This window comes from Urtica dioica, chromosome 2 (assembly GCF_054948205.1).
Source record: "Urtica dioica subsp. dioica isolate 48M chromosome 2, U.dioica_male_clone48M_v1_H2, whole genome shotgun sequence".
NCBI lineage: Eukaryota > Viridiplantae > Streptophyta > Magnoliopsida > Rosales > Urticaceae > Urtica > Urtica dioica.
In genome coordinates this window covers 25,179,335-25,250,816 of record NC_142757.1, presented here as the reverse complement: position 1 = coordinate 25,250,816, position 71,482 = coordinate 25,179,335, and the positions used below count along the sequence as shown (strand labels likewise).

Sequence of the window (71,482 nt, the reverse complement as noted above, 5' to 3'; positions counted from 1 at the left end):
TCTAAATATTCATGAGAGAGAATACAGGAAAAATTCGATGAAAAGACGAAAAATTATTTTCTCTTTTCCACATCGATTTGTCTAATCTTGGTCAGACTCCACCTTGCAAGCCAAGAATGAATCCTCCTTGGTACTAGAATTCCATTTACTCATCGTGACGAGTGTCCACTGATATAGTCAGTTCGTGATCATGATCCTCCAGGTTCATCCCGTGTCGAGAAAGTCAATTATTCAATTATACTTTTCTTGACACCTATAAGCCCTAAGCATTGTTGCTTCCCCAGCGAAACATTCTTCCGAACTTACAAACTTTGGAAGTGCGAGCAATCTATCGGTTCTAGAATCAACCCTTAGATGAGAGAACATTTACATTCTTTCAGGAAGGTTGGATTCCATATCTGTAAATCACTTCCCACTCGAACTATGTTTAGAAACTCCCAAGACATAAGTTAAGATTAGCATGATAGTGGCCTTTTAGCGAATGAGTCAAAAAGTACGGTAACATGATCCAGTGTCCATGATCACTTCAGGATTTAGATCAAGTCTCACTGTGACCATCATTGCCACATCGGTTAGTGTGTCGTAATGGTCCTTAAACGACACATCTACAACCAAGACCTGTCCAGATCGCACATTTACCACAAGCGTAGAATGCTCCCACTAAGTGATCAACCTTCACTTGTGTTCCACATATATGATTTCATATTCAACTACCCAGGCTTTGTTGTCAATGGTGCCCACAAGAATAGTTGTAGTCTTTACTTTTGTACATTTGATGTAATAAAGTCTCATGAAGACTCTTGCTTGTAATTGCTTATTTATTAATAAAAGTTGAAACGTTCATTCATCCTTCTTTGTCTGAAGCTTTATGATAAAACATTAGTCTTTAGTCCATAAACAGACCTAACAAATTATGAAGAGAAAAATGTAGATTTGCATGAACAAACTCTTCATGGTTTGCTTAAAACAATATATTCGCAATCTAAGGATCAAAGGACTATTGATCTCAGTACGATTGTTAGGAGAATCTATGATGTCTGGTTATGGGACATTGAGAGTTGGAGACTCTATAGTTCTTCTAGGTATCTTCCGAAGGTACTGAATTGACCAGTGCACTTCTAGAGACAAGATAAGAACAAACCATTTAACCTCTTATGTCTCGAGGTCACTACGTATGAATTGCATCATGCTTACCTCAATCCTGAAATGAGACATGCCATTTCATAGCTTACGTATTCTCATTTGAGAAAGTCAGAGTTCGGACTCACTATGTGATTCTGAACAGGACCTATTGGTGAAGTACTAAGTTATGAAGATGTCATGAGTGACTTTGTGAAGATCTCATAGATATGGAATTCATGTACAACATTGCTGAAATGCAATATATATCTCCTCATGCTTTGTTCCTTGGAATGTGAATAAATGAACTGGCTAGTGTCCAAATTGAGTCATGACTTTTAGGATGAATCAATGTGACTTGTTAGCTCCTCGTCAATACATTGTTTCTAACTTATTCACAAGCGACAAAGGAGTTGAGGAAATAACAGCTAGAGGGGTAAAATGGTAATTTTGTAAATCCCGACTAGCTGATGATATTCATGAAGGGTAAACATAGATAATATTCAGTAGATCCACTCATCACAATTTAGTTGAATTCTTGAGTAGAAAATAAATTCATTTGAACCGAGAGATTCTCAGTGTCAACTCTTTAGTGGAGTCAGTTGACATTAAGCTAAACTTGGAAAAGGTTTGTGAACTTTTGAGTCCATGTATTTTAGCTCAAGCTTTGTTCATTTGGATCCATGAGGTCACTGTCACAAATCATATCGAGTAGGAATAGTTAAACTAGAAGCTAAGTCAAAACAAGAACGAGACAAGTTTTACGAAAATTGTCTAAAGGGTATTTTTGTCTTTTTGGACATAGGAAGAAATGAACGTCAATAAATTTTTTTGACATTGTCATATGATGACAAATGAAACTTAAACCACTCGGCCATGAAGAGTTTATTGGAACTTGAGGATTAATTTAATATCATAGAATTTTACTTGAAAATTCTTAACGGGCTTTTCTTATGTTGTCATGAACATGTGAAGAAAAATCTAGAAGGCCCTTCTAGAAGGTCTTACACGCCCAAACCCAAGAGAAGAGAACCAATTTTCTACATTAATGTATAAAGATACTTGCCAAAAGAAAAAGAGGAAACAAATTTCCTCTAGAAGGAAAGAGAGGTGGGCGGCCAAATAGGTCAAGGGAGAAGCAAAATAAAAGAGGAAACAAATCCAAGGACTTGCTTGGCAAGTCTTGGCCGTGTGACTCTAAGGGAAGGAGAGCAATATTTGCTCATGAATATGTGATATTCTATAGAAGAGAAACCTACCTTATGGAAGGTAAACCCTCTGCTATAAATAGAGCCCTCATTCCCTTCATTTTATTCATTCCAAAGTTTTAGAGATTTAGAGCTTCTCTCTCTAGCTTGGCCGCCCACTCCTCTCTCTCTCTCTCTCTCTCTCTCTCTCTCTCTCTCTCTCTCTCTCTCTCTCTTTCTCTCTCTCTCTAAGTTCTTTTCATTTTTGTTTTGGCACCTAGGTCCACATTTGACCTAGTGTTTTAGCTCTTCGACTTTGAGACTTGTTCTCGAGTTGTCGTGTTTAAGAGTTCCCACACACTAATTCCTTTCTTTCTCGAGTAATCATTCTGATAGAAACTTTCGTGGTTGCTAGAGTTCCCAAGGAAAGAAGAGAGACATGCTGCGAGGGGAGACGAACGTTTCAACCATCCAAAAGCTTCTCAACGTTCAAGCTTCTCAAAGGTTAGTAAACATGTATTGCTCGTTTATAATTTTAATTTATATGTACTTGCTCTTTGTCTAGGTTAGTAAAATCGTTTTACTTGTTTTAAAGAAATTTTTTAAATTCCGCCGCTTGCTCGAAGCGTTAAACTTTTTCTTAACCCTAGATCAATTCCAACAGGCTTGAGTCAATCATTGACCTGTTTTAGTTCACCGCCCAAGCTCAGATGTCGTGCATGTGACTCAGTTCGATACGGAGACTAGGGGTTGATGAGTGTTTGATAAATCTTAATATATAAGAAATAACGCTTTCGATTCGAATAAATTATAAATTACAAAACTTTATTTTATTAAATGTTCAGTGAGAATTTACAAAAGCATCTTCTCATGGGCAAGAACTCCTAACATAACTTAGGTCGTTATGATGGTCATACTGAGACATGATCTAAATCCTGAAGTGGTCATGGACATCTAAATTGTATTACCGGGTTCTTTGACTCATTCGTTAATGGCTACTTGAAGATGCCTAAATGCTTATGTCTTGGAAATTCTAGATATGATCCAAACGGAAAGTGATTCACAGACACGGAATCCTGCCTTCCTGAAAGAAGGTCAATGTTCACTCACCTAAGGGTTAATTCCAAAACCGATTGATTGCGCGCACTTTCATAGTAAGTACATACGAAAGAATCTTTCGCTGGTAAGCAACGATGCTTAGGGCTCATATGTATCAAGAAAGATATAATAGAATAATTGACCTTTCTTGACGAGTTGAACCTGGAGGATTGAGCTCATGTATTGACTATATCATTAAAAGCTCATATACATCGAGTAAAATATAATTCTAGTAATAAGAAGAGTGCAGTCTCGGCTCGTCTTATGGAGTAATGCCAAGATTGACGAATCGAATGAACAAGAGAAAACATAGATTTCGTCTATTTTGTTCAGGTTCCATAGGAGCTTCATTTACTAGGTCCTTGTTCCCCACTGTCGCTCTGATAAGATAGATAGAGATACTCGTAATAATTAGATAATTGATTACACTCTCACTTTGCAACTTGGTTGCAATTTCTTTCGCATTCGTAATAAAGTATTTTATGAATAAGTTATTAATTATTTAAGTAACTTTGGCATATCACTTAGATTTAAATGAACTTATAAAAGAGCAATTTACATCAGCCCACAAGGTCCGATAGGGCTTGTGGTAGGCCTGTACATCATGGTACTTGGGCCTTAGATTTTTTTTTTTTTAACAAATGCCAATTCTATTGGGGCTTTTCTCAAATATAAAATAAATATTATATATTAAATATAATCTGATTTGGCGAGTATTTAATGTAGTAATTATCTATGAGAGAATCATGGAGATGTTCTCTATTTTTCCTTTTATGGAATAGTATATCCTATTATGAGAAACAAATAATATATTAATTAAGCTATTTATTGAGAGTATCATGAATATATTCTCTACTATTTTATTTATAGAATAGTATCTCTTATTATGATAAATAAATAATATATTAATGATGTTATTTATTTAGAATATCATGGAGATATTCCATATTAATCAGTTACCTGCTTAATATACTCTAAACTGAGAAGTAAATAAATATCAGTTATGAACTTAATATTTTATTTATTAAAGTATCTTGAAGATATTAGACTTGTTATATTCAAAGAATAAACATCTCACATTAATTAACGCAAAAAAATCGGCCAAACCATCACAATTCTACTCTTGGAATTCGTCCATCTCCCTCTGGTCTTGAACGTTTTTCCTCTCTCTTGGAGTTGGAAAATTCGTTCATACCATCTACCAAAAAAAGAAAGAATTATTTTAACACCTTGTTGGAGTAATTAGTGAGAAAAGAGTTGGCCCACACCCTGGTCTCTTTCTTTCTGAAGATTACATCTTGGAAGATTGTGGTATCGATCAACCAACGAGCAACCGAGGAGTTTGAAAGCTTGGAGATTCGAAGATCCAAAGAGCAAGGAATTGCCGAGAGTCCGAGAGCTTGGAGATCCGAATATCAAGAGAGCAACGAGTCGCCGAGGAGTCCGTGCACTTGGAGATCTGAAGATCCAAACAGCAAGGAATCACCAAGAAATCCGAGAAGCAAGGGGATCCAAAAGCTAGGAACGTGGAGGATCTGTAGCTGAGCCATAAAGCACGGGAAATATAAGCAATCGATATTTTTTCAGTACGCACATCAATTCATTTTTCAAACTGTGATACTTTTTCATGCCTATTGCTGATACTAAGTAGTAGCAAAAAATTTGTATCTGTTTTTCATGATATTATGCATGGATTAGATATATCATGGAAAATTCTTCATATAAAATTGGATCTTCCACAATGGAATCTGATAAGTGCCATTTCGAGTAAGTGTTTACATAATCTTCTTCTGTCTAAAGAAATATTTCATCGAAATAATTAGTCGCCATTGATATCGACACATCTGAGATCAACAAATATTCGGGAGTTCCTCTATTCAATCCTTTTCCTTTTTCTTGTTGCTTGATATCTCGTTCGTACACATCTTCTTTTTGTTTCTCCAGCCTATAGTGAGCTACATACAGAGTTCGCAAAGGTCAAATCTTTGATGATTCCATCGTAGATGATTGAGTTGCGAAAACTTCTAGATAGGTATGTATTACTAAATTCTCTTATGGTTTGTGTTTTTGTTCTTGTCTTAAATATTATATCTGTTGTTGTTGAATAATTTATAGTATCCTAATAATAATTGTTTATGTAAGAGATTAGCGATTGTTCGTGTTTTTTTTTTCTATTCAGCACTAATAAACATATTGTAAGGGTTAAGAGATTGGTTACCCAATAAGAAGTACTGAAACGATTGTTTGAGTACAATACATCGGACCGTAATTAACCATGGGAAAGTAATTTACCAATCAAATGGCAACAGAGTGATGGTTCATGTCCGATACTAACAATGTTTATTTTTCCAACAATTGGTATTAGAGCGATTGTTCGTGTCCGACACCAACTTTTGACTTTCCAACAATGGGTATTAGAGCGATTGTTCATGTCTAATACCAACATTATTTCCCATCAATTGGTATCAGAGTTATAATTCGTGTCTGATACCATATTATCTTTCCAACACCTTTAATAGTTATTATTGCGTTAACAATAATGGCTATGGAAGGTTGTTCTATTGTGTCCAACGGTATGATTCTTTTGAGGTAGGGATCCGACGTGGATGGATGCCAACTAATCTAGGTATTTTACCTCGCTTATGGAACCAGCGCCGAGAAGTCTTTCAACCTCGTCATTAATTACTTTGGCTCGCTCGGCACATAGCTTACTCCTTTTCTGATTTAAAGGTTTGAAACTCAGATCGACGTTGAGTTGGTGTGATGTAACGTCGATGCTAATTTCTTGCATGTCTTTTGTGGTCCAAGTGAAAGTGGATTTGTTCCTTTTCAGGAAGCATATCAACTCTTGTCAGAGGCTACCTTTTAGTTCAACACCGATCCCGACACACTTCTCGGGGTCAGTTCCATCGAGCTGAATTAGACTGTCATTTTGATCTCAGATGAGTCTTGTTCATCGAGGTATTCCACCTCGTCACTTCCTGAGTTCTCCGCAGGGCGCTGGTGGGCCTTGATTGAATTGATTCATTTGATTACCTGCAATACTTCGACCTTCCAATGGTGAAGTCGATTTTTTAGTTTCGCTTGGATTTGTGGAGTTGACGATTCTTCTTCGAGGAAGGATTACCTCAACTTTGGGAGTTGAAATTTTTCTTCTTGGGAAAAGGTCCCAAGTCGATATCTTTCAGCTCGCCCTTGGTGTATTTCTCGGGCAAGACTTTCCTTATGGTCTCACAATTAATAGTAGCGTGACCATTGCTTTTGTGGAAGTTGCAGAACGCGTTAGGATCTTGGATCCATTTCTTCCCCCTGAAACCTCTCTTCCTTGACCTCATCATTCACGTTGAAGGCAAATCCTAGAGGAGCATTCTGCGTTTTTTCCTGGGGGGTATTGTCTTGGGAGTTTCCCTTCTTGGGATATTTCCTTCGTATCTAGGTCGGGTCCATGTGCTCGCATGGCCAGCCTGGGATTTCTTGTTTGCGGTATGCTTCTTGGCTAGCAAGCTTATTTCTTCTTCAGCCTTAGCGAAGTTTGAAGCTTGGGGGAGTGCATCCTCAATGCTCTGTGGACGGCTCACAGCCATCACCAGACAAAATCTGGACTCGTGCCAAAAAAGAAGTTATGAACTGACAATTGGCAATAGTCTTTCTCAGCGAATAATTGGCAGTAGCCTGCCTCCCGTTTGTGTTCCCTTAATTGAGCTCGACCCATAGCGATCCTAAAGGATGTTATATAAGCTTTAGGGTTAGATGTGCCACCATATTGTGCGGGGCGAAATTTTTCGGCGTCCTCGATGAACACATAAGTTATTTTTTTAGTAAAAGGAGTTCGCCTCGTCTCAACTACAAATCGGTCGATCTTAGGCGCCGAACTTGTCGCACTATGTAACTTCGAATGGACTACTCTGAACTTAGCCGCCATTGACTCCTCGAATTTTTCAAACTCGTTCATGTTGGGATTCCCAGCTATGGGGTATTGGTATCTCGTGTCACCAAGGTTATGATTTTTTGCTCAACGGGCTTTGACACCATTGGAATCGATTCTTCCACCGTCTGAGGAGGGGGAGGGAAGGGTGGTCCATCGCGCCTGCCCAAAAGGAGGTCTGCCCGGAGAAGGCGAAGGGAGTCCTTCTGAGCCACTTTGAGTTGCCGAGGTAGATCCTCTGGCAGCCTAGGGGGTAGACCCGAGCTGGAAGATCGGGTAGGAATTGATCTCACCATCCAAAGTGGCCTAAATCTCGGTGAAGTCTATTGTCGCCTCTTTCCGGACAACGATTTAGAAGCCACATGCGGTTAGACCCAAGGCCAGACCAAGTGGCCTCGCCTGGGCTTGAGCGTGTCGGACTCGGTGTCCCGAGTCTTCCCTTGGCTGTTGGTGGTGTCTGAGCTCGCCGGGATACCTAGAAAGGATGAGAGAACCGTGAGCTAAAAAGGAGAAACAGAGGGGGTGCCTCTGTTTACCTCTCCGACGCTCATCATTAGTGGGATTGAGGTGGATAATAGAAGGTTTAAGTGTTTAGGGGCCGAGACTTGAGAGAAACGAGCGAGAGGCGAGTTCGGCAGTGTTTCAGTCCTCAAACTTGGATTACCTTTGGAAGAGGGAGGGCCTCTTGTATTTATATGCGACCAAAGGGGTCATTGGTGGGCCCTTTGGCCGAGAGAGGTAAATGGCCGAGGATAGCCCATGGCCGAGGATAGCCATGGCCGAGGATAGCATTTGGCCGAGGATAGCCATTGGCCGAAGATGGCCCAAGGCCGAGGATAGCATTTGGCCGAGGATAGTCATTGGCCGAGGATAGCATTTCGCCGAGGATAGCCATTGGCCGAGGATGGCCCATGGCCAAGGATAGCCCCTGGCCGAGGATAACATAGGGTGGCGTCACTGGTGGGCCCGTCAGTATGGGCTCGGCAGGGGATAATATAGACTGGCGCTATTGATGTGCCCCCTGGCCGAAGATAACATAGGCTGGCGTCACTGGCGTGTCCCTGGGCTGAGGACAACATGGTCTAGCGTCATTGGTGGGCCCCTTGGCCGAGGATAACATGAGCTCGGCCGAGGTCGAGCTCGTCAGGCCGAGGTCGAGCTCGCCAGGCCAAGGTCGAGCTGAGGCCGAGGTCGCCAGGCCGAGGTCGAGCTCGTCAGGCCGAGGGCGAGCTGAGGTCGAGGTCGAGCTCGTCAGGCCGAGGGCGAGCTGAGGCCGAGGTCGAGCTCGCCAGGCCGAGGTCGAGCTGAGGCCGAGGTCGAGCTCGTCAGACCGAGGTCGAGCTGAGGCCGAGGCCGAGCTCGCCAGGCCGAGCTGAGGCTGAGGTCGAGCTCGCCAGGCCGAGGTCGAGCTGAGGCCGAGGTCGAGCTCGCCAGGCCGAGGTCGAGCTGAGGCCGAGGTCGAGCTCGTCAGGCCGAGGGCGAGCTGAGGCCGAGGTCAAGCTCGCCAGGCCGAGGTCGAGCTCGTCAGGCCGAGGTCGAGCTGAGGCCGAGGCCGAGCTCGTCAGGCCGAGGTCGAGCTGAGGCCGAGGCCGAGCTCGCCATGCCGAGGTCGAGCTGAGGCCGAGGCCGAGCTCGCCAGGCCGAGGTCGAGCTAAGGCCGAGGTCGAGCTCGTCAAGCCGAGGTCGAGCTGGGGCCGTGGTCGAGCTCGGTCTTGGGCCGAGGCCATTGGGCCGGCTTTTGGCCTAATCGGCCCAAGGGCCGATTAATGGCTAGGGCAAGTCCGATTGCCTTTTATTTTTCCTTTTGAATAGCTTCGATCGGGACCGGGCCGATAACATTAGCCCCCCGAGTTTATCGTCGAGTGAAGCTTGTGCGATAAACTCAAGATTCCCGTCATCCCCAACCCACTGAAGCGACCCATCGCGAAAAAGGTTCGACCCGAGCGTCCTTCACTTTTTAATTTCCCTTCTCTAGTTTCTTTTCGCTTTTTGCCTCGCTACACGTGCCAATGGTCCCCACTAAGCATCCGTCAGGGCGTGGGTCCATTGAAGATGAACTCTTCCCTCTGCTCGTGGATCAAGATGCAGACCTAGATGATCTTTGGGCGCAATTCTTACCCCTTGTGGACACCCAAAACGCAGCGCCCCCATCAACGCCTTCGGGCGACGGGTCGGTTGAGATGGCTGGAGGCGATCCTCGTTCGGTCGATGCGCGGCTGGCCGACGCGGAGGAGGGTACGCGCACCGGAGTCGTCGCCAGAGGGGACCCCGAGGTCGCCGGGAACGCGCGCGGCCTGGGGGGAGGTGTGCCCGTCGAGGCGAGTCCGTGCGGAGGCGGGTCGGCCACCGTCGGCCTTGTCTGTGCTGGAGGTGTTGCCGGGAGAGGCCTAAACCGCGCTGGTGGAGCTCCCGCCCTGGAAGGAGTCGCGCCGGTCCCGGGCGGCGGCGAGGGAGGCCCGGGTACTCTGGGTCCGGTCTCCCTCGAGGAGGGGTGCATCGGTGGAGGTCGATCGGAGACGGGCGGTGTTGCTGGCGGTAACGCCGGCGCTAGAGACGAGGAAAGCCGGCCGGACAGTGCCGGCCAAGAGGCGGCGGCCGAGGCGCTGGTTGCCCTAGCCCTAGGGGCCGGTGGCGTCCCACCTGGCGAGTCGGGCTGTGCCGCCGGGCCAGGCGCAAGCGCCAATGGGCCGGGTGAGAGCCCAAGGAGCCCGGGTGGCCTGGGCGTGCGAGGGAACTCTCTGGACAGGCCGGGCGCCGACGGTGGGCCCGCTGCCGGGCCGGACAAGGAGGAGACAGAGCCGCCTGGCCCGGGCGGCTGCCGTGAGGGGTCTGCAATCCGTGGCGACCTGGACTGCTCGGGCGTCGATGTCCCGAGCTCGCTCTCGGTCGTTAGCTTCGCGAGTTTGAGGAAGCGTTACGGCATCCCAGACTCGGTGTCGATCCTGAGGCCGTTGCCCGACGATCGCCCGACCCATCCTCCGAATGGACACGCGGCCATCCACGAGGCGAGTCTTCGCGGGGGGCTACGGTTACCCTTCCAGCCGGTGATTCAAGAGCTATTGATTCGGTTGGGGGTGCACGCGTCGCAGATGTCCCCGTCCTTCTACCAGGCGGTCGCCGCGTGCCATATAATGCTCTACCGAGCGAAGAAGCGGGCAGTCACTGCCGACGATATCCAGGATCTCGTGGTTGTTCGCGGGGTCCCGGGGAAATCGGGCTTCTATTGCGCGTGCCCTCAGAAGCGCATCTCCATCGTTACCAAGGTTACCTCGAAGCACCGATACCCTTGGGTGTGGGTTTCCGAGTCGGCCTTTGGGTCCGCGCCCTTAGCGTTTGGGCCCGCGGTCGACTTTCCCTCCATCGGGGACGTAGAAGATTCCGAACTCGTATCTGTTATCAAGGCGATCCCGGATTCGAGGCGGCAGGGGTCACTGTTCGAGTCCCCGGACCTCATGGCGAGGACCGGGTGGTTCGTGCCTTGTGGCAACGTCCCTCCGTGCCTCGGTCTTGGAGTGGAGGTTACGGCGGACCTTGTATCAGAGGCGGGGGGTTCGTCCGCCCCTCCCCCCGACGCGGGGGGTACTATCCGTTCACATGCTCTCGCGTTACCGCGCTCTCTGCCGTTTTAAGCTTATTGTGTGTATTCCAACTTACTGCCGTCTTTCTCTCTTTCAGATACCATGCCCAGACGACATCGGGCCGCGCACACACGTGCCGGCAGCGGTACCTATCGCTGAAGCCACGACCGCGGCTGGCCCCCGAGCCGAGGTTCGCCGTCGAGGGTCGCCGCCGCAAGCGGGGAACGTGGCGATCTCTTCTAACAAGCGACCGTCGTCGTCGATTCCCTTCGGGCCACCCTCCGGCCACAAGCGCGCCCACACATCGACGGTGCCGGATGGTATGGATTCGATGCTCCTGGCGGAGGCGGCGGAGTTGAGGGATCAGTGCTCCCGAGGGATTCTTGAGACCACTCTGCGAGATTTCAAGGGTTTGCTGACGGCAAGCGATCTGGAGCATTTCAAGAATGGGATTGGTGACGCTCGAAAGGTACGATACGCCCGCTTATCTCATGCGTAACCTTGTGCTCACTTCGATTATACGCATATCGCTTGTCTTTGCAGATGCTCGCACGTCAAGAGCGAAGCGGTCACATTCTCCGGGACTTGCTGCGGCGCATGCAGATTATGGAGAAGGACAAGGAGAGCACGGCGGCCGCCCATGCTGACGCCCTAGCGGGAGCCCGTACTGCTCGAGAATTTCAAGCACTCGAGGAGGAGCTGAAGCGAGCTCGCGGGGAGTTGGCGACCGAGAAATTGCTCTGCACGGCCGGGCAGGCGTCTCGGGAGAAGGCGGAGCAGGCGGCCGACACCTTCTTAGGGGAGACAAAGAAGCTCCAGGCGGCGCTCTTGAGTCGGGATGAGGAGCTGAACATCGTCCATGCCCGGCTGTCAGCGAGTGAGATCTCCCGGGTCAAGGCCGAGAGGGAGAAGGATACTTTGCGGGCGGAGGCGCAGGTCCTTGCCGAGGAGAAAGATGACGCTATGCAGTCCAAGACGGACCTGGAGGATGACTAGGACCTCGCGCTGGAGGCGGCCCGCTATGAGGTGGCCAAACGGGTCCGAGATGCGACCATGGAGGAGAACGTGTCTCGCGGGACCACGTTTTCCTTCTTAGATATCATGTTTCCTACTCTGGACGGCGAGTTGCCCGAGGGCGATCTGCGTACTCCAGCCCCCGCGGAAGCTGCTCAGTCGGCGAACCTTCAACTCGACGGAGAAGCCATCGGTGGGTTTGGCGCCCCCTGCCCCGAGGAAGATGAAGAGCAGATCGACTTCGGTTCGGAGTAGCCGGGTTTTCTTTGGTTTTCCGTGCACTTGTTTAGCGCTTGCGTCATGCTTTCTTCCGGAATTTTGTTGCGTCCTTCTTCCGTTAGAAGTTTGTCGTGTTCTTAGACTTTCCTTTTTGGGTTGTTCGTACAACATTGTTTGCCTCAGTCAGCGCTTTTCTGTCTGTTATGCGTCTTATTTTCTCGATTTGCCATGCTTAGCGTAATCGATTCGCGCGTTGTGATTGGTGCGTGTCTCACGAGCCCGGCTTGCCTTACCTAGCATAACCGGTTTGCACGGCTTACTGCCGCACTTGGCGGCGGAGCTTCCCGCGGACGCTGGCTAGACCAGGTCCGCCCGGCGGGTGCGACCTTCGGCCGTTCATTCGGCAAGCTCGACTAGGAGCAGTGGCAAGCTCGACTAGGAGCAGCGGCGAGCTCGACTAGGAGTTCGACCAGGCGAAATGGCGAGCTCGACTAGGAGCAGTGGCGAGCTCGACTAGGAGCAGCGGCGAGCTCGACTAGGAGCTCGACCACGCGAAGTGGCGAGCTCGACTAGGAGCAGTGGCGAGCTCGACTAGGAGCAGCGGCGAGCTCGATTAGGAGCTCGACCAGGTGAAGTGGCGAGCTCGACAGGGAGCAGTGGCGAGCTCGGCTAGCTGGCGAGCTGGCGAGCTCAGCCTAGGCGAACTGACGAGTCCGACTTGGCGAACTGGCGAGCTCGACTGGGGGCTCCACCAGGCAAAGTGGCGAGCTCGGCCTAGGCGAACTGGCGAGCTAGCGAGCTCAGCCTAGGCGAACTGGCGAGTTCGACTTTGGCGAACTGGCGAGCTCAGCCTAGGCGAACTGGCGAGCTGGCGAGCTCAGCCTAGGCGAACTGACGAGTCCGACTTGGCGAACTGGTGAGCTCGACTGGGAGCTCCACCAGGCGAAGTGGCGCGCTCGGCCTAGGCGAACTGGCGAGCTGGCGAGCTCAGCCTAGGCGGACTGACGAGTTCGATTTTGGCGAACTGGCGAGCTCAGCCTAGGCGAACTGGCGAGCTGGCGAGCTCAGCCTAGGCGAACTGACGAGTCTGACTTGGCGAACTGGCGAGCTCAGCCTAGGCGAACTGACGAGTCCGACTCGGCGAACTGGCGAGCTCGACTGGGGGCTCCACCAGGCGAAGTGGCGAGCTCGGCCTAGGCGAACTGGCGAGCTCGGCCTAGGCGAGCTCAGCCTAGGCGAACTGACGAGCTCGACTTGGCGAACTGGCGAGCTCGACTGGGAGCTCCACCAGGCGAAGTGGCGAGCTCGGCCTAGGCGAACTGACGAGTTCGACTTTGGCGAACTGGCGAGCTCAGCCTAGGCGAACTGGTGAGCTCGGCCTAGGCGAACTGGCGAGCTCGGCCTAGGCGAACTGGCGAGCTCGGCCCAGGCGAACTGACGAGCTCGACTTGGCGAACCGGCGAGCTCGACTGGGAGCTCCACCAGGCGAAGTGGCGAGCTCGGCTTAGGCGAACTGGCGAGCTCGGCCTAGGCGAACGTGAGATACTCGTAGTTTGTTCACCGTAGGAAAGTAGGCGAGCTCAGCCTAGGCGAACGGACGAGCTTGACTTGGCGAACTGGCGAGCTCGACTGGGAGCTCCACCAGGCGAAGTGGCGAGCTTGGCCTAGGTGAACTGGCGAGCTCAGCCTAGGCGAACTGGCGAGCTCAGCCTAGGCGAACTGACGAGCTCGACTTGGCGAACTGGCGAGCTCGACTGGGAGCTCCACCAGGCGAAGTGGCGAGCTCAGCCTAGGCGAACTGACGAGTTCGACTTTGGCGAACTGGCGAGCTCAGCCTAGGCGAACTGGCGAGCTGGCGAGCTCAGCCTAGGCGAACTGACGAGTCCGACTTGGTGAACTGGCGAGCTCGACTGGGAGCTCCACCAGGAGAAGTGGCGAGCTCGGCCTAGGCGAACTGGCGAGCTCGGCCTAGGCGAACTGGCGAGCTCGGGTTAGGCGAACTGGCGAGCTCAGCCTAGGCGAACTGACGAGCTCGACTTGGCGAACTGGCGAGCTCGACTGGGAGCTCCACCAGGTGAAGTGGCGAGCTCGGCCTAGGCAAACTGACGAGTTCGACTTTGGCGAACTGGCGAGCTCAGCCTTGGCGAACTGACGAGCTCGACTTGGCGAGCTCGACTAGGCGAATTGGCGAGCTCGAAATCCCAAGAATCCGTTACTCAACTCGAGGACTTATGTGGAGTTTGCACGAGGAGTTACGTGATAAGTCTTTCCTTGGGACCTCCGGCCTAACCATCGGCCCCTTGAGACTTTGTTATACTTTTGTTTTTGAGTCGTTTTTTTTTTGTTGAGCGAGTGAGCTTTAGTTTCGTTGAGCATTGTTTCCCGTTAGCCCCCCGAGTTTCTTGTGTGCTCGCAGAGAAGACGAGAAATTGTTACAAAGTAAAGTAAAGGTTTCGAAGCGAAGTGTAGTTTGATTACAATGTTGAAATAGTTAGACAAAAAGATTACATTCCCAGGCCGTTCGGCCGTACTCGAGATAAAAAAATGTCATTTCAAAAAATTGAAAATGGAATGACATAACAAAACATGGAGTAAGCGGGAACGAGCGTCTATTGGTAGTACCGCCGAAGGTGTTCCGCGTTCCAAGGGTGTGTGAATACGAGTCCTTCCAGGTTCTCGAGCTCGTATGTGCCGTTGTGGATGGCTCGGCGCACGCGGTACGGACCTTCCCAAGTGGGGCCCAAGACTCCCGCCCCTTGCACTTTGGTGTTTTGGAACACCCTCCCGAGGACGAGGTTTCCGTCGGTGAACTGCCGTAGCTTGACCTTGGAGTTGTAGAACTTTTCGACCTTCCTCTTTTGTGCGGCAAGGCGGGTGAGGGCGTCCGCCCTCCTCTCATCTATGAGGTCCAGCTCAAGCCTGATCGCGCTGTCGTTGGCGGTTTCTTCGTATTCCTCGATGCGCAGGGTCGGCAGCTTGGTCTCGACGGGTACCACGGCCTCGACTCCGAACGCGAGAGCGAAAGGGGTTTCGCCGGTCGCGTTTCGCGCGGTGGTTCGGTACGCCCACAGGACCATGGGGAGCTCGTCGGCCCAAGCCCCCTTTTTCTCCTCCAGCCTCTTTTTCAGATTCTCCTTGATCGTTTTGTTGACCGCCTCTACCTGACCGTTGGCTTGAGGATGGCGGGGGGAAGAGAAAGTCTTGCTAATGCCCAACCGCTCGCACACTTCTCGGAGGCGCGCGTTGTCAAACTGCTTTCCGTTATCGGTCACAATTGACGCGGGAATCCCGAAGCGGCAGACAACGTTCTTCCAGATGAAGTTCGTTGTGTTTGCCTCGGTGATCTTTGCCAGCGGTTCGGCCTCTACCCACTTCGTGAAATAGTCGATTTCCACGATCGCATGCTTGTATTGTCTCAGAGCCATAGGTAGCTCGCCGATGAGATCGATTCCCCATTTTGCGAAAGGGCGCGGTACGATGATCGGACATAGCGGTGCCGGTGCTTGGCGCGGGATACGGGCGAACCTTTGGCATTTGTCGCACCTTTTGGCCCACTCGTGGGAGTCCTTTTTCAAGGTTGGCCAGAAATATCCGAGCCTCAGGAGTTTCAACGCCAAAGATTGTCCGGCGGCGTGGTTTCCGCACACCCCCTCATGCACCTCGCGGAGCGCCCTCTTCGCCTCGACCTCGGTCAAGCAGCGGAGGAGGGGCATGGAGTAGCCTCTCTTGAACAGGTTGTTCTCCCTTGTCGTGTACTTTGGCGCCAAGCTTCTCAGCTTTTTGGCCTCCTCTTTGTCTTCGGGGACGACTCCTCGCTTAAGGAATTCTACGAGCGGTGTCATCCACGAGGGAGGCGGAGTCTCTTCAACTACCCCTACGTCGCCTCTTGAGATGTAGGGTCGGGTCAGCACCTCGATCGGGACGCTGCCTTCGCCCTCCTCGTCTATCCCGGACGCGAGGCGAGCTAGGGCGTCAGCGTCGATGTTCGCTTCTCGGGGTACTTGGACGATCTCGAACCATGACAGTGCCTCTAGGTTCTTTCGGGTCTTGGATAAGTACGCGACCATGTTCGGCTCTTTAGCGGCGTAGTCGCCCTTAACCTGGTTCACGATCAACTGCGAGTCGCAGTGGATGCGCAGGTTTTGGGCGCCTAGCTTGTCTGCCAGCTCCAAGCCGACGATCAGAGCCTCGTACTCTGCCACGTTGTTGGAAGCCTTGAACTCGAACCGCAGTGCATATCTCAGTTTCTCCCTATCGGGATTTGTGAGCACTACGCCGGCGCCAGCCCCCCGGGCGTTTGACGCGCCATCCACGTGCAAGTCCCAGACCGGCCCAGTCGGGCCGTTGGTCCTCTTTCTTGACGGCTCGCCGTGGTCGTCCTCCTCGTCTTTCGTGCCCTTACTACCTTCGTCGCCATCGTCGGTCGGGGGCATTGTGAATTCGGCGACGAAGTCGGCGAGGGCCTGGCCCTTGATGGCGGTTCTTGGTTGGAACTCGACCCCGTACTCGCCCAACTCTTGGGACCACACGGCCATTCGAGAGGAGGTCCCTTTTTGAAGGGCCTTCTCGATGGGATGTCCCGTGCGGATCACAATGGGGTGCGCCTGAAAGTAGGGTCGGAGTTTTCTCGCGCTCATGACAAGGGCGAGGGATAATCTCTCGATTTCCGGGTATCGAGTCTCGGCGTTGAGGAGCGCCTTGCTGACATAGTAGACCGGCCATTGCACCTTGTCTTCCTCGCGTATGAGAACCGCGCTCACGGCCTTGTCGGAAACCGCGAGGTAGATGTACAAGGTTTCGCCATTTTTTGGCTTTGCGAGGAACGGGGGGGAGGCGAAGTAGGCTTTCATTTCATGGAATGCTTCCTCGCACTTCTCCGTCCACACGAACCCATCGGTCTTCCTTAGTGCTTTAAAAAACGGTTGGCACTTGTCGGTGGCTTTGGACACGAATCGTGTTAGGGCGGCGATCCTTCCTGTCAGACTCTGAACTTCTTTCACTTTCTGCGGCGACCTCATCTCTAAGATCGCCCTAATCTTCTCGGGGTTAGCCTCGATCCCGCGGCGGCTAACCATGTAGCCCAAGAATTTTCCGGACTCGACCCCAAAAGCGCACTTATTGGGGTTGAGCTTCATCTTGTAGCGTCGCAGGATCGCAAACATTTCTCCCAGGTCTCGAACGTGGTCGTTGGTCTTGAGGCTTTTGACGAGCATATCGTCAACGTAGACCTCCATAGTTTTTCCGATCTGATCGGCGAACATTCGGTTCACCAACCTTCGATACGTCGCCCCCGCGTTTCTGAGGCCAAAAGGCATGACCTTGTAACAGTAGAGTCCGCGGTTTGTAACAAAGGTGGTCTTGATCTGATCCGGCTCGTGCATGCGGATCTGATTGTAGCCTGAGTAGGCGTCCATGAAGCTTAATAACTCGTGGCCCGCCGTGGCGTCCACAAGTTGCACGATCCTCGGGAGAGGGAAGCTGTCCTTCGGGCAGGCTTTGTTGAGATCTTTGTAGTCGATACTGATTCGCCACTTCCCGTTTGGCTTCCTGACCATCACCACGTTGGACACCCACTTGGGGTGTTCCGCCTCCCTGATGAAGTCGGCGGCGAGAAGTTTGTCAACCTCTTCACTAATGGCTTGATACCTCTCTCCACTGAACGTTCGTCGTGGTTGAACGCGCTCATCCATTCTCTTATCGTCGTTGAGGCGGTGAACCATTATCTCGGGGTCGATCCCCGGCATGTCGGCGTGTGTCCACGCGAAGACGTCTTTGTGCTTGCGAAGGAAGGTGGCGAGCCGGGCTCGAACTTCGGACGGGAGTTGGGCACCTACCTTGACTACTTGGTCAGGTTTGGCGTCGTCCAACACGACGGGAACAAGGTTGTCCGGTGTCTCCACCTTTCGACGCTCGACATCGTCTCTCTGGTCCAGTTCTCCGAAGATTCCTCCCTTCCCTATTTCGCACGGGAACTTGTCCCCGAGTTGGAAGACGGTGCTCACCATTTTTCCCTTTTCTTTCCCGTCCACGCCTTGGATGTAGCACATCCTTGCCATTGATTGGTCTCCCAACATTGCGGCTATCCCTTTGCCCGTTGGGAACTTCATCATCAGATGGTAAGTGGAAGTGATGGCCTTTAGCCGATTGAGATTCGGGCGACCGACGATGACGTTGTACGCCGAGGGCTGGTCCATGACCAGGAACGACACGATGTGGGTCACCTCGAGCCCCCCCGGTGTGCCGAAGGTAATCGATAGGTCGATAGTTCCCTCCGTCATGACCCTTTCCCCGAAGAAGCCGAAGAGCGGGGTCGATCTCGGGGTCGGTCTCATCCCGGATAGCTTCGTCTTGTCCAAAGCCGACTTGAAGATTATATCGGCGGAGCTCCCATTGTCGATTAGGATTCTCCGGACGAGGTTGTTGGCGACCGGGGCTGAGATGACTATCGCGTCGTTATGCGGGTGGAGGACTCGCGCCGCCTCTTGGCCGGTGAAGAACATGGACTCGAACGGGGCTGGGGGAGGAGCCTCGTAGGTGTGGTTGATATAGTGCGCTATTTTCCCTCCGGAAACTTCGCGCACGTACTTCTTCCTTTGCGTGGTCGAGTCTCCAAATTCCGGGCCTCCCAGGATCGCGCCCACGATGTGCAGTTGCGAGCTTTCTGGTTCTTCAATGGCTGCTCGGACCCTTTCTTTCTTGCCGCGGGCGCTCATCGCGTGCCGCGGCCGTCCCGATCGTTCGAAGGACGTATTCCTTCAGTTTTCCGTCTTGAATCAGGGCCTCGATCTGACGCTTGAGTTGATAGCACTCGGATGTTAGATGCCCGTGATCTTGGTGGTATTCGCAGAACTTGCTTCGATCCCTCTTTGTAGGATCCTTTGTGAGAGGAGTAGGGCTCCCTAGCTTGTCGCGGTGCAGAGCTAAGATCCGCTCCGGTGGGGTGTTCAAAGGGGTGAATGTCGAGAACTTTCGGAAGCTGTCGACGTGCGCCGGTCTCGGCCCGGGGAGGGAGTGGCCGTTAGGGGCATGGCCTCCCTTGTTCCTCCTCTTTCGAGGGTCGGGACGATCTCCGTCTGGGTCGTCGCGGCGTCGAGTACCTTGTCCCCCTGACTTCCGGCCATCTCGCCCATCGAGATAGTCCTCGATTCCCATATACGTGCGGGCTCTCGTCATCAGCTCTGCCATGCTTCGCGGGACCTTCCCCACAATGGACTTGAGGAAGTCGCTCGTGCGAACTCCTTCGGTGATCGCCGTGATGGCGTCCTTGTCGTCGAAGCCCTCGACTTTGTGAGATTCCTCGGTGAAGCGAGCGAGGTATTGCCTCAACGTCTCGTCTCTCTCCTGCCGAAGGGAGAGGAGGTGGGTCTTTGACTTCTTTTGTGCCACGAGCGTGGTGAAGCGGGCGAGGAAAGCCGCCTGCAAAGCCCGGAAGGACGGGATGCTCCCGGGTCTCAGACCCCGGAACCATTCAAAGCCCGACCCCGTGAGGGTTAGGCTGAAGGCTTGGCATAGGGTCGCGTCTGGCTGCCCTTGCATTGTCATCCATGTCTCGTAGTGTTGGATGTGGAAGTCTGGGTCAGTCCGCCCATCGTAGGGAGGGATGGACGGCAACTTGAAGTTTCCCACGCAAGGCTGCGCGAGGATTTGCGCGACGAAGGGAGAGTATGATTCCTCGATCCCCCCATATGGCCTCTGCCTCCCCGACTCCCTCATCTCGATGATTTGGTTTTGGAGGCTTTGAATCATCGTGACCATGTCGAGCCCGTTAGCCGGGCTGACAGCCGGGGCTACGGGAGTCGCTGGTTGGCGCTCGTTGGATGCTTGGTCCACGATATTGGCCTGAGGTTGGCCGAGAGTTGCGGCGGGGAGCGCGTCCCTCCAAGAGTTGAGCCTTTGGCGGTGATCCTCCCCCCGGGAGTTTCTCTGCGCCGTCAAGCGCTCTCTAAGGTCCACGCTCGGCGCTCGGTGGGGCGAGTCCGCCCTTGGTCGGGTCGCACGGCGAGCGCTTCGGCTATCGGCCCCATCGTTGCCCAGAGTCGCTCTCTCCTCGGCGAGGGGCCGTGTCCGGCCGCCTCTTGAAACCGAAGGGGCGAGTCCCTGGGAACGTGACCGCGCCTGCCGTCGCGCCGGACGCGACGGGTCGGCCAACGCGCCATTGGGTCTCTCGGACCGCGAATGTGCGAGGCTAGGAGTCGCCTCGTCGGTCCTCGACTCCCCCACATAGTCAAGGTCGGAGTCACTGTGGGCGGATCGATCCTCGACATCGTAGCCGTGGAGATCGGCAATGAGCGAACCGTCAACGTCGGGACGGTCAAGGAGCTCTGCGAGCCGCCGGGCTGTGTCCTCTCGGAGCTCGGCCTCGGGGGCGTTCACCGGGTCTTGGGGCTGGCTCTCGCTATCGCGAGGTTGCCCTTCAAGACGGTGTGCGAGGTGTCGGAGACCGTACCTCCAGGTTGTTGCCCGAGTACCCGCGAAGGTAGTGGGAACGTGACTCATTGTTCAATGGTCGGGGTGAAAGTGGTAGAGGGAATGTGTCGCCAAGGCCGAGAGTCCCCCTCTTTCTAGCGCCAAAATGTTGTCGCTTCTTTCCGGACAACGATTTAGAAGCCACAGGCGGTTAGACCCAAGGCCGGACCAAGTGGCCTCGCCTGGGCTTGAGCGTGTCGGACTCGGTGTCCCGAGTCTTCCCTTGGTTGTTGGTGGTGTCTGAGCTCGCCGGGATACCTAGAAAGGATGAGAGAACCGTGAGCTAAAAAGGAAAAATAGAAGGGGTGCTTCTGTTTACCTCTCCGACGCTCAACATTAGTGGGATTGAGGTGGATAATAGAAGGTTTAAGTGTTTAGGGGCCGAGACTTGAGAGAAACGAGCGAAAGGCGAGTTCGGCAGCGTTTCAGTCCTCAAACTTGGATTACCTTTGGAAGAGGGAGGGCCTCTTGTATTTATAGGCGACCAAAGGGGTCATTGGTGGGCCCTTTGGCCGAGAGAGGTAAATGGCCGAGGATAGCCCATGGCCGAGGATAGCCATGGCCGAGGATAGCATTTGGCCGAGGATAGCCATTGGCCGAAGATGGCCCATGGCCGAGGATAGCATTTGGCCGAGGATAGCCATTGGCCGAGGATGGCCCATGGCCGAGGATAGCATTTGGCCGAGGATAGCCATTGGCCGAGGATGGCCGATGGCCGAGGATAGCCCCTGGCCGAGGATAACATAGGGTGGCGTCACTGGTGGGCCCGTCAGTATGGGCTCGGCAGGGGATAATATAGACTGGCGCTATTGATGTGCCCCCTGGCCGAAGATAACATAGGCTGGCGTCACTGGCGTGTCCCTGGGCTGAGGACAACATGGGCTAGCGTCATTGGTGGGCCCCTTGGCCGAGGATAACATGAGCTCGGCCGAGGTCGAGTTCGTCAGGCCGAGGTTGAGCTGAGGCCGAGGTCGAGCTCGCCAGGCCGAGGTCGAGCTGAGGCCGAGGGGGAGCTGAGGCCGAGGGCGAGCTGAGGCCGAGGTCGAGCTCGTCAGGCCGAGGGCGAGCTGAGGCCGAGGTCGAGCTGAGGCCGAGGTCGAGCTCGTCAGGCCGAGGTCGAGCTGACGCCGAGGCCGAGCTCGCCAGGCCGAGCTGAGGCCGAGGTCGAGCTCGCCAGGCCGAGGTCGAGCTGAGGCCGAGGTCGAGCTGAGGCCGAGGTTGAGCTCGTCAGGCCGAGGGCGAGCTGAGGCCGAGGTCGAGCTCGTCAGGCCGAAGGCGAGCTGAGGCCGAGGTCGAGCTCGCCAAGCCGAGGTCGTGCTGAGGCCGAGGTCGAGCTCGTCAGGTTGAGGTCGAGCTGAGGCCGAGGCCGAGGTCGAGCTGAGGCCGAGGCCGAGCTCGTCAGGCCGAGGTCGAGCTGAGGCCGAGGCCGAGCTCGCCAGGCCGAGGTCGAGCTGAGGCCGAGGTCGAGCTCGTCAGGCCGAGGTCGAGCTGGGCCAAAGGTCGAGCTCGGTCTTGGGCCGAGGCCATTGGGCCGGTTTTTGGCCTAATCGGCCCAAGGGCCGATTAATGGCTAAGGCAAGTCCGATTGCCTTTTATTTTTCCTTTTGAATAGCTTCGATCGAGATCGGGCCGATAACAAAGTCCATTCGGGTGCCTAGAGGGAAGAGTCCAGTCGTAACCGCGCTCCGAATCGATCCCTCCGCAATGATCTCTCCCTCTTCGGGTTGTCGTCCGTGAACGGATAGGGTTGGAGTGGTCATGTTGTCAAAGCGGGCATGGAGGAGCCGGTTGGTGACGGTGTCGTAGATACGCCAAATTTAGAACCTCACTTCCTAACAATAGTATAGGAAAAATAAGGGTCGATCCCACCGAGACACGAATAATTACGATTTTTCTATCTCCTTAACTAAATTAAATGGGGGTTTTCACTTGCAAAATAAATAATTAAAACACAAGAATAAATCAACTAGAGCAATCAACAAATGAAAATAACGAGAGCTTCACTAATGAGATAAATATGGTCAAGGGATCTCTCGCCACCACTAGCCTAACATGAATATCCTATTGCATCGTTCCTCTTAAGTTCACCACTCAATCCTAATTAATTCTGAACACGCGTTATTGAACTAACCGAGGATTGGCATTACACTCTAAAAACCGGCTAATCGAACTTAACTAATCAAGCGTATGAATTAAATAAAGTATTTCTCACAATATGTTCATAAACGTATAATCCCATATTTTTAGCCACAATTCAACCCGTTGATCATAGACAATCACGACATTCAAACTAGCTGTTGAATCACGTATCAATAATTTAGTGAGCTTCCTAAACACTTCAAACATGATTCATAAAAATTCAAATAGAGAGAAACACAATTTGTATATTACTCAAGGAAGTTTGCAATATTCATTTAAGTCATAATACTAGGGTTTTGAAATTTCCCCAAACCAATAAAGAATTTAGGTACACATCATTCAATCGGAAGAACAATAATAAATCAAAGAGAGAATAATAAAACTGTTTTGGATGTTGTGGCTGTCCACTAGCAATTGCCTCTTCTCCTTGTTGGAATAGATCTAGGATTAAGAAAAGATTTATCGCTTCTAGCAAGCGACGGAATATAAAAAATTCTTTAAAAACTCATAAAACGATTTTACTACCTAGACAAACACCACTACAAATAAGCCTTTTTGGTGCGGAGGGGCATTAGGTGCGACAAGTCGCACCTAAAAGTCGCACCTAAATGGGCAACAGGTGCGACTTTTCGCACCCAAAGGGCTCCAAAAATGAAAAAAATTTCACTGATTTTAAGTGGTATTGGGAGCGACTAGGCGCACCCAATAGTTTTGATTTTTTTCTCCCCCTCATTTTTTTCTTTTGTCTGACGTGGTATTTATTCTTTTTTAATTTTTTTTTTACTTTCAGGTGCGACTAGTCGCACCTATCATCCTTTTTAGGTGCGACTAGTCGCACCTACTCGAGTATCAGGTGCGACTTTGTCGCACCTGATTACTAGGGTTAGTTTTTAAAGCTGCGTCTTCTTCATCTTCTTCACAACAGCCCCAACACCCTCTGTGACTCTCCCTCCCTCTCTCTCTCCCTCTGCGACTCTCCCTCCCTCTCTCCCTCCCTCTGCGATTCTCCCTCCCTCTGCGACCTCGCTCCCTCTCTCCCTCTCTCTTCTCCGAGCCACCACGCGCGCGTACCGGTCTTCTCCGACGTCCAAGTCCGCGCCGGTCCTCTCCTCCGTGCCGGTCCTCTCCTCCGCGCCGGTCCTCCGCGCCGATCCTCCGCAGCCGTGCCTTGTGAAGCTCCGCCGCCACCTCACCACCACAATATCTCTCTCCGACCAAGCCACCACCGAGACCACCACGCCGGAATCTCAACTCCAAGAACCACCACCGAGTGCAAGATTGTCGCCACCACCGAGTAATCACCACCACCAACCATGCCCTGTGAAGCTCCGCCACCACCTCACCTCCACCATCTTTACTTTTTTTTTGTTTCTCCGACCACAATCTCTCCGTCACCACCACCTCCGACCACCATCCCTCCGCCACGACCACCTCCGACCACTATCTTCTCAGCCTCGGTATGTTTTTTATTTTATTTTTGTAAATTATGGCCATGATTTCCGACGCTTTGACCTTTAGTCGTGCCTCGCCAGCCCCGGCCATCATCCCGTCCTCTCCGCATCGCCTCAGCCTGGTCGAGCGCCGCGTCGCCTCCGCGTTGCCGCGCCTTGTACCTCGCAGCCCCGTCGGTGAAGGTTAGTGGTTATTTATGTTAATTAAATTAATTGATTAGTTATAGTAATTAGTTAGTTAAGTTGTTATTTATGTAATTAATTCACATGTTTATAAAAATGCTAATTAGTTATTACATTTTAATAAGTATGTTAATATGTTAGGTTAATAAGTAGTTAATTTAATTAACTTGTCGATTAATTTGTTAATTTAATGAATGAAGTATATTTGTGTTTAATAAGTACATGTATTAATTAATGTAATTATAATTGTTAATATATATAGTGTTTATAATTAGTTTAGTTAACTAATTAATTTGTAGTGGAAATCAAATTGGTTAATAAGTTGTTAGTTTAGTTAATTAATTAATTTGTAGTTTAATTGTTAACAATTTGTACTTAATAATGAAATTGGTTATGTAACTAATTTTAAATTTTAAATGTTAGTTTAATTAAGATTGAAATTGGTTAATTGTTTAAACTATTTTATTAGATTAGTTGTTTATGATATTGTAATTAATTAATTACTGTGTGATTGTTTTATAGATATTGATAAAATGTTGTGACCGAGCCACGGAGGCTCGGTTTAGGACTTAGTTAATTAATATGATAGTTTCTGGATGGATTTTAAATGTTTTAAAGTAGTTTGCAGGTTTTTGGTTTAACAATATTATAGGGGAAACTCTGCCAAAATTTCGGTAGAGTTTTGAACCAATTAGGATCGAAATCCACTAGAAACAGTCCATTTTAAAAAAGAATCCATTTTCCAGGATTGTTTCCAGGATTTTGAGGTGCTTTAGTATCTTTCCCATAATTTCTACAATCCATTTTAAAAAAATAAGATACCTTTCACAGTCTCTCTCTCATTCCTTCTAAATTCGCTCTCGGTCCTTTAGTAAGATCGGACTTTCAATGCTAATTAATAATTCTCGTTGTCTTTCTCGTTCAGCGAAATCAATGTCTAATCCAAGTAGAGATTGGGTTACCGAGAACGAGAGGTTGAGCTTGCAGTATAAAACATGGGTTAACGAGTTTATCCGCATTGCAAGCAGACAACCGAACGAAAATGGCCAATATCGTTGTCCTTTCAAGTCTTGCAACAACGTGAGATGGCACGCCATCGGGGTCGTAAGGCATCACCTCCTGGACAATGGGTTTACCCCAGGCTACACAGAATGGTATCATCACGGCGAGCGCCTTGTCCTTACTCATGGTGAAGACCCCATTGGAACTGATCAGAGAGGAGTAGGAGGATTGCACGACGCCCTGCATGATATCATGGACCACGAGGATTTCGACGACTTTGCGGATCCGACCCCGAGCGAGGTGCATGCGGAGGAGCAAGTGGAAGACTTATTTGCCGAGTTGGAAGCGGAATTGTACCCTGGATGCAAAGAGTTTTCGTCTTTGTCATTCTTGGTTTCGTTGATGCACATCAAAGTCACGAACCATTGGACGAACAAGTCGTTCGTAGAACTCTTGCAGCTCTTGAGGAAGTCTCATCCAACCGGTAACCGAATTCCCGAAAAGCACTACGAGGCAAAGGCGAAACTGAAGCGCTTCGGCATGGGGTACGAGATGATCGACGTGTGCACAAACGATTGCGTCTTGTTTTGAAAAGATCTCGAGAAAGCTTAAGTGTGCCCAGTTTGCAACGAGAGCAGATGGAAGCCGACTGGGAAACAGATACCGCAAAAGATATTGCGATATTTTCCCCTGAAAGATCGATTGAAGCGGTTGTACGCCTCTCGACACACATCGCTTCAGATGCAGTGGCACGAAAGAGATCGCGTCAGAGAAGAAGGCATTTTGCGACATCCTGCGGACGGTACGACGTGGAAGAACCTGGACGAGAGATACCCAGAATTTGCCGAAGAGCCTCGGAACGTGTGGCTTGGATTAGCTTCTGATGGGTTCAACCCGTTTGGAGAAATGAGTTTAGCGTACAGCATGTGGCCTGTGGTGCTGACTGCGTACAACTTGCCGCCTTGGTTATGCATGAAGAAAGAGTACCTTATGCTGACGCTTCTGATTCCCGGGCCGAGCTCACCAGGAAAAAACATGGACGTTTTCTTGCAGCCACTAGTTGAAAAGCTGAAAGAATTGTGGGAGACGGGATTCAACGTTCGAGATGGAGCCAACGATGAAGTGTTTCGGTTGCGTGCTGCGCTACTCTGGACGATAAACGACTTTCCGGCTCGATCGTATTTATCGGGATGGAGTGGCCAAGGGTATCTCGCTTGCCCCACGTGCAACCTTGACACGCCGTCACTAAAAGTCAGAAACAGAATTGTGTACTACGACCATCTTCGATTTTTGCCCACGCGTCACCGATTGAGGAAAAGTAGCGATCACTACACAAATCGCCACGAGAGACGCAGTAAACCCGACAAGTTGACTCCGCAAGACATACTAGCTCAGTTGGCTAGTGTTTCTTGCACGAAAACTGGCAAACACGCTGGTTCCGTTGGCAGAAAACGAAAGCGAGCCGAGAGTGAGCTTAATTGGGCGAAGAAAAGCATCTTCTACGAGTATCCTTACTGGTCAGAGTTAGAGTTGAAGCACAACTTGGATGTCATGCACGTAGAGAAGAACGTGTGCGAGAATCTTCTTGGGACCATGCTTAGCTTAGAAAAGAAAAACTATGACACCGAGAAGGCGAGGTTTGATTTAATGGACTTGAAAATCAAAACCAGTTTGCACTTGCAAGAACAAGGGAATGGGTGGTACAAACCGCAAGCAGTGTACACGTTGACCCTTGAGCAGAGGCAGCGGTTTACCGAGTTCCTCCAATCTGTCAAATTTCCAGATGGCCTCGCTGGTAATTTGAAGAAAAACGTGACTGCTGACGGGAAGCTCACAGGTTTGAAGTCGCACGATTGCCACGTGATCTTGCAGAGGTTGTTGGTTGTTGGTATTCGCCCTTTTGTGCCAAAGGCAATACAGGATACGATCTCCGAACTTTGCCACTTTTTCAAGTTGATTAGTTCTAGAACGTTGAGAGTGGAAGATCTCGAAAAAGCGCAAAATTCCATTGTCGAGACACTATGTAAGCTTGAGATGATATTTCCACCTGCTTTTTTCACGATCATGATTCACGTGGCGATTCATCTACCAGAGGAAGCGTTGTATGGCGGCCCGGTTCATATGCGGTGGATGTACCCTTTTGAGAGATACCTTGGGACGTTAAAACATTTTGTTAAAAACAGAGCTAGGCCTGAAGGCTCTATTGCGGAAGCTTACGTTGTAGAAGAAGCTCTAACGTTCGTTGGAAGGTATCTGGAGGATAAGAAAAGTGTTAATGAAGTTCCAGTTCGAGAGCTTTCTGTTTTTCGATCCGAGATGTGTGTGCCTTATGGGATGATGAAGCCGATAATATTAGACGATGAGCAGAGAGAGAAGGCGGAGTGGTATATCTATACCAATTGTCCTGAAGTAGATCCATATTTGGTGTAAGTTTATCGATCCATGTGTTTCTCTAAGTTATTCCATTGTTAATCTGTTATTTGAGTAAAGTTTCGAACAACAGTGAGCATTTGGAACTCATACGAAGGAATTCTCAAGTGGGCATTGAAGATGCTGAACTCGAAGCAACGCATAGAAAAGAATTCAAAGATTGGTTTGCAAAAAAGGTAAACCCTAAACCTTAAACCAAATAATTCAAAGAGTTAAAAGTGCTAAGAATTCCTTTGTTTTGAACCAGATTTATGACATAAAAGTTAGTGGCTCTGACGTGTCTGAAGAGCTCTACGCAGTGTCTGTCGGTTCATTGGAAATCGCCCATCAATATCCGAGCTGTTTTGTTAAAGGCGTGTAGTTCATCACTCGTCGTCGTGATAATCAACGAATAACTCAAAACATTGATGTATGTGTGCCCGTGGATGAGTACAATTTCTACGGACGAATGGAAGATGTCATCGTGCTTAACTATAGACATAACTGTCGTGTCGTACTATTCAAATGCATTTGGTATGGTGACAAGTACAATACAGGGCGAATAGTGCATATTGATAAGATTACTGGAGCGACGAGTTCTTATACCGCTAAAGAGTGGTTTACAGATGAGCCGTTCGTACTCGCGACTCAGGCGAAACAAGTCTTCTACATCCAAGATCTTGTTAAAGGTGGCGATTGGGAAATTGTTCAGGAATGCAATCATCGAGGGATTTGGGACATTCCCGAAGTTGACCCTACCACATCAGCCTTGGTCCCATTGACAATAGAATTGTCAAACATCGAAAGTCTGAATCATCGACACGAAACCGCTGAAATTGAGCTAGTCAGTATCGTTGACGATGATGAAGAATTTGATGAGGATAATGAGGCACACATCGTTTTAGAGGGAGAAGATGTTGATGTAGATATAGAAGATACTAACATTATAGGCAGTGATGATGATGAATGAGTAATATTTATCTAATATGTAACCACGGTTTTCCTCCGCCATATGTGAGGGCATTGTAATAAAATTTCGTGGTGTCGTCCACGTTTCTTTGTTTTCTAATTTTGTTTTCTTCTTATAGGATGTCGACTGGAGCAGGTGGAGGCGAGGATCCACCACAGACGCCGGGATCCTCTGGATCGAAGAACACACGTGGATGAAGAATTTGATGAGGATAATGAGGCACACATCGTTTTAGAGGGAGAAGATGTTGATGTAGATATAGAAGATACTAACATTATAGGCAGTGATGATGATGAATGAGTAATATTTATCTAATATGTAACCACGGTTTTCCTCCGCCATATGTGAGGGCATTGTAATAAAATTTCGTGGTGTCGTCCACGTTTCTTTGTTTTCTAATTTTGTTTTCTTCTTATAGGATGTCGACTGGAGCAGGTGGAGGCGAGGATCCACCACAGACGCCGGGATCCTCTGGATCGAAGAACACACGTGGACCAACGAAGGGTCTCGTGTCAGCGAGAGCAGGGGTAGGGACTCCTGGTGCGAATGTAGTTCGCTACGATCGGCGACACATGATGTTCTACCAGGACATCAGGGAGAAAAATCCCTTGATCGGCACCTTCTCGAACCGTCTTGGAAACTTGATCAAGGCGACGTTTCAAGCACACGCAAATGATTGGAATGAAGTCGAGCCTCAGCATGTGACGGCCGTTATGACCGCAATCCATAACGAGTACCGTTTTGTGTACGAGGATCCTGCAACTGGCGAGAGAGTGTCAGCTGATTGCATTCGCAACGAGATAGAGTCTACTATCATTCGCGAAATGAAGCGGTTGCGACGCAACCAAAAGTCAAAGTTATCATCTAGATTCTTCAACAAGTTTTGCGGGAAAATAGAGCTCGCCAGAGAAGAAACACCAAAGGGCTATACGCACGAGGCTTGGTTGAAGGCAATAGAGGTGTTCAACACACCGGAACATAAGGTATGAGTTGAACATGATTTTTTTTTCTCATCGAATCGAATTAAATGAATTTATGTCTCGCAGGCAAAGGCTGACCGCAACCGACAAAATGCGAAGAAGAAGCTGACAAATGCCAGACAAGGGTCGATACCTTTTTTCGCTCATCGACAGAAGAGCGTAAGTTGCTTAATTTTTATTAACATTAGACACATTAGTCTTATTTTGATGATTAAAACTTGCAGAGGAAGGAGGATGGGACATTGTCCTCCGCATTAGCGACGTGGGAGAAAAAGCATCAAGATATTAACGGCAACTGGACAACGCCCTTCGCGAGTCAACAATTTGTAAGTTACTTTATTTAATTACTTAATAATAATTATATAATAATTTTATTTGGTTTTTTTGTAAAGGCGCGAATCAACGCCCAAGTGGCAGATATTTTGCGACAAGCGGAGGAGAGAGGCGAAGAGGTGAGCCTCGAACGCGCAGAGGAGTATGCGATGCATGACGTTCTCGGGCCACGCCGTGATTGGGATGTCGGGATAGGACCCACGACACCAGTTGGGGCTTTGAGTGTGGCTCGAGCTCAAGATGGAAGCTCGTCTGGTTCGTCACCTCAGTCACGCGCCGATCCAGTACTGTATACCGAGTTGCAAGCTCAGTTGGCAGCACAACAAGCTCAAATGGCGGCACAACAAATGCAGATGGAAGAGATGCAGCGACAGCTGCTTTCGTTTACACAGATGCATACTCAGGCTTCCCCTACGCCGACATCAGCGGCAATGGCTGATAATGAAACGCCAGGTTCTGCGGAGTTTCAGCGTGATCGTCCTAGCGGTAGCGGCAATGGCCGAGGAGGAAGCAGCAGTAGTGGCCGCGGAGGCAACTTATTTGGAGGAAGAGGAAATTCCTCTATAGATAAGTTTTATAGGCAACAACGAAAATAGTTGCACTTGTATATTTTTATATTAGCGAACAAACTCGTATTAGTTGCTTGTATATTAAAAATATTTTAATATGAAATATTAATATCTAATTCTAATTATAATTCTATTATAATTCTAATAATATTAATTTCTAATTCTAATAATATTATATTCTAATTCTAATATTTATAAAAAAAAAAATTTAAATAAATTGGGAATCGGGTGCGACTCGTCGCACCCAATACTATGGCGGGAAGGGTATTGGGTGCGACTCGTCGCACCCAATACGTTGGCGGGTAGGGTATTGGGTGCGACATGTCGCACAAGTCAAATTCCCTCCTTATTCTTAAGTTCTCACAGAAAAATAGGCGCGACTTCAGGTGCGATAAGTCGCACCCAATAGTGTCGCACCTAATAGTATATACTATTGGGTGCGACATGTCGCACCCAATAGTATTAGCTGCGGACTTTTAGGTGCGACTCAGTCGCACCTAAAGTCGCACCCGATAGTACTATCGGGTGCGACTATGTGGGCATCAGGTGCGACTTTTGTTGCACCTGATGCCCATATTTGTAGTAGTGAAAGTACATGAGCGTATAATTCAAAATTTAAAAACTATTATGAGTTTTCACTCGGTACCAACCTTGAATGGAGCTTGAACGTTGAGAAGCCTTAGGAAGGTTGAAACGCTCGTCTCCCCACTCAGCTCACCTCTCCCACTAGTCTTCTTGAACCTGTGAGCAACCATGAAAGTTTCTACCACTAGAGTCTCTAGAGTTTAGGTTAGATTTAGTGTGTGGGCACTTTTAAACACTATGACTCAAGAACAAGTCTTTGAGCCAAAGAGCTAAAACAAACGCTATGTCTAATGAGGACCTAGGTGCCAAAACAAAAGAACAAGAAGGGATCTAGAGAGAGAGAGAGAGAGATGGGCGGCCAATAATCTAGAGAGAGAAGCTCTCAATCTCTAAAATTGTGTCTTCCACATTGCGAATGAGGTAGTGTATTTATAGGAGGAGGGTTTTCCTTAAAAAGATAGTTTCCTCTATTCTATTGAATATCACATTCATGAGCATAATCTTTATTTCCCATTCCTATAAAAATACCAAGGTTGGAAGAAGTTTCCTCTTTTCTCCTACTTAGCTTCTATTTTAACTAATCCTACCCTAATGACTTGTGGTAGTGACCTCATGGATCCAAATGAACAAACCTTGAGCTAGCATACTTGGACTCAAAAGTTCACAAACCTTTTCCAAGTTCTAGCTTAATGTCAACTGACTCCACTAAAGAGTTGACACTGAAATCTCTCGGTTCAAATGAATATATTTTCTACTCAAGAATTCTACTTAATTGTGATGAGTTGATCCATAGAATATTATCTATCTTTACCCTTCATGAATATCATCAACTAGATGGGATTTACAAAATTACCATTTTACCCTTCTAGTTGTTATTTCCTCAGCTCCTTTGTCGTTTGTGAATAAGTTAGAAACAATGTATTGACGAGGAGCTAACAAGTCACATTAATTCACCCCAAAGAATCATGACTCAATTCGGACACTAGCCAGTTCATTTATTCACATTCCAAGGAACAAAACATGAGGTGATATACATTGCATTTCAGCAATCTTGTACATGAATTCCATATCTATGAGATCTTCACAAAGTTGTTCATGACATCTTCATAACTTAGTACTTCACCAATATGTCTTGTCTATATCACATGGTAAATCTAGAACTCTGACTTTCTCAAATGAGAATACGTAAGCTACGAAATAACATGTCTCATTTCAGGATTGAGGTAAGCATGATGCAATTCATACATAGTGACTCCGAGACATAAGAGGTTAAATGGTTTGTTCTTATTCTGTCTCTAGAAGTGCACTGGTCAATTCAATATCTTCAGAAGATACCTAGGAAGAACTATAGAGTCTCCAACTCTCTATGTCCCATAACCAGACATCATAGATTCTCCTAACAATCATACTGAGATCAATAGTCCTATGATACTTAGATTGTGAATATACTGTTTTAAGCAAACCATGAAGAGTTTATTCATGCAAATCTATATTTGACTCTTCATTTATTGTTATGTTTGTTTAAGGACTAAAGACTATAGTTTATCATAAAGCTTCAAACAGACAACGAAGAATGAATGAACATTTCAACTTTTATTCGTTATTCAGTAGTTACAAGCAAGAGTCTTCGTGAGACTTTATTACATCAAATGTACATAAGTAATGACTACTACTCTTCTTGTGGGCACCATTGACAACACTTCAATGGTCGAGCTCTCTTCTTTTCTCTGTGCGTCGGAGCCAGTGTTGTAACTACTCCCTGATATCCGCCTTTTATTTTCCTCGTAGTAGTCTGTATCCTTTCTTTACTTTATTGGGCTTTATCCAATCATAAGATATGGCTCATAATGATTCCAATTCCACGTTAACCATTAAACTTAAGTGAATCATATCTGGTTATCGTGTGATCTTTTTTCCCATATACCACTTTTCCAGGAATAATTCCCTCCAGACTTGTCCATCTCTATAATTACCTTTAACTGCTGGAACTCCACACCTTTATCATTCTTGATCTCCAAGTGAATCTATAATACCATAAACACATTATTTAGATTTATAGATATAATTTAATAATTAAAATGCATATAAATCTAATATAAAAATATATAGATTTAACAACCTATCAGTTGGCTTCCCCTTGCTAGTCGAATTTTTTGTTTAACATATCCTGAATTGCTCTAATCCCCGGAGGGATCTTAGCACCCGATTTGTAGAGATCTAAAGATGTAGTCATTTTTTATCGAGGTTAACTAGTCTCTTTTTCGAGGTTGGTTTATCTGAAAGATTCCCACAAACGGCGCCAAATTGTTGATGTCGTTTTTTAACCTCAACAATCACGAATTTTTTTTTATGGGATTGGATATTTTATTTGATTTACTTATATGTGGATCTCATATCGGCATTGTATAGAAATGAATATTAATTATTTACAATAATAAACAAGAAAATTAAATGGGAGGAATAAACAATTTATTAATATTTCAATCTCAATTACAAGAGACGAGCTCGACGATTCTGATATGACTGATGAGCTCAAAATACAACTGGGAGAGAGAGAATTCCAAAGTAACGTGCAAATTCTCTCTAAAAAGGAGAATTTATAATATGTTGGCACTTTGTCATTCATCACCTCTTCTTCTGCCACATCACTCTCATGTTTGAATGGGCTAGGTAGAAATCGTTAACTCTCCGGGTTTCAAGGTGAGATCACATCTCTTGTGCTGACTTCGACTTCGTCGCGACCTTTGGTGGCTACGTTCTGAGCTCGTGAATAGACTTGGGCCAGTCCCTGATGACTTATTAAATTTGTACGACAATAAGTAACAATTTTCGTTTATTTGTCATTTGTGTCGTTTCGTCGTAATGGGCTTCAATGAACTATTGAGCTTTGACATTCCAATGTCAAATTATGTTAGGAGGCCGAACTCTACCCCTACAGTAACTAGATTTTGTATTGTTATTATTTTCTATAAACAATATGTACTATTACACTTTCAAAATTATGTACTCTTATATAGCTATGAATAAGGTTCTAAATTATATATGTAACCAAGTCTCTCCTTGTTTCTTCCTCCGTCCAAGCTTTCATCTATTTCAGTTTATTGATTAAATCATTTAATAAGTTGATTATTGCATATATTTTGGCTACTTGATTAAGATTATTCAGATATTAGACAGCTATATGATTTATTTAGAGATTACAAAAAAGGTTTCTTAAATCCAAGAGGTATTGGACACTTAATATTGTTAACCATTGATATAGTGTATTTGGCAATCAAATGCAGCAATTAATTTTTTTTTTGTCAAATTCTTGTTATTGAATTGGATGAATTTATATATCCAAGCTGGGGATTGTTAATAATAATTGTTTAGTTATTCTTTGGAATTATTTCTAGAATCCTATGATGAGCCATGTGACATTGTACTGCAAACTAAATTAAATTTTTTTTCGCAAGTGGTCTTATGAACAAACAGGCCGACCACAATTTTTATCGACCCTAAATTTTCCATTGCCATAGAACACTTTCTCTGTGGTATATACGCATGTTGTTTCGTATAATTTCAATTGCGAATCTTTAATTTTATTTCTAACACTAACCTTTTTCTTTATCTAGGAATACGGAAAATGCATCAACTCTAAAAAAGTTGGTAAAAGAACCAACAACGCATCTTATTACACCACCCAAAGAGTAAGATTTACTGATATTTGCTGATTTCATAAATATCAAGATGAAAGTATCAAATAATTATTTTTTTGTCAACTTTGTTCAATTAAAATTTTCTGTGTCCAACTTATTAAACGTGAGTAGGAGAATAAATATGAGAGTTATTGGGTCAAAGCGACAATATCGGTCACAAATTATGAACAACGTTCCTTACTGCATGTTCAAAATGCAAGAAAGGAACTAACTTACCGATTAATCAACGCTTCACATGGCAAAATTGTAGAACTGAGAAAAACAAATTAAGTCGTACCATGGTATGTGTTATGCATAATATTTGTTAATTGAAAAACTAAAAGTTTCAAACAATATTTTTCTTATGTGACTTTATAGTTTGTAAGTTACGCATTTAGTTTATTTTAACGGATGGTTCAGAGATAATTGAAGCTATGTGCTTTGGTTAAAATGTTGAAAAATTCCTTTCATGTAAGACTGCACAAATATCCAACATTTTGGAGCACGTGAATCAATATATACATATATGTATTACTTATCTAAATATTTTTTTTAATAAATTACAAAATCAATCGTTATTCACATTTGCTACAACATGGTTCACAAAAGCTTATTTAGAACCATTATTCAAGGCAAAATAACCTATCACAAAATCATTCTATGTACAAGACACGAAAATTCTAAATTCAACATGAGTGCAACACCAATTCACTGTTCGTCAAGTTTACAAGCTCACCGAGCTTAATTCTATCAACTAAGGATTGAAGAACAAGATGATGATCACTCCTCTACAACATCCACCTCCAACAAAAAATCAAGGATTTGATTAAATTATTTTTTATTTTATTTTAAAAGAACATCATGCATTTTCTTTCATTTTCTTTTTTTCTTTCATACTTATTTTGTGATTGCGTGTGTTGTTGAAAAAATATGGGGAAAATGTGTTTTATTTATTTATTTATAAATATAAGACTTTGTTCTTATTCACAACAAGAAGTAGTGTGTTGTGAAAGTATTTCAAAATTTAGAATTGAAATATTTAATTTTTAGCCAGTCTTTAATATGGGACGGATTTTTGAAATATATAGGCACTTATTGTGTTTTGATATATACGTTTTCTTCAACTCCTATTTTTATTTTAAATTTATGTTTCTTAATGAAATTTAATCACTTTAAAGTATTTAAAGTATGTTACATAATTTTTATTAATTTTAAATTATATTTATCAAGTAAATCTTTATTAACCACGTGTGTAACACGTGTTAATATATATATATATATATATATATATATATATATATATATATATTAAGGAGTATAAATATATTAGATATAATTGCATTATGTGGTATTAAAATTAACGAGTTGTGGTATTGGAATATTGGATATTATATTTGTGTAAAAGCAATTATGTATTGAAGATTATAAAATATAATAAGCATTAATCTTAATTTTAAAATTAAAAAATACATATATCATGTATATATATAACATATTCAACAACAATATTTTCATTCGGTTTTCCATCGGTATGCCGATATTTCATGTAAAATTACATTTAAAAACGGTAAATCAATTGTCCATTTTCACATTTTTTTTGTTCGATTTTTCGTACATATGTCAATTTTTCGTAAATCATGAAACTCGAAATGACATCGAAAATGACATTTAAATCATGCCTCATTTGTATTTTGAGAACCCAAGACTAGGCTAGTGGCTTGACCCGAGAGACAGACCAAGCAAAGTTCAATAATGTGTGCTCCGTGTGATATCAGTATTACCAATTGGATAACACGGAATGCAATAATTAAATTCAAAACACCCATCTCCACTAAAAACCCCTAATTCCCCATCACAAAAAAATCTCTTGATCCAAAACTTGCCACGTGGAGATTATTTATAAATTTTGGATCTCTATTCAACATGGTTCCAAAAAAACAAACAGCGTGGCAACCGTCCAATGGAACTATGTTCAGCCTATCTATAAAACCAACAGCGTGGCAACCGTCCAAGAACTATGTTCAGCCTATCTATAACCACAAACCCATCGCTAGGCTCAAATTTGAAGTATACTACTCACACTACATTCCACAAAAGATAGATACGAAATGTCATTATAAACCTACTCCAGATTCAAAGACACGCAGAAAAAATCCAACAAATCCCAATTAAAAAAAAAAAAAAAAAAAAAAAAAAGAACACACATCTCTTAGAGTTCATAAACCCATACAAAAGTCATACGACACAAAGAGCACGAAACACAAGAGACTGAAAAAAAAATGGGCTGCAGTTCTTCCAAGCAAGTGGACGCCGACGTGTTCCGTCCACCTCCGACGAGCTTTGCCATATTCGATATCAACTCAATCCAAGAGCCATGGATCGTGGTCGAAACGACGCCGCAGGATCAGAAGCCCGCCCACGTGCCAGCCCAAATACTTGAGAAGCTCAACAGTTTTGAGTCCGACCCTGCTCCGCCGAACTCGTGGGTGGAGGTCAGTAAAGTATTGGAAGACCTCAAGCCCACTTTCCAGTCCTCCCGAAAGACCCTCCTGTCCCCGGAAAATCCCAGCCTAGTCGAGCCTTCTTCACCAGAGAAGAAGCCCAGCAAGCTCCGCACCGTGGAGGAGCTCGACCGCAAGTTGGCGTCCCCAAAACCAACGCCGAAAAATAATTCTCCGGCGCCATCAGCGGCGGACGCTACTGCCATCGGCGGCGTCAGGCGCAAGTCGTTGGTGGAGAATATATTTATAAAGATGGATAGGGAGGAGAGAGAGAAAGAGGGAAAGCTGTCGAACTACGAGAAGATGATGAAGCTGAAGCTTGATCCGCTTGGGGAGTTTCCCGAGAAGTGCCCGCCAGGTGGCGAGGACGGCGTGGTGGTGTACACAACGTCGGTGCGTGGGGTCCGTAAGACATACGAGGATTGCAACAGAGTCCGAACTGTGTTGGAGCTCCACCGTGTGGTGTTCGACGAGAGGGACGTGTCCCTCCATGGGGGCTTCCTCTTGGAGCTCAAGGGGCTTCTTGGGGAGGATGTGACGGTCCCCCAAGTGTTTTTCAAGGGGCGCCATGTGGGTGGGGCTGATCGGGTCGTGGAACTTAACGAAACCGGGCGGCTCGGGAGAATCCTAACTTGGGCCGGCGTGGAGAGAGGTATGGGTCGGGTGGCATGCATGGGCTGTGGCGGGGCCCGCTTCATCCCCTGTCTCGACTGTGGCGGGAGTTGCAAGCTGGTTGTTGGGAAGGGTATCAGTGGGGAGAAGGAAAGGTGCCCTCACTGTAATGAAAATGGTTTGGTGCTTTGCCCGGCTTGTCTTTAGGGTTATTACAACATATTTCAATCTACTATTCCAAACTCTATAGTAAAAATCAATAATAAATGTAAATTTTTTAGTATATTGTTTTATGTATTTTATTGTTATTTTTTTTTTGGGAAAATCATAAAAAAAAAAAAAATCCATCAAATATGTAATATCTACTACAGGGCCGGCTTAAGAGCATTTGAGGCCTAAAGCAATATATATATATATATATATATATATATAGAAGACCTCCTAATTCAATGTGTTATCCAGTTTAATCATTATTATTTAAATTTTAAATTTTCAAACTTATTACAGTTTTCCATTTTTGCAAATATAGTTTATTGCACTTTTCAATATATAAGTTTTACTATCCTCATTTTACCATATAAATTTTATATCCGAATAAAAATTAAGCTTCCAACTTTCTCATCACCACCGCCCACCGCTAGAAAAATAAAAAAATAAATCCAACTAAAATATTGTTTTTGACTAGAGAAAAAGTGGACTTAACTCAACTAAAATATTGTTTTGCCTGTGAATAAGGCATTTCTCTTTTGATGATTGTAAACATAATAGTAATAATACATCAAATAAATAATAACTTGCCTAAATTGTGGGTCCCACTGTTATATTTTATTACGGCCTCTCGAAACTCGCACTCCAAGAAAAATCATATATGTGAAAGTATTGAGTAATTTGTTTTGTCAATTTAGAAAATGGTCCTTTTTTTGAAAGGGGGCCTAAAGCAAAGACTTTAGAATCCTTGCAGTTAAGACGGGCCTGATCTACTAAATATATTAAAAATATGTGCATTTTCTATATAAACATGTTATCATGTCTCATTATAGCTCGCGCCATGTCATTGTTAAGCCGTTTTTCGAATTTAATATTTGTGGACACATGGCGTGGGCGGACTTCGTCACGTACCTTTAAATCCGTGAGATTGAGAGTGAGGTATTGGGATATTCCTCTTATTAAGTGAAAAACATGATTATCGATTTCTCAAGCTTTTGGAAACTTTTAGAGAAGTAATATAATTTGGCTTGGTTATCCTTTGTTTATGAGAGAAAGTGTTTGAGAATGAGTAAATATTTTTTCTCCCATTCTAGAGAGAATGAAAGTAGATTATTCCTCTTTTGTGTTTCGTTTCCTTTTTTTTGTTATATTATATGAGTTTGATAGCGCCTTGTTTTGGTTCTTTTGTTTGGTCTCAAATGTGTTTTTTGAGAGGAAATAACTAGAGAATTTGGCCTAGTTTTGATCGCGGTGGCCCTGGTGTCATGATGGCTCACTGGTCTTAGGATCGAGGTAACCCGTCGGTCTCGTCTTTCGCAGAGGCTCAACGGCCTAGTGCGCGTGGAGGCTTGCTGGCCTTGGGATCGCGCTGGCTCTCCGCCCTTGGTTCATTGTGGCATGTTGCTTCGAGGTGACTAGCTGGGCAATGACTCATCGTCACTTCCCTGAGTAGTGTTGCGAATTTTCTCGCACACGCAAGTGCACGTGGTCGCAATAGTAATAAATCGTATGAACGAGTCAATCCCTCGAGGATTAGCTAAATAAGGAATCCGATACTCACAAGCTAATATAGAACTAAATATAGTTGATTGGATTGTTGTCACAAAATTTAACTAACATGTCACAAAATTAAATAACTAGATGCACAAAAATTCTATTGGATAAAGGGAAGGACTATGGTTCACGGGTTCATAAAACAACTTAGATTCGCTGAATTAAGAAAAGAAACAAGCTATTGAGATTCACACTTTTCACTACTCATACTCACTTTAATCGAATTGATAGATCTCTCTCAAGCATCTAACAATTTAAACTGATACCGGAATATCATCTTTCGATCTCAACTCCTGACAAGCACGGCTAGCATTAAAAAACAAGAGTATTCTCACAAGTCTAGAACAACCTAGCTATATCTAGCCTAGGAATGAATTCTAGTAATCCACACAAAAGCACAACAACCTAATCTTTCTCAAGCATTAGATTTGAACATAAAACAAGCATGAGTTCATGACATTCATACAAGCATTAAGCACATTTATGGATTAAGTAAAAGTAATGAGAAAAACAACAACCTAACAATTCTAATATAATGAATCCTACATCGTAATGAACCCGCTACACCGTAGCCCTACATGAGATTAGTTCATATTGATGACTATGACAATAAACATACACAAAGATGAACACAAGAACAATGAAACAAAAGACATCATACTTGAATTAAAAAAAGTAAGAGATAGAGATAGAGAATAGAACACTGTTTTAAAGTCGTAGCAATGGTAGAACTCAGCAACTCAATCCTTGTCTTCAAATTTGAGCTACAAAGTATGAACAAAATGCTGGAAAATTTCAACAAAAGAAGAAAAACTAAAAGATGAAAAAGTGTTTTTGGTTGATTCCCTCAAAAATATTTTCATGCATGACTTCTTCTGAAAGTATTTGTGTTTTTAAGGTTGAATGAGGTTATTTTCGGAGCCATATGGACCTTTCATTTTGATCCAATGGCCAAAATCCGCTCAGAAACGCAACATTGGAAAATGCTATTTTTGGGACCGCGCGGCGCGCTCTTTTGTCTGCGCGGAGCGCAGTCCATTTTTCCGGCTTCGTGCGGTCCGCGCGTACGACTCTGGAGGCGAAAACGGCGAAATTTTCATCTGCGCGGCGCGCGCTTTTTTCCGCGCTCCGCACGCTTCCTACCCGCTGCACACCGTCAGTACTACAAAACTAGGATTCTACAACGCTTAAAAACAGTTGTAGAATGATTCTACAACGCTTATCAAGCGTTGTAGAATCCTTGCGTTGTAGAAGTTTCTACAACGCTAAAAATCCGTTGTAGAATCCAAGAGATTTCTACAACGCTTAATTATCCGTTGTAGAAACCAAGCTTCTACAACGGATATTTAAGCGTTGTAGAAGCTTCTACAACGGTATGAATCCATTGTATAATTTTTAAATATTTTTAAACAACTCGCCGCGGCGAAGTATAATTTTCGCCGTGGCGAGATATTCTACAACGGATATTTAAATCCTTTGTAGAATCTTGTCGCCGCGGCGAAAATTATACTTCGCCGCGGCGACGTATGTCCAGCGCCACGGCGACAACATTCTACAACGGATGTCTATCCGTTGTAGAATCCCGTCGCCGCGGCGAAAATTAGACGTCGCCGCGGCGAGTTGTTAGCCGCGGCGACGTATGTTCTGCGCCGCGGCGACATGATTCTACAACGGATAGACATATGTTGTAGAAGGTTTCTGATTATTTTTTTAAAAACCCGCCGCGGTGACGTATTAGGTTAGCCGCGGCGTGGCGTATGTCGCCGCGGCGAAACCCAAACATCGCCGCGGCGAGTTATTGATTTATAAATAATGTGCTCTCGGTATCTTTTTTGCCGCGGAGACTCTTATTTTTTGCCGCGGCAAACGTTATACGCCGCGGCGAAATGTCTAAGTCGCCGCGGCGAGAGACATCTTTTTGAACCTGAAATCTTTTTTTACACGTACTAAAACCCGTTGTAAAAAATATGGCACCTGAAATAACCTTCAATCCAAAAAATAATATCTACATCTTCAAAACATTCAAAAGCAAATATTTACATCTAAAACCAATCCAAAATTGAATATAAAAACTAACTAATCATCACAATTAATAAATGTTTGTACATAAGTTACCCATTCTTCCCTAACTCTCTCTAAATCCTCCTTTGTATAGTGTTTCTTACTTTATAATTTTCCTACACCTCCTACGACTATATCGCGCATATAAGAAATCACAAAATACCCGCATTCCGTGTTTCCCGTATGTCTCGGAGCGTTCCAAGCCTTGATGTATGTTGATTGTCCGTTATTATGGGCGTTTTGGTGCTCGAGCTTGAAATCCACAAAAACCCTATAACACGGAAATCATAAGAGAAAAAACCTCTAGAATGATTTATAATAAAAATAGTTTAAAAAATCAAAATATTACCTTTTTATCAATCGAGTTAAATCGATTGGAATTTTATTTCTTAACGGGTCAAAGAACATAGCACTATCTCTCCAAGGGTGGAGGACAACGAGCATCCAATGCGCACCTTTATTGTACGGCATCAAAGCTAGTTCACCAAATTTTCATTTTCGTACCATGTTTCCAACGTCCTTGACTCGTTTTGACAAATAAGCGTCCTCGTCGTTGTTTGCGATGTACGAACTTAAGCCCGGATTTATAATACAGTAGTCTTGACTCTTCTTCGCCTTTTCTAGCCTAGAGCGTAGATAGCTATGACAAACAAGTATTTGGTTGATCAAAACACTAAATATTGAATATTTATATTAAAAACGCATATAAAGAAAACACTTACTCCATATAAACCGTTATGCTTCCCGCGCCAATTTCCAAGTATTGCAAAAAGTCGGAAACATCTTCAAATGACACCGAAATCGGGATAGCCGCGAGACTTGGACTAACATTGACCATAATCACATCCCCTTCCGGTAACATTACTTTGTTGGCATGTTGAGCGAGCAATCGAAACTTTGGATTAATCACCTTGTACGGAATCTTCTTAGCATCATCGATGCTAGGTTCACTCTCAAAACCGAGCTTTGAGAGTTGTTTGACAACCGGACCACGACTCTCTATTCCCGTGTCCATTTCGATCAATCTTTTCGGCCACGAGACAAATCCTCCTATGGCATCTTCAATGGTTTGAGCTTCTTCGGTGGGAATTGGCAATTTTGCTTTTTTAATCAAAACCCCCAAAACGGTCACACGTACATTTCCTTCCTCCAAAGGTAAGAGTGAACTACGCTCCCATTTACGTATGCTCGCCCATTTGCAACATGAATCGTGCCTCCTTTCACAACATCATCTATGAAAAGAAGACACTCGATGCTTTCATCCGAAGTCGGTGTCACCGGGGTGGTTGGATTCAATGAGCAACTAGCACGAACACTATTGGGTTTTTCCACAACAATAGGATCCATCTTCGGACGATCATCAACAATGATAGGATCGATCTTCGGACGATCATCAACATCGTCGTGTTCTAAGCGAATCAAGAATATTATCAATAACTTAATTCCAAAACATTTAGCTTTATTAATAAATAGATAAAAATAAAATTAAACATACCTAAAGAGACCGCTTCATTGACGTGTTCTTCAACATTTTCCACCTCTTCATCATCAACAACCTTCGCGTTGAGATTCTCTTCCACACGCTCGACACTAGGCGACTCGACATTAGCATCTCCGACATTAATGCTACCATTTCCACCGAAGGCCTTCATCACCAAAGACTTTAGCTCGCTCATTTCCCGACGCATCTTAATTACTTCTTCGTTGGGCGTTGGCGGAACAAAGTACTTAAAACGCGACGTGTGTTTGGATTGACTGCAAACTCGCGACGTTCCCAAAGGTTCTTGCAAAATGCTCTTTCCCGATTCCGGCACCCATGTCGCTTGCGTTGCTTGTTATGATAACGTTTTCTACACATAAAATTATTTGACAATAAAATTACAAGATTAATTGTTATAACAAAGGTAAAGAACTTACGATTTTTTCTCCCATCAATTTGTCTTTCTCATCCTTGTAGTTATCTACTTCTTTCATTCGCGAGTCAATCCAAAGTTCCTCTTTCGTAGGCCATTCCCCCGTTTCGTCATGCTAGTAAGAAGTAATTATATAATAAATTAAAAAATAATTGCAACATTTGGAATAACTAAAAGAAAAAATGAATCTAACCTTTTCTTGATCAAGCTTTCGATATCCATTTCGGCCCGTTCGAGATTTGTACACACTTTTTCCGATATTTGATTTCCCATGTTCCGATGTTTGTTTGAACATTTCGGTTCGTCTATACTCAACAAATGCTATCCAATCTTCTTCGGTGATACTTGTATAGAATTTAAAAATACAAGCCGGTCTCTTTAAGGCGATTGGTTCGTTGATGATGTCTTTGAGTAGATCGTTGTATACCTCATGACGAAATAACCTTGCCGCTTCTCCGACTCTCATAAGGCAATCGTGTTTCTTTTCGATAGGAATCGTAAATCCTTCTTGCATTTTGTTCCAAATTTGTTCTTTAATTTGGGCGTTCTCTTTACATCTCCAATCACGCATCGTGCTATCGGCCCGACCCCGATCGCGGCCGAACGAAGGCAAAACGACGTCAAAACACGTCTCGACAGCTCGTCCCGGCCATTGGCCGGCCCTAGGGCTAGCCTCGGCCAATGGCCGGCCCAAATAGCCTCGGCCATTGGGCCAGCCTCGGCGAATGGCCGAGCCAAGCTACCCCCGGCCATTTGCCGGCCCTAAGGCCAACCTCGGCCAATGGCCGACCCAAATTGCCTCGGCCATTGGCCGGCCCAAGGGCCAGCCTCGGCCAATGGCCGAGCCAAGCTACCCCCGGCCATTGGCCGGCCCTAGGGCCAGCCTCGGCCAATGGCCGACCCAAATAGCCTCGGCCATTGGCCGGCCCAAGGGCCAGCCTCGGCCAATGGCCGAGCCAAGCTACCGCCAAGCTACCCCCGGTCATTGGCCAGCCCAAATTGCCTCGGCCATTGGCCGGCCCAAGGGCCAGCCTCAGCCAATGGCCGAGCCAAGCTACCCCCGACCATTGGCTGGCCCTAGGGCTAGACTCGACCAATGGCCGGCCCAAACAGCCTCGGCTAATGGCCGAGCCAAAGCTATCCTCGGCCAAGGGGTTGCCCAAAACGCCCCTTGGTCGCCTATAAGTACCGAGGTCCCTCCCTTGGTCCAAGTAATCCGAATTTGAGTACTGAAACGCTGTCGAACTCGTACCTCGCTCGTTTCTCTCAAGTCTCGACCTCTAAACACCTAAACCCTCTACATTCTACCTCAACCATACTAATGTTGAGCGTCGGAGAGGTAAACAGAGGCAACCCCTCTGTTTCCCCTTTGTAGTTCACGTGTCCTCTACTGCTTTTCAGGTATCGAGACGAGGTGGGCTTCATCCACAGCTAAGGGACGACTTGGGATACGAAGTCCGACACGCTCGAGCCGGAGTGAGACCACTTGGTCCGGCCTTGGGTCTAACCACTTTGGGCTCCTAAATAGTTGTCCGAAAAACAGTGACAACATTTTGGCGCTAGAAGGAGGGCAGAACCGACCTTAGCATGCTCTCCCTTCCATTCCTCACTCTCACTACGTCTACGACTCTCGAAAGATGAGTCACATTCCTACGACCTCCGCTGGCACTCGAGCGACGAGCTCGAGATAGGGGCTCCGAAGCCTCGCTCACCGTCTTGAAGGGCAACCTCGTGACAACGAGAGCCAGCCCCAAGACCTGGTGAAAGACCCCGAGGCCGCGCTCCGAAAGGACACGGCCCGGCGGCTCGCGGAGCTCTTAGACCGTCCCGGCGTCGACGGGCTCGCTCATCGCCAATCTCCTCGGCTACGACGTCGAAGATAGGTCCGCCCGAGATGACTCCGACCCCGATTATGTGGGGGAGTAAAGGACCGATGAGGCAACACCAAGCCTCGCCCCGTCGCGGTCCGAAAGGGCAAACGGCGACTTGGCCGGACCGGCGCGACAGCAGCCACGCTCATATTCCCGGGGACTCGCCCCTTCGGTTTCAAGAGGCAGCCGGACACGGCCCCTCGCCGAGGAGAGAGCGACTCTGGTGGACGATGGGGCTGATAGCCGAAGCGCTCGCCGGACGGTCCGACCAAGGGCGACCTCGCCCCGCCGAGCGACGTGCGTGGACCTTAGAGAACGCCTGACGGCGCAAAGAAATTGCCGAGGGGAGGATCTCCGCCAAAGGCTCAATTCTCGGAGGGACGCTCTCCCCACCGTGACTCTCGGCCGACCTCAGGCCAACGCCGGGGACCAAGCGTCCAACGAGCGCCAACAGGCGACTCACGCGGTCCCGGCGGTCAGCCCAACTAACGGGCTTGACATGGTCACGATGATTCAAAGCCTCCAAAACCAAATCATCGAGATGAGGGAGTCAGGGAGGCAAAGGCCGTACAGAGAGATTGAGGAGTCATACTCTCCCTTCACCGCTCAAATCCTCGCGCAGCCTAGCGTGGGGAACTTCAAGCTACCGTCCATTCCCCCCTACGATGGGCGGACGGACCCAAACTTCCACATCCAACACTATGAGACGTGGATGACGATGCAAGGACAGTCGGATGCGACCCTTTGCCAAGCCTTCAGCCTAACCCTCACGGGGTCGGGATTCGAATGGTTCCGAAGTTTGAGACCGGGGAGCATCTCGTCCTTTAGGGCTCTGCGAGAAGCTTTCCTTGCACGATTCGCCACTCTCGTGGCGCAAAAGAAATCGAAGACCCATCTCCTCTCCATCTGGCAAGGGAGAGACGAGACATTGAGACAATACCTCGCTCGCTTCACCGAGGAGTCTCACAAGGTCGAAGGGTTCGACGACAAGGACGCCATCACGGAAATCACCGAGGGAGTTCGCACGAGCGACTTCCTCAAGCCTATTGTCGGAAAGGTCCCGCGGGACATGACGGAGCTAATGTCGAGAGCCCGCACGTATATGGGAATCGAGGACTATCTCGATGGCCGAGACGGCCGGAAGTCAGGGGGACAGGGTAGTCGCCGCCGCGACGACCAAGATGGAGATCGTCCCGACCCTCGAAAGAAGAGGAAGAAGGGAGGCCAGGCCCCTAACGGTCGCTCTCTCCCCGGGCCGAGACCACCGCATGTCGATAGCTTCCGAAAGTTCTCGACATTTACCCCCCTCAATACCCCGCAAGAGCGGATCCTGGCTCTGCACCGTGACAAGCTAGGAAGTCCGACTCCTCTCACGAAGGATCCCGCGAAGAGGGATCGAAGCAAGTACTGTGAATACCATCAAGATCACGGGCATCTGACGTCCGAATGTTACCAACTCAAGCGTCAGATCGAGGCCATTATTTAAGATGGGAAGCTGAAGGAATATGTCCTGAGAACGGTCGGGACGACCGCGGCGCACGGAGAACGCCCGCGGCAAGAGAGGAAGGGTCCGACGACGGTGACCGTCATGGACCGAGCAGCTATTGAAGAACCGGAAAGCTCGCAACTGCACGTTGTGGGTTCGATCATGGGCGGCCCGGAGTTCGGAGACTCGGCTACGCAAAGGAAGAAGTACGTGCGTGAAGTTTCCCAAGGGAAAATAGCGCACTACATCAACCACACATACGAGGCTCCTCCTCCGACCCCATTCGAATCCATGTTTTTTACTGGCCAAGAGGCGGCGCGAGTCCTCCACCCACACAACGACGCGATAGTCGTCTCGGCCCCGGTCGACAACAACCTCGTCCGGAGAATCCTAATCGACAACGGAAGCTCCGCCGATATAATCTTCAAGTCGGCGCTGGACAGGATGAAGCTATCAGGGATGAGACCGACCCCAATCTCGACTCCACTCTTCGGCTTCTCCGGGGAGAGGGTCATGACGGAGGGAACCATCGACCTCCCGGTAACCTTCGGGACACCGGGGGGCTCGAGGTCACCCACATCGTGTCGTTCCTGGTCGTGGACCAGCCCTCTGCTTACAACATCATAATCGGCCGCCCGACCCTCAACCGATTGAAGGCCATTACGTCCACTTACCACCTGATGATGAAATTCCCGACTGACAAGGGAATAGCCATGATGTTGGGAGACCAATCGATGGCAAGAATGTGCTACATTCAAGGCGTGGACGGGAAAGAAAAGGGAAAGATGGTGAGCACCGTCTTCCAGCTCGGGGACAAGCTCCCATGCAAGATAGAGGAAGGAGGCACCTTCGGAGAGCTGGATCAGAGGGACAATGTCGAGCGTCTAAAGGTGGAGACACCGGACGACCTCGTTCTCGTCGTGTTGGACGACGCCAAGCCTGACCAAGTGGTCAAGGTAGGCGCCCAACTCCCGTCCGAGATCCGAACCCAGCTCGCCGCCTTCCTCCGCGAATTCAAAGATGTCTTTGCGTGGATACACGCCGACATGTCGGGGATCGACCCCGAGATAATGGTTCACTGTCTCAACGACGACAAGAGAGTGACTGAGCGCATTCAACCGCGACGGGCGTTCAGCGGAGAAAGGTACCAAGCCATTGGTGAAGAGGTTGACAAACTTCTCGCCGCCGACTTCATCAGGGAGGCGGAGCACCCCAAGTGGGTGTCCAATGTGGTGATGGTCAAGAAGCCAAACGGGAAGTGGCGGATCTGTATCAGTCGGTTAGAATGTAACGATAAGCATAGGACAACGAAACGTGCGATAACGCGAAAGCGTATGCATGGCTAGTACCCCTCGTGTCGGGGGGAGGGGCAGACGAACCCTCCGCCTCTGATTCAGGATCCTCCGCAACCTCCGCATCGGGGCCAGGGCGTGGAGGAACGTCGCCGCCCGGCACGAACCACCCAGTCCTCGCCATTAGGTCCGGGGACTCGAACAATGACCCCTGCCGCCTCGAGTCCAGGATTGCCTTGATCACGGCTACGAGTTCGGAATCCTCGGCGTCCTCGACGGGGGAAAAGTCGGCCGCTTGCCTGAACGATAAAGGTGCCGCCCCGAAGGCCGACTCAGACACCCACACCCAAGGGTACCGATGCTTTGAGGTAACCTTGGTAACGATGGAGATGCGCTTCCGAGGGAACGCCGAGTAGAAACCTGGTTTCCCTGGGACCCCGCGAACGACCACGAGATCTTGAATATTGTATGCGACGACCGCCCTTTTCTTTGCTCGACAGAGCATCATGTGGCACGCAGCGACTACCCGATAAAAGGACGGAGACATCTATGACGCGTGCACCCCCAACCGAATCAATAGCTCTTGGATCACCGGCTGGAATGGTAACCGTAGCCCTCCGCGAAGGCTCGCCTCGTGAATGGCGGCGTGTCACTCCGCGAAGGCTCACCTCCTGGCTGGTTGGCTCCTCCACGCGTGGGCCCGACCCGGGCGATCCCTCGCCCTCAGCGCGCGCCTCCAGCTCGGCAGCCCGACCCGAGCCCCGGCCGGCTGGGCCCTCGGCCCGTGAGTCCCCACCCGGGCGTCCCGGTACTCGCCCCGTGCGCGTCCAGCCTGGCGGCCCGGCCCGACTCCTAGCCGGTCGGGACATCCTCGGGCGCGTCCAGCCCGGCGGCCCGGCCCGGCGCCTGGCCGGTTAGGTCCTCCTCGCGTACGTCCAGCCCGGTGGCCCGGCCCGGCGCCTGGCCGGTTGGGCCCTCCTCATGCGCGCCCGGCCCGGCGGCCCGGCCCGACTCGTGGCCGGTGGGGGCCTCCTCGCGCTCGTCCAGCCCAGCGGCCCGGCCCGGCTCCTGGCCGGCTGGGTCCTCATCGCGCAGGCCTGGCCCAGGTGGGCCTAGGGTTTGCCCAGGCGTTGGCCGAGTCGCCGCTCCCCGGCCGGCATTGTCCGGCCGGCGTTCCTCGTCTCCGACGCCGGCGTCCCCGCCAGCAGCGCCGCCCGCCTCCGGTCGGCCTCCACCAGTGCTCCCCCCCTCGAGAAAGGTCGGGCCAAAGCTACCCGGGCCTCCCTCGCCACCACTCACCTGCCAGACAGCCCCGACGTCACCGCCCAGGGCCGACGCGACGCCCCCGGTGCCCGGCTCGACCGGCGCGACTTCTCCCGGGACAGGCGCTCCACCAGCGCCGCTGGGGTCTCCTCCGGCGACGCCCCCAGCGCAGACGAGGCCGACGAGGGCCGGCGCACCTTCGCCCGAGCCCGCCTCGCCGAGCGCGCCTCCACCCAGGCCGTGCGCGTCCCCAGCGCTGCTGGGGTCTCCTCCGGCAACGCCTCCAGCGCAGACGAGGCCGACGAGGGCCGGCGCGCCTTCGCCCGAGCCCGCCTCGCCGAGTGCGCCTCCACCCAGGCCGCGCGCGTCCCCAGCGCCGTCTGGGTCTCCCCCGGCGACGCCCCCGGTGCAGACAAAGCCGGCGAGGGTCGGCGCACCTTCGTCCAAACCTGCCTCGCCGGGCGCGTTTCCACCCTGACCGGCCCTGCTCTCCTCGGCGCCCGGCGCCCCTGGGCCGGCGTCCCCCTGACGGCAGGGGCCGTCCCCGGTGCGCGTGTCCTCCTCCTCATCGGCCAGCCATGCTTCGACTGATTGAAAATCGCCCCCGGTCATCTCTGCCACTTGGTTGCTCGAAGAACGTAAAGGCGGCACGTTGTGGGAAACCAAGGGAGATGAAAATTGCGCCCAAAAATTGTCTAAGTTTACGTCTTGATTCCCGAGCAAAGGGAAGAGGTCATCTTCGATTGACCCACATCCCGACAGGTGGTTGGTAGGGTTCATTGACACGTGCAACGAGACAAGACAAAAAGTGACCGGAGAAAAGAAAAAAATAATAATTGAAGGGGTTCGAACCAAACCTTTTCACAACGGGCTGCTCCGGTGGGCCGGCAACGGCGAAAATCTTGAGTTTACCGCACGAGTTTCACTCGGCAGTAAACTCGGGGGGCTAATGTTATCGGCCCGACCCCGATCGCGACCGAACGAAGGCAAAACGACGTCAAAACGCGTCTCGACAGCTCGTCCCGGCCATTGGCCGGCCCTAGGGCCAGCCTCAGCCAATGGCCGGCCTAAATAGCCTCGGCCATTGGCCGGCCCAAGGGCCAGCCTCAGCCAATGGCCGAGCCAAGCTACCCCCGGCCATTTGTCGGCCCTAAGGCCAACCTCGGCCAATGGCCGACCCAAATTGCCTCGGCCATTGGCCGGCCCAAGGGCCAGCCTCGGCCAATGGCCGAGCCAAGCTACCCCCGGCCATTGGCCGGCCCTAGGGCCAGCCTCGGCCAATGGCCGACCCAAGCTACCGCCAAGCTACCCCCGGCCATTGGCCGACCCTAGGGCCAGCCTTGGCCAATGGCCGGCCCAAATTGCCTCGGCCATTGGCGGCCCAAGGGCCAGCCTGGGCCAATGGCGGAGCCAAGTTACCCCCGGCCATTGGCCGGCCCTAGAGCCAGCCTCGGCCAATGGCCGGCCCAAACAGCCTCGGCTAATGGACGAGCCAAGGCTATCCTCGGCCAAGGGGTTGCCCAAAACGCCCCTTGGTCGCCTATAAGTACCGAGGTCCCTCCCTTGGTCCAGGTAATCCGAATTTGAGTACTGAAACGCTGTCGAACTCGTACCTCGCTCGTTTCTCTGAAGTCTCGGCCTCTAAACACCTAAACCCTCTACATTCTACCTCAACCATACTAATGTTGAGCGTCGGAGAGGTAAACAGAGGCAACCCCTCTGTTTCCCCTTTATAGTTCACGTTTCCTCTACTGCTTTTTAGGTATCGAGACGAGGTGGGCTTCATCCACAGCTAAGGGACGACTTGGGATACCAAGTCCGACACGCTCGAGCCGGAGTGAGACCACTTGGTCCGGCCTTGGATCTAACCACTTTGGGCTCCTAAATAGTTGTCTAAAAAACAGCGACAACACATCGAAAGTGGAACGTGTTCTCTTGCTAACACGCTAAAATAACTCGACAACTCATCACCCTCTTTACTCATTGGTTGCCCTTTATCATCAAATTGTACCGGGATTTTTTTACCAAGTGTTTTAGCCTTATTAACCCGACCCATAAGAGTGTTTCTTCTTTTTCCTTGTTCATCGGAGTTTAGCGCTAGTTGTCATCTAATTTTTCTTTTACCACTACCGCTAGAAGTAGTAGTGGTGGACGACATGGAATCTAATATACAAAATTCAAAACATAATCTCAATTTCTAACTCAAATCCAATCCGATTTCAACTCAAATACAACTTCAAATCAATATCAAACTCAAATACAACGAATTCAAATCAAATATACTAAAATCCAATACAAATTCTTCCTAACTTCAAATAAATACCAAATTCTAACTAAATAATAACATAAATCAAATTAAATTCAAAACAAGTTAGGAAATAACATATCAGGTGGAGGCGGAGGCGAGGTGAGAGAGAGGCGAGGTGGAGCGGGGCGGGGGCGAGGTGGAGCAGGGCGGGGCGAGGTGGAGGCGAGGAAGGGGCGAGGTGGAGGCGGGGCAGGGCGAGGTGGAGGCGAGGTGGGGTCAAGGTGAGGTGGAGGCGGAGAGGGGTCGAGGCGGAGGCAAGGTGGAGTGAGGGTGAGGACTGGAGAGAGAGGGGCGGGGAAAAGAGAGGGTGAGGGCCGGAGAGAGAGGGGCAGCGAGAAGAGAGGGTTAGGGCCGGAGAGAGGGGGAGGGCGAGAAGAGAGAGAGAGGGGCGGAGAGAGAGGGACGGCGAGAAGAGAGGGACGGCGAGAAAGAGGAGCGGAGAGAGAAGAAGAAGAATGGAGAAGTAGAAGAAGAATGAATGAATGAAAAACATGGGAAAAAAACGCTTAAGTCTGAAAAATAGGCGGGAGGTTTAAAAAAAATGAAAATTTTTTGTTTTAAAAGGCTTCTACAACGCATAGTGAAGCGTTGTAGAAACCTCGCCGCGGCGACGTTGAAGTCCCGCCGCGGTGAGATGCTTCTTCAACGCTTATAATAAGCGTTGTAGAAGTCTCGCCGCGGCGAGACAAACCCAGAAAAGTAACGCCACGGTGAGAAATATTCCTAGCCGCAACGAGAACAGACTCCTAAACCTAAACATTCTCGCCGCGGCGACGTCTATATCTTGCCGCGGCGGGATGCTTCTACACGCTTAATAATGCGTTGTAGAATCTACTCGCCGTGGCGTAGTGTATTTCCCGCCACGGCGAACATATCCCGCCGCGGCGAAGATTGTACACTGCCGCAGCAAGAACATAATTTCAAATATACATCCTCTCGGTAAGTATGTCGCCGTGGCGACATGTATTTCCCGCTGCGGCGTAGATATGCCGCCGCGGCGACGAGTGTACATCGCCGCGGCGGGAACTTACTGTTGGGACTTCGCCGCGGCTAAGTGTTTTTTCTGCCGCGGCGAGAACTTTCTACAACGCATTGAAAAGCGTTGTAGAAAGGTCTCGCCGTGGCGAAGTCCTATTCGCGTCGCAGCGAGAAACACGAGGCTGATGATATATATTCTTATTTCTCTTTTTTTCAATTAGAACTCTCATAATCTCACTCGAAAAAGATTTCCAGCACCTTTTCGACTCATTCTACTGCGTCCTCGTTTACAAGTCTCATCTACACATCCAAATCTAGTAAGTTCTTCTTTAATTTGCTCCAAATGTTGTTCTCTTGATAGTTTACTAATTAGAATGAGATATTTTTTTTATATATAATTAGGGTTTTCTATGAAGATGAGAAAGTGGATGTGGGAGAGTAGATTAAACGAGATATATCGTAAAGGTGTAGATGAGTTTTGTGATTTTGCTAGAGAGAACATGGTAGATGTGAAATCTATGCGTTGTCCTAGTATTCAATGTGGAAATCATAGACATTTTTCGATTGATGTCGTTCGGACCCATTTGTTTGTATATGGAATAATGACCTCGTATCAAAGATGGTACTACCATGGTGAGGTTTTTCGTTCTACGGCAAAAGAGGATAACAATGATGTTGAAGATGATATTGATGATATGTGCGGAATGATGAACGATTTGGAGGATGATTTTGTTGAGCGACCGGAATTGTTTGAGTCCATGATGAATGATGCGGAGACACCATTATATGAAGTTGTCGTTTCTAGTTACATTATTTCATTTAAAGGCGCCGGGCGGTTGGACAAACACTAGTTTTACTCTATTGTTGGAAACACTGAAAGAAGCATTTCCGGAAGATAATAAAGTTCCTTTAAGTATGTATGAAGCAAAGAAGACTTTGGGCACATTAGGCATGAAGTACGAGAAATTCATGCGTGCCCAAATGATTGTGTTTTATATAGACATGAGTATGAAGATCTGAATGAATGTCCGACGTGCAAAGAGTTAAGGTGGAAGAAGGGTAAAATTCCATGTAATGGGGTGAAAGGAGTTCCAGTCAAGGTATGTGCATTTTCATTACTTGATTAAGAAATACATGTAGCTCATATTCATTATTAATTATAGATTTTCTTTAAATATATTTCAGTCATTATGGTACATTCCTCCAATGCCGCGCTTCCGTCGAATGTTTAATAGTGTCAAACACGCGAAGAACATGGGTTGGCACTCCGAAAAGCGTATCGATGATGGTATGTTGAAACATCCTGCTGATGCTTCACAGTGGAAATCCTTCGATTTAGAGTATAAGGATTTCAGTGTTAATACTCGAAATTTGTGCCTTGGTATAGCGTCTGATGGTATGAACCCGTTCAGCATGATGAGCAGTAAATATAGTGTTAGGCCGGTTATACTCGTGAACTACAATCTCCCTCCAAAGCTGTGTATGAAGAGAAAGTTCTTGATGTTAACGCTTCTGATTTCAGGACCGAATCAACCAGGAAATGATATCGATGTTTATTTGGCACCGTTGGTCGATGATTTGAAGATGTTATGGGAGAAAGGGATAGAAGTCAAAGACGCTTACCGTGGAGATTCGTTCAACTTAAGGGCAATGTTAATGTGGACTATTAACGACTTTCCTGCCTATGGAAACTTGTCAGGATACTCTGTGAAATGCTCGATTGGTTGTCCGATTTGCATGAAAGACACATCTTCCATCAGGTTGAAGCATGGTAAGAAGACTGTTTTTCTTGGTCATAGAAGATTTTTACCAAGAGATCACTCATATAGAAGGTTGAAACAGGCATTTGATGGAAATACAGAAGAACGACCGCCTCCTAGAATTTTGTCTGGTGAAGATGTCTATGAGATGGTTAAAAACGTCAATGAAGTGCTTGGGAAAAGAAAGCAGAGTGCTAGTACTAAAGAATCCTTCAAAAAGAATCCTTGGAAGAAGAAATCGATTTTCTACGACCTTCCTTATTGGAAGACACACTACGTTCGGCATTGTCTGGATGTTATGCACATCGAAAAAAATGTGTGTGAATCGTTTATCGGTACGCTTCTTGATGATCCAAATAAATTGAAAGACGGATTAAAATCTCGAATGGATCTCAAAGAGATGAATATAAGAAGCATTTTGCATCCCCAAGAGGGAGGTGGAAAAAAAACAAAATTGCCACCTGCAAAGTACACTCTAGATCGAAAGGAGAAGAAGAAGTTGTGTAGCTGGTTTGCTTCTATTAAAGTCCCCGATGGTCATTCATCAAACTATAAGAGGTTCGTGTCTTTGAAAGATTTGAGACTTATTGGAATGAAGACTCACGACTGTCATGTACTGCTACAACAAATGTTGCCTCTTGCTTTGCAAGGAATTGTGCCAAAAGATGTGAGATTCGCAATATCAAAGATATGTGTATTCTTTAACTCAATTTGCTCGAAGGTCATCCATCCTACTCGTCTAGATTTAATGCAGTCAGAATTGGTGAAAACTCTCTGCTTGCTCGAAAAGTTCTTTCCACCTTCGTTTTTCGACATCATGGTTCATTTAACCGTCCACTTGGTACGTGAAGTGAAATTATGCGGGCCCGTGTTTTTACGGTGGATGTATCCAATCGAACGTTAAATTAAAGTGTTGAAGAACTACAATAGGCCCGAAGGAAGCATAGTTGAAAATTACATGGCAGAAGAGTCGGTTGAGTTTTGTTCTGAGTATTTAGCTAAAGCAGACGAAATTGGGGTACCCAAAAACACCAATTATGATTCAAAATCTCTATCTACAGGTATGTTTTTGACACTTTATTTGTTACTTTAAATTATGAGCGTTCTTGTTTAAGTATGTTTTTATTTATAGGTACCTATTCGAGTGCCAACCGAAAAGAATGGGAGCAAGCCGGTCTCCATGTGCTACACAACGTTTCTGATGTCACGCCATTTGTGGATATTCATTTGAATGAGTTTAGAGTGAATAATCCAAAGAAAGGCAGAAATGAAAAATGGTTACAAGAAGAGCACAACCGTTTGTTTCAGAACTGGCTTGGAAAACGCTTATTTAAAGAGGCATGACATTCGTCTACATTGAGTAAACTATCTGGCGGGCCTTCCTCAATGGTTACAAGGTACACTGCTTGGTCTGTTAATGTTTTTACATTTGACACAAGAGAAAGAGACAACAAGCATCCCGTTCAAAATAGTGGTGTTACATTGTTTGCCGAAGCATTACATGTTTCGTCGGCCAAAGATAAGAATCCAAAACATGCTTTTATGAACTATTATGGATACATTGAAGACATTTGGGAACTTGATTATTGCGGGTTGCGAGTCCCATTATTCAAGTGCAAATGGGCAGATAATAATCATGTTAAAGTTGATAATGACGGAGTTACAGTTGTCGACTTTAGACGGATTGGCTACGAGAATGATTCATTTATTTTGGCTTCGCAAGCAAGTCAAGTGTTTTATGTTTCGGATCCAGCCAATCCAGAGTTATCGTTAGTAGTTCATATGAAAGCGAGAAATAGTAACGATGAAGAAGACGAAGACATGACTAGCATTCCACCGTTCACATCGGGATTACCTCCTATTGATCAAGAGATGGATGATTTTGATGATGACGATGTTTCTCATCTACTTCGTAAGGATATAGATCCTATTTTTGTTTGATTTAGAACAGTTAACAATGTATTTTCATTTTGGATTTTATGTTATTCTCTTATGGACAACATTATTCTTCGTTTAAAATTTCATTCTACAGTGTCTAAATTTAAAATATCATTTCTAGACTCCTGCCGCGGCGAAAATAATTATTCGCCGCGGCCTTTAAGGCTCTCGCCGCGGCGACTAATTGAATACGCCGCGGCGAGATCCAGTTGCCGCAGCGAGAAAATGGTGTCGCCGCGGCGAGTTCATGTTTCCAAAAATGGATACACTCGGTAATTTTTGCGCCGCGGCGAAGTTGGTTTTCCGCCGCGGCGAGGACTTTCTACAACGCTTGAACAAGCGTTGTAGAATCTCTCGCCGCGGCGACGATGGTATTACGCCGCGGCGAATACAACTTGCCGCAGCGAGAATATCATGTCGCCGCGGCGAGATCATGTTTAAAAAAATGCATGCTCTCGGTAAGTTTCTAGCGGCGGCGAAGTTGGTTTGGCGCCGCGGCGACATGAAGTCGCCACAGTGAGAATATCACGTCGCCGCGGCGAGATCATGTTTATAAAATGTATATTTTCAGTAAGTTTCGCGCCGCGGCGATGTATGTTTTGCGCCGCGGCGAAACGTTTCTACAACGCTTTTGTAAGCGTTGTAGAATCCCTCGCCGCGGCGAAGTTGGTTTGGCGCCGTGGCGAGATGAAGTCGCCGCAGCGAGAATATCATGTCGCCGCGGCGAGGTCATGTTTAAAAAATGCATGCTCTCGGTAAGTGTCTCGCCGCGGCGAAGTTGATTTTTCGCCGCGGAGAGGACTTTCTACAACGCTTTTCAAAGCGTTGTAGAAAGTCCTCGCCGCGGCGAAGTAGAAATCGCGCTGCGGCATCAATTCCACGCCGCGACGAGAACAGTACATCGCCGTGGCGAGATTAGAATATAATCACCTCATCATTCATATTTCACTTTCTTTCCCATTTTAAACCTGTTTTTCAACAAAAAAATTACTATTCAAATGAAAAACCTTCACACATTCAGATTTCACAAGCGGTAAATATTAACATCTTGAAATTAAGATGAGTCTGAAATATATAATCAAGTCTCAAACACACATTAAATAAAACACGAGTCTTAAACATAAACATAAAAAAACCAAGCGAGTCTTAATTTAAATTTAAAAAGAGTCTGAAATTGTTATTGAGGAGTTGGTGTTGTTGGTTTACTCGTCATTCGGTGGTGGTGGTGGTGGTGGTGAGTGCGTCGGATATTGAGGAGGTGCCATATGCGGTGGCCACTGTGGTGGTGGGTACGGATAGTCGGAGTATTGAGGATATGGAGGAAATAACACTTGGTTCTCTTGGTTGATGTCCCACTGAGAGTAGAGATCGTTCAATTGGTTGATGTGAGAGGCGCCATACTCCGCTTGTTGGTGCATGTACTGTTGCGTGTGTTGGAACCCGCCGACGAGATAGTTGGAGCATTGAGTTATGTAGTCGATGGTGGTGGGGTCGACTGCCGGAGGTGCTTGTAAGAACAATCGAGGCTCGTTGAGTGGTGGTCCCTCTTCCCCTTCTTCCTCCTCTTCCTCCGCTTCCTCCGCTTGTGGTTCCTCCCTAATCTTGTACCGATCAATGATATTATTCGTAATAGGCCCCATAGGACCCTTGATGGTATCCCTTTTCGAGCGTCCTACCCCCGCATTTGTACAGATTGACGGATATGGCAAACCGTGTCATTCATTAGTATAGTCTAGACTCTTCATCCAATTGTAGATGAATCGACCGACGTTGATAGAATAACCTTTTATGATGCAGAACAACACCTGGATACGACCCTCGTCAAGAGTGGTGAAGTGCTTGATCGGAAAGAGGCGAGCGCAAACAAAGTAAATCCAAGCTTTAGCAATCCTGGTGAGTTGGTCACGCTTGAGTACGCTTTTTCCTTTTTCAAGGACCCAATCCTCTCCTGGAATGCACAGTAACCTCGCCATCTCCTCGTGGTTGCAAGTTCTTAACCATTCCCGATAGCATTCATTCTCGAAAGGCACGTCTGGGGTCCCAAGCAAATCGTTGATAGCTTCGACGCTCACAACGACCGGTCTACCTCGGACCGTCACAACATCTCCATTGTGATCTGGTAAGTTTGCGTAGAATTCGTACACGAAGTTTAAGTTCGCCTCGAACTCAGGAACGGCACAATACTTCACCCAGTCATGACCTTGAATACTGTTGCGGATTAACACTCCTATATCGGTGTTAGAGCTCACATTGAATCCCCGCTCAGGGATCACACTACGCGACGAGATTTTGTCGTAACGATCCTCCGCGGCCTTGCTAGTGAAGATACTTGTGTTATAATCTGCTTCAGGGGACGGTTGACGAGCTCGCTTACCTTTACTTTTACTATGACCTTTGGAAGAGCCCGGAGCCGTGGCGCCCACCGGATTTTTTGTTCGAACCATTTTTCACCTTCACAAAGCATAATCATAAGAAATTAAATCTCGACATCTACAATCAACATAACCATTTTAAATACTAACAATGTCACAACAATAAGAAATTCTATATCAATTCCAACTTCATTTAAACATAACAATATCAAATTCATAAACAAGTCCAATAATAAGAAATTCATAAACAATTCCAACAATTGAGAAATTCATAAACAATTCAATATCAACATTAATCAATATAACCATTTTAAATACTAACCGATGTCACAATATGTTAAACACTATCCGGATATTGCAATCTAACTCAAATTCATTCTAACACAAATTCATTCTAACACAAATTCTAACTCAAATTCATTCTAACACAAATTCTAACTCAAATTCATTCATAATATGTCAAACAAAAACCTAATTTTGTGTTCTAAACAAAGAAAATAAAATAAAAACCCTAATTTTGTGAATTAAGAAAATAAAACAACATGCAACTCGGGAAAATAATATGAAATCCATATTCAAAAACACGAAATCCATATCAACAACACGAAATTAAATCAAGAACCACCTTAAAAACTTAGAAAATCATACCTTACAATGTTAAAGAGAGAGAGAGAGGCGGCGAGAGAGAGAGAGAGGCGCGAGAGAGTGGGGCGGCAAGGACGTGTCAAGCGAGAATGGCGGCGAGGACAAGGCGACGGCGAGACTTCGGGGCGGCGAGGACGTGGCGAGGGAATTTGGAAGAAAAAATCAGCACAGAATCGGCCGAAATGGTTGTCTCGCGTTTGTATTTTGAGAAAAAAGAGAAAAAAAAACTGAAAATGGGCCTATATAAGGAAAACCTAAAAAATCTCGCCGCGGCGAGAAGGTCCTACAACGGATTTTATAAACGTTGTAGGATCACCTCGCCGCGGCGGGATTCCTTCATCGCCGCGGCGAGGCAGTTTCATAAAAACTGCTTGGCCACGGTAACCTTCTCGTCGCGGCGGAGGATATTTCTAGCCACATCGAGATAATGTCGCTGCGGCGAGATATGACTATCGCTGCGGCGAATGGATTCTACAACGCTTTCAATAAGCGTTGTAGAAAGAGTCGCCGCGGCGAGGTTGAAATCGTGCCGCGGTGAGGAGGTGTTTTTATGAGTGATTTTCAGGTTTAAGAGGTAAATTAGGTCTTGAGGAGGTTATTAGCACATCATATGACGATTCCGAACAATTTCAAGGAGATTCATACACATTTGGACAACTTGGAGCGAAGCAAGGAACACGACGTCCTCTTCTGCAGGATTCTGGAATTTTTAAATGATTATTTGGATGATCCACTTCTAGAACTGGATAGAGCTCTCTCTTAGCTTTCCAACGCATGTTTATTTGCAAAAATCGGACGTCGGAGCTAGGAGTTACGACCGTTTAAAAAACGCACTACTACAAATGTTGGATTATACAACCCATTTTCTACAACGCTTAACATAAGCGTTGTAGAAACTAGGGATTCTACAACGCTTAACATATGCGTTGTAGAAACTTGGTGTTTCTACAACGCTTATGGCTAAGCGTTGTAGAATCTGGGTGTTTCTACAACGCTTATGGATAAGCGTTGTAGAATCTGCTGGTTTCTACAATGCTTATAGCTAAGCGTTGTAGAAACTTAGTGATTCTACAACGCTTGTGTTAAGCGTTGTAGAAGTACCTAAATTTCATATTTCCCACAACGTTTACACTATCCATTGTAGAATCCTCGCCGCGGCACCACGTGATTTAGGCCGCGGCGAGTAGTGAGGGTAGTCATATGAGTAATTGTGTTGACTATCCCACTCTTCCATATAGTGGTACTCCGAGGATTGGTGTTGGAGCTCATGTTGTTGTAGCGGTGGGTCGTAGTATTGTTGATGATATTGCGGCGTTCCCCACACGTTGCATGATTGATTATACCACGCCTCCGTGTAGTGGTGCTCATTATCCGGCGTTTGGTACGTCAGCCAATTGTAATTCATCGTTAGTTTTCGTAATGGCCAATGAAATAAGAGAACAAATACACGTTAGACAAAAAAAAAAGTTCAAATAAAAACTTATGAATCGAATTGCAATTTAAAACTAATCCCCGGCAACGGCGCCAATAAATTGTTGCGAATTTTCTCGCACACGCAAGTGCACGTGGTCGCAATAGTAATAAATCGTAAGAACGAGTCGATCCCTCGAGGATTAACTAAATAAGGAATCCGATACTCACAAGCTAATATAGAACTAAATATAGTTGATTGGATTGTTGTCACAAAATTTAACTAACATGTCACAAAATTAAATAACTAGATGCACAAAAATTCTATTGGATAAAGGGCAGGACTATGGTTCACGGGTTCACAAAACAACTTGGATTCGCTGAATTAAGAAAAGAAACAAGCTATTGAGATTCACACTTTTCACTACTCATACTCACTTTAATCGAATTGATAGATCTCTCTCAAGCATCTAACAACCTAAACCGATACCGGAATATCATCTTTTGATCTCAACTCCTGACAAGCACGGCTAGCATTAAAAAACAAGAGTATTCTCACAAGTCTAGAACAACCTAGTTATATCTAGCCTAGGAATGAATTCTAGTAATCCACACAAAAGCACAACAACCTAATCTTTCTCAAGCATTAGATTTGAACATAAAACAAGCATGAGTTCATGACATTCATACAAGCATTAAGCACATTTATGGATTAAGTAAAAGTAATGAGAAAAACAACAACCTAACAATTCTAATATAATGAATCCTACATCGTAATGAACCCGCTACACCGTAGCCCTACATGAGATTAGTTCATATTGATGACTATGACAATAAACATACACAAAGATGAACACAAGAACAATGAAACAAAAGACATCATACTTGAATTAAAAAAAGTAAGAGATAGAGATAGAGAATAGAACATTGTTTTAAAGTCGTAGCAATGGTAGAACTCAGCAACTCAATCCTTGTCTTCAAATTTGAGCTACAAAGTATGAACAAAATGCTGGAAAATTTCAACAAAAAAAGAAAAACTAAAAGATGAAAAAGTGTTCTTGGTTGATTCCCTCAAAAATCTTTTCATGCATGACTTCTTCTGAAAGTATTTGTGTTTTTAAGGTTCAATGAGGTTATTTTTGGAGCCATATGGAACTTTCATTTTGATTCAATGGCCAAAATCCGCTCAGAAGCGCAACATTGGAAAATGCTGTTTTTGAGACCGCGCGGCGCGCTGTCCATTTTTCCGGCTTCGCGCGGTCCGTGCGTACGACTCTGGAGGCGAAAACGGCGAAATTTTCGTCCGCGCGCCGCGCGCTTCCTACCCGCTGCACACCATTTTTTAAACGGTCGTAACTCCTTGCTCCGACATCCGATTTTTGCAAATAAACATGCGTTGGAAAGCTAAGAGAGAGCTCTATCCAGTTATGGAAGTGGATCATCCAAATAATCGTTTAAAAATTCCAGAATCCTGCAGAAGAGGACGTCGTGTTCCTTGCTTCGCTCCAAGTTGTCCAAATGTGTATGAATCTCCTTGAAATTGTTCGGAATCGTCATATGATGCGCTAATAACCTCCTCAAGACCTAATTGACCTCTTAAACCTGAAAATCACTCACAAACACACAAAAGCTATAAAAACACTTGAGGACTCGTTAGTTTTTAGTCCGAGAAATAGGAGTTTTACGCGTAATAAACGCACCTATCAAGTAGTCCATCCGAGACCCCCCGTCTCATGTCTCGTCACCTCGCCGAGTACGTATCTCATGTTTATATTTTATGTGTTGGGCTTATCCGTCTCGCCGATCGGTCCGTCGAGGACACTGTCTCGTGGCTCGTGGTCTCGCCGAATGGTCCGTCAGAGACTCCCACATCTCATTGCTCGTCATCTTGCCGAGTACATCTCTCTAGTCTATTCCTTGGCATGTCGCCTCGTCGATTACGTCTCTCATGTCCGTCTTGTTGCTCGTCGCCTCACGGAGTGGTCTATCGGGGACTCGTCCATCTCGTGGCTGGTCGCCTCGCCAAGTACGTCTCTCTTGTCCGTCTCGTGGCTTGTCGCCTCGCTGTGTGGTCCGTCGGAGACTCGCCCATCTTGTGGCTCGTCACCTCATCAAGTACGTCACTCAAGTCTGTCTTATGGCTCATCGTCCATCTCGTGGCTCGTCGCCTTGCCGAGTGTTCCGTTAGAGACTCACTTCACCAAGTACGTCTCTCTTGTTTATATTTTATGTGTTGCGCTTATCTGTCCCGTAGAAGGGTCCCTCTCGCCGAGAGATCCGTCAGGGACACCGTCTCGTGGCTGGTCGCCTTGTCGAGTGGTCCATCGGAGACTCCGTCTCATGACTCATCGCCCCACCGAGTGGTCCATCATTCACTCCGTGTCGTGGCTCGTCACCTCGGCGAGTAGTCCATCGGAGATTCCGTTACGCCTCGTTGGCTTATCTATCTCGCTGAGGGGTCCGTCGGAGACACCATTACGACTCATGAGCTTATCCGTCTTGTCGAGGGATCCGTCGGGATGTCATCAAACCAAGCGGGTTTCTCCTGCTTTTTTCCACATATATAGTCTACATTTATATTTTTGTATGCTTTTGTTTTATCTACATGTACCTATACATATTTTCATTGTGCATATATATATTTTTCATAAATATATCTCCTATATATTCATATATTTACAGCTCCGTACGTATTTTTTATATTTATTTCGTGTATTTATGTGTTTCGTACTCATTATCTACATTGCCCTTATATGTGTATGTCCATATATGTATTTGTAAATATATATTATGTGTTTGTGTATGTATATGTTTATATTTCTTCTCTGTTTTTGTATGGCTATGCTCGTGCAGAGTCGAGGTCGACGACACGAGAGTCTCCGACGTTAGGAGACACCGTCAATGAGGTTAGTGGCAGTTAGTCTCCAGAGTTGGGAGTCGCCAACACGAGGATCGCCGACACGTAGAAGACGAGATGAGATTTGCCGATCTCGGACTCGTGGTGGCTCACCGGCACACGCTGCAGGGAGGCTCGCTGGCTTCGGAATCGCGGTGGCACGCCGGCCACGTACTTTACAGAAGCTCACTGTCCTCGGAATCATGGTGAATCTTTGGCGTAGACTTCGTGGTGGCTCGTCGATGCGAGGCTTGGCAGTGGTTCGCCAGACGGTAGTCAATGTGGCGCTGGTTTTCATAGCAGTTCATCGGCACGGGGCTTTGTAGTGGTTCGTCGGCACACGACTTCGCGTGGCTTGCCGTTCCGAGGCTAAATGGGGCTTGTTGGCCCGAGGCTTCACCATGGCTTGTGCGCACGAGGGCTTCGTGGGTCTCACCGAACCGGTCTTCGCGGTGGCTTTCCGGCCACGTCTTTGCAGTGCTCACCGGCACGGGTCTTCTCTTGGCTCGTCATTCCGGGGTTCGCGGGCTCATCGGTGTGGCCTTGCCGCGGTGCTTGGCAAGGGTGCTCGACAGCGTTTTGGGAAAGATGCTCGGTGGTGTGGCTCGGCAGTCCTCGTTGGGTTATTCTGTGAGTGGAGAAAAGAAGTCTTCTTCTCTTTTTTTCCATATTCTTCTTTTCCTCTTTTCTTTGGTGTGGCCGTTTGATCTCAGGAGAGAGAGAGAGAGAGAGAGAGAGAGATGTTAGATCCGAATATCACGAGTGAAATCCATCACCTAATTCCATGACCGAATCACGTTGAATAATTAAGAAAGCATAAAGTCAATAGCGGAAGCATACCTGATAAATCCATGACGGTTGGTCTTCTAGATCAACACGTATACCTTAGAGAGTCCTTTGTTTCTCTCTTGATTCTCTCTGACGACGAGATATCAGAAAGTGACAAAGACATTACGTGTGACCTAAGGACCAGCCGTATTTATAGGCAACCATTAGGTGAACCTAGCGGGATTCCTATTTCACCCCATCATAGAAATAGAAGCCATGGTAATCTACACATTAAAGGCCCACAACCTATTAGATACATTAAAGCCCAATATCCGTACACCAGATTAGATCACTTTTTATGGACCAGCTGTATTGACAATTCACAACACATTATTATTTAATATATAAGCCCAACATTGGATTAAGGATCCAACATGTTGGATTAAAGATCCAACAATCTCCCACTTGGGCTATATGTTTAACCTTATAATTATGTATTGCAAAAATAACCGAAGGAGCTCAACTTTACCGTCATAACCAAAATGTATCTCATAACCAATCCGGTCCATCAACCATATCAACATAGGATCAAAGCGGCATTCGCTACATCTATCGTAGTTATACCCATCAATGGTCACGTATATCGATACAACTAAACGACATGGTTCATGAAGTGGATGTGTAGTATGGAAATTTCATGTTATGTGACCTCAACATGCCTATTTCCATTTGGTCCTCCTTAAACCTTAGTGAGATCAAACTATATACTAGAAATACAGAGTCTAAATAAACCAAAACTTAATTTCTGCAGAAAACCTCAATAATCATAAATAAAACCAAACATGTCTATAACATAAAAGCACTAAAAGATAGCAAATAGCAAACTCCCACTAGAACTAAATCTCCTTAGCTGAAATAACTCCCATATGAGCAGTGTGCTCGTGAAACACTTTGGGTGGTAGTCCCTTAGTAAGCGGATCCGCAATCATGGAGTTTGTTCCGATGTGCTCGATAGACAATTGTCTACACTGAATTCTTTCGTTCACAACTAAGAACTTGATGTCGATGTGCTTCGACTTCGTAGAGCTCTTGTTGTTGTTGGAATATAGTACGGCAGATTTAATGTAACAAAATAACCGGAGTGGTCTTTCAATACCATCTACTATGCGCAGCCCGGTGACAAAAGTTTGCAACCATATCCCCTGATTGGACGCCTCATAACAAGCTACAAATTATGCTGCCATTGTGGAAGATGCTATAAGAGACTGTTTAGCACTCTTCCAGGACATAGCACCTCCATCCAACAAGTAAATATAGCTTGATGTAGATTTCATACTGTCTTGGCATCCAGCAAAATTAGAGTCAGTATACCCAACGATCTCGAGCTGATCTGACCTCAGATATGTGAGCATGTAGTCTTTTAATCTTTGTCAGTATCGCAGGACCCGTTTAGCTGCTTTCCAATGGTCCATACCTGGGTTGCTTAAGTATCTGCCCAACATTCCTATAATGTACGCAATGTCTAGACGCATACAAACTTGAGCATACATCAGACTTCCTACAGCCGAAGCATAGGGAATCTTTTGCATTTAATTTTCTTCATAGTCATTCTTGGGGCACTGATTGAGACTGAATTTGTGGCCTTTAGCCACAGGGGTATCACCTGGTTTACATTCCTGCATGCCATATCTTTTTTGAACCTTTTTTATATAGCTCTTTTGTGATAATCCTAGAATCCCCCAAGAGCGATCTCGAAATATCTGGATTCCTAATACAAAAGAGGCGTCACCAAGATCTTTCATCTCAAAATTCTTAGCTAGAAATCTCTTGGTTTCGTGCAATAAGCCTATATCGTTGCTGGCAAGAAAATTGTCATCAACATATAAAACCAAAAAATACACTTACTCCCACAGAACTTATGGTATTTACATTCATCCACCAAGTTCATTTCAAAACCGAACGAAATAATCACTTGGGGAAATTTGAAATACCATTGTCGAGATGCTTGTTTGAGTCCATAGATGGATTTCTTGAGTTTGCATACCAAATAATTTGCGTCTTTGAATACATAATTTTCTGGTTGCGCCATAAAGATCGTTTCCTCGATGTCACCATTGAGAACGCAGTCTTCAAATCCCTGATGTAACTCAAGATCATAATGCGCCACTAATGCCATTATAATTCTAAAAGAGTCTTTCGTGGAAACCGGGAAAGTCTCTTTATAGTCGATGCCTTCTTTTTGTGTGAAACATTTTGCAACAAGACGAGCTCTGTACCTTTCCACATCACCTTTCGAATCCCTTTTGGTCTTAAATATCCATTTGCAACCAATGAGTTTCGCACCTTCTGGTAATGGTACAAGGTCCTAAACGTCATTATCCTTCATAGATTTTGTCTCTTCTTTCATGGCATCGATCCACATTTGAGAATCATAATTTTTCATGGCTTGAAGGAAGTTGATAGGATCATCTTTGTTCACTCCAATATCATCCTCATGCTCTTGAAGAAATACAACATATTCATCTGGTATTGCACTTCTTCTTTCACTGATGGATCTTCTTAATGGCATATGTTCTTGAGGTGGTAGAGTTTGTTCTTCTGGAACAATTTGTTGAGCAAAGGGTTTCCTAATATTGTCTTGAATTGGGTCTTGAACAATGTCAGGAGTTAAGTCCTGATCATTGTCAATACCACATATGGGAATATTAACATATTCCTCTTCCAAGATAAATTTTCTTACTGTATCTCCCTCTGCAAACTCGACATCCTCAAATAATTGAGCATTTCCTGTCTCGAAAATTGACCTAATTGTGGGATCATAAAACTTGTACCCCCGGGATCTCACAGAGTATCCAACAAAATAGCAGCTTACAGTCCTTGAGTACAGTTTCTAGGCTTATAAGGTCTTGCCTCAACTGGACATCCCCAAACGTGCATATGTTTTAGACTAGGCTTCTTGCCCGTCCAAAGTTCGTAAGGGGTTTTGCTCGCTTCCTTAGTTGGAACCCTGTTAAGGATATATGCTGCAGTCTTTAGTGCTTCTCCCCAGAGCGATTCAGTTAAAGTAGAATGACAAATCATACTTCTTACCATGTCTTTAAGCGTTCTGTTTTGTCTTTCAGTAACACCGTTCATAGTACTGTGGGACGATACCGCATTCCTCTAGGAATTTAGCAAACAGTCCTAGACGTTGTTCACCTGAACCGTCATATCTACCGTAGTAATCACCACCACGATCAGATCTGACGCTTTTAATTCTTTTGCTGAGTTGTTTTTCAACTTCAGCTTTGAACTTCTTGAATACGTCTAGTGACTGTGACTTTTCATGAATAAGATATACGTAGCCATATCTTGAAAAATCGTCTATGAATGTTATTAAATATTGTGACCATTCCAAGCGGATGTTGAAAAAGGTCCACAACTGTCTATATGAATAAGTTCGAAGACGTCCGAAGTCATGTTGGCTTCAAATCTCCTTTTATTGGTTTGTTTTCCCTTTATGCAATTTACACAGATATTGAAGTCCGTGAAATCCAAGGGATCTAGAATTTCGCATGACATAAGTCTCTCTATTCTCCTTTGAGAGATGTGACCTAATCGTTTGTGACATAACGCGGCTGAATTCGCGCTAGTTAATTTTCTCTTTACACCTCGAGTACTTAAATGTAAGGATTCATTAAATGAAGCATTTATCTCAATGGAATATAGATTATCATATCCCGATAAAGAGCCGGAACCAACCATATTTGAATTGTGAAACAAACTAAATTTTCCATTCTCAAATGAACTAGAATAACCACATTTGTCCAAACAAGAAACAGAAATCAAATTCCGTCTAAAAGACGGTACCACAAAAGTTTCATCAAGATCCAATAAAATCCAGTCTTCAACAATAATCTAAATTTTCCAATTGCTTCAACTTCAACTTTCTTGCCATCACCCACATAGATGTATCTTTCTGCATGATTTAGTTTTCGAAAATGGAGGCAACCCTGCATAGACACACTGATGTGAGTGGTCGCACCAGAATCCATCCACTAGGTGTCCTTAGGTACCGAAGTTAAATTAACCTTAGAACAAACCAAATTAATAAGCATACGTTTCTTAGCACGCCAAGCGTGACAATAAGCACAATGCTTCTTTACATGCCCTTCATCTCGACAGAAGAAACAACCAGTCTCCTAAGGGTTATCTGGTTGCTTTTGATATTTCTTCTAAGGTGTTGTATTCGCAGCTTCCTTATCCCTCTTTCTTTTCATTCCCTTGTCCCCGCTCTTAGAGGTTGAGGCTAGGTGAGCACTTTCTGTCTTATCTTGCCGCAACCTTTCCTCTTCCTGAACACAGTATGAGATGAGCTCTTTAAGATACCAAGTCTCTTTCTGACAATTGTAGCTCACCTTAAACTGGTTAAACTGTGTTAGAAGAGATATAAGAACTAGATGCACTAGCAAGTCCTCAGAGAGTTCAAGCTTAAGTGCTTTTAGCTTTCAAGCAAGATGAGACATCTGTAGTATGTACTCCCTGATATTGCCTTTACTCTTATACTTCATTGAAATCAGACTTGTCAAGAGTGTACCAATTTCAGACTTTTTGTTCTTGACAAACCTTTTCTCAAAATCAGCAAGGAATTCCATAGCCGTAGTAATAGAATCAGACATAGTTCCCCTGAATGCTTCTGGAATGGCTATCTTCATGATCATCATGCACATGCGATTCGATCTCTCCCACTTTTCCATCTCCATCTTGTCATAAGAGGTACTCTTGCCCGTAAGTGATGGAGGAGCTTCATTACGTATCGCCAGGTCAAGATCCATGACCCCGAGAACAATCAGCAAGTTCTCCTTCCATGACTTGAACTTGGAGTCATTCAGCAAAGGAATTGAATTGATGTTGGCAGAAATATTTCCAGGAATCGTAACTGATACAAAGAACAATAAACAAATAAAACATGCTTAGAGAAAAATCGTAAATCGAAATTCAAATTCAAATATGGTAAATCCCATCTCAAGATACTGTGCACTCCATCAATATTATGTCTTTGGACAAAAAATAGTGACTTGAAAGTGATATCTTGATGCACTAATCAAATACTGATAATAATGAACATATCAAATAATAAATCTTCCTTTGGACCAATCTATTATTCACATGTAAAACTGAAGAATCATCACGTACTTATTAGCGCAAACATACATGCAATCAAGTTAAACATTTACTTTCATTTGGGCCGATAAATATTCACAAAAATTGCACACACACAAACTTTTTATATTTTAAAATAAATAAATTTTCACAAGAGAGGCCACTTTGGTGACATGTTGCTTCAATTAATATATTCTAAAATATATACATACTAAATTATACCAATATTTGTATTTTTTGTTTTTTTTGTTTTTATATATGTGGGCTAAACCCACAACTTAAATATGAAAGTCATTAGGGCAAGCAGTCTTCTAAGACTTGATGCCCACAATCAATATGAACACCAAATAAATAAAAGGAATTCTCATGACACCAAATGAATTAGACTATGTATATATATGCGCTGATCATGATCAAACACTGATGAATATAACACAACCAGATTTATTAAGCAAATATAAATTCATAAACGTGTACATACATAAACGTGTACAAGAGAAAGCAATTATAATATCACTTTCTTTTAAATCCAAAAATAATATTAATCGTGATGAAAAAAGTATGATTTTTCTGGAAACATAACCGCATAGAACTTCATAAATAAGATGATATATACATCCTTATTGATAAAAAAAAAAAAAAAAACAAAAAAACAAAAAAACAAAAAGCCAACCCGAACACCATATGGGGGCTGATAAAAAAATTAAAATAAAAAATTTCTAATTACCCATAACACAAAGCTATAACATGATCAATATCGGAAACCAAAGCCAGATGGATGTATATATAAATGCATCATCCAAACAGAACATAATTAACACACATACGCGTGTTATATGATATAATCAATCGGAAATATATATATTCAGATCCAAACGCATATATGCCCATAAAAATAAACAAAACTAAGGCCAAATTACTCAAATATTCAAACATGATTGGATCTGAACCAATTGTTAGATCCGAATATCACGGGTGAAATCAATCATCTAATTTCATGACCAAATCATGTTGAATAATTAAGAAAGCATAAAAACAATAGCGGAAGCGTACCTGATGAATCCATGACGGTTGATATTCTAGATCAACACGTATACCTTAGAGAATCCTTTGTTTCTCTCTTGCTTCACTCTGACGATGAGATATCAGAAAGTGACAAAAACATTATGTGTGACCTAGGGATAAGCCGTATTTATAGGCGACCATTAGATTAACCTAACGGGCTTCCTATTTCACCCATCATAAAAATAGAAGTCATAATAATCTACACATTAAAGGCCCACAACCTATTAGATACATTAAAGCCGAATATCCGTACACCAAATTAGATCACTTTTAACGGGTCATCTTTATTGACAGTTCACAACACATTATTATTTAACATATAAGCTCAACGTTGGATTAAGGATCCAACAAGAGAGCCCAATAATGCATCATTTTCTTTATATATGCTTGTATGTGTTAGAGATTAGGTTAGATTTTTGTTGTTTTCTTTGGCCCATAAAGCTCATTTATTTTATTTTTTGGACTGGTGAAAATCTGATCCAACAGTCACTACTGCTGTTATTAGTCATTACGGGGCAATGCAGCTTACAGCCTAG

General features: G+C 46.2%; 4 protein-coding genes across 4 annotated transcripts; 3 read left to right on the top strand and 1 right to left on the bottom strand.

Annotated features, from left to right (window-relative positions):
• The first annotated feature begins 26,062 nt into the window (after window positions 1–26,062).
• LOC149404226 (uncharacterized) lies at window positions 26,063–28,172 on the top strand. Its single transcript, XM_089607455.1, has 3 exons — window positions 26,063–27,699; window positions 27,885–27,987; window positions 28,059–28,172. Exons 1-3 carry the CDS (start codon window positions 26,123–26,125, stop codon window positions 28,170–28,172), a joined length of 1,794 nt encoding a protein of 597 aa, XP_089463581.1. The 5' UTR covers window positions 26,063–26,122.
• A 1,787-nt stretch (window positions 28,173–29,959) lies between these two features.
• On the top strand, window positions 29,960–30,702 carry LOC149404225 (uncharacterized). Its single transcript, XM_089601178.1, has 2 exons — window positions 29,960–30,066; window positions 30,133–30,702. The coding sequence occupies exon 2, from the start codon at window positions 30,223–30,225 to the stop codon at window positions 30,667–30,669; it is 447 nt and encodes a 148-aa protein (XP_089457304.1). The 5' UTR covers window positions 29,960–30,066; window positions 30,133–30,222; the 3' UTR covers window positions 30,670–30,702.
• A 6,169-nt stretch (window positions 30,703–36,871) lies between these two features.
• On the top strand, window positions 36,872–38,300 carry LOC149404224 (Glutaredoxin family protein). Its single transcript, XM_089607094.1, has one exon. The coding sequence runs from the start codon at window positions 37,184–37,186 to the stop codon at window positions 38,222–38,224; it is 1,041 nt and encodes a 346-aa protein (XP_089463220.1). The 5' UTR covers window positions 36,872–37,183; the 3' UTR covers window positions 38,225–38,300.
• Window positions 38,301–41,792: 3,492 nt separating this feature from the next.
• On the bottom strand, window positions 41,793–43,683 carry LOC149404223 (uncharacterized). The gene is made up of 4 exons (XM_089606956.1): window positions 43,335–43,683; window positions 42,562–43,248; window positions 42,189–42,464; window positions 41,793–42,110 (listed from the first exon to the last, which is right to left on the bottom strand). The coding sequence occupies exons 1-2, from the start codon at window positions 43,525–43,527 to the stop codon at window positions 42,968–42,970; spliced, it is 474 nt and encodes a 157-aa protein (XP_089463082.1). The 5' UTR covers window positions 43,528–43,683; the 3' UTR covers window positions 41,793–42,110; window positions 42,189–42,464; window positions 42,562–42,967.
• Window positions 43,684–71,482: the final 27,799 nt, after the last annotated feature.

Excerpts from the sequence above, each read along its gene's own strand:
- LOC149404226 (XM_089607455.1), top strand. The coding sequence starts at position 26,123 with ATGCAGTGGCACGAAAGAGATCGCGTCAGAGAAGAAGGCATTTTGCGA. Across the intron at positions 27,700-27,884 it reads TCTGTTTTTCGATCCGAGAT|TGAGCATTTGGAACTCATAC; the intron begins GTGTGTGCCTTA and ends TTCGAACAACAG. Across the intron at positions 27,988-28,058 it reads AAGATTGGTTTGCAAAAAAG|ATTTATGACATAAAAGTTAG; the intron begins GTAAACCCTAAA and ends GTTTTGAACCAG.
- LOC149404225 (XM_089601178.1), top strand. The coding sequence starts at position 30,223 with ATGCATGACGTTCTCGGGCCACGCCGTGATTGGGATGTCGGGATAGGA.
- LOC149404224 (XM_089607094.1), top strand. The coding sequence starts at position 37,184 with ATGGGCTGCAGTTCTTCCAAGCAAGTGGACGCCGACGTGTTCCGTCCA.
- LOC149404223 (XM_089606956.1), bottom strand. The coding sequence starts at position 43,527 with ATGCGTCGGGAAATGAGCGAGCTAAAGTCTTTGGTGATGAAGGCCTTC. Across the intron at positions 43,249-43,334 it reads CAATGAAGCGGTCTCTTTAG|AACACGACGATGTTGATGAT; the intron begins GTATGTTTAATT and ends TGATTCGCTTAG.